Source organism: Ixodes scapularis, unplaced genomic scaffold (assembly GCF_016920785.2).
Source record: "Ixodes scapularis isolate PalLabHiFi unplaced genomic scaffold, ASM1692078v2 PGA_scaffold10__122_contigs__length_95168666, whole genome shotgun sequence".
Classification (NCBI taxonomy): Eukaryota; Metazoa; Arthropoda; class Arachnida; order Ixodida; family Ixodidae; genus Ixodes; species Ixodes scapularis.
The window spans coordinates 62,031,710-62,103,798 of record NW_024609836.1 but is presented as its reverse complement, the minus strand read 5'-3'; the positions used below and the strand labels follow the sequence as shown (position 1 = coordinate 62,103,798).

Sequence of the window (72,089 nt, the reverse complement as noted above, 5' to 3'; positions counted from 1 at the left end):
GAATGGTAATTACTAAAGAGGAAGATGAAACAAATCGAATAAATCAGCCTACTGTTGTGGCTGGGCCCCGAGAACAAGCAGTTATTGCAGCTTGATAAGTTTGTTGAGCTGGAGCAGCTCAAGCTCGAACCAGCTCAAGCTCGAACCAGCTCGTTACGCTGCTGCTGATGGAAAACTGGGGCCTGCGTCTGCTAATAGGCAACCTGACACTGACGTAGCTCCAGCTGCAGCAGGTGCAGCTCCTCCAGTCGGTTCACTCGGACAACCACACGTGGCGGCTGAGGAGGTAGAGGAGTCGGGGACTTGGTTGGTGACGCAGTAACCGCAAGCTCCATGATGTCACCCCAGTCCAGTAGCAGTGAGGCAGGCGAATCTAGGCAAGCAGAACACATATACGTTGAGTGTTACAGGCACGGTGAAGACACCGGAGAACTGGTAGAAACTGTTACAACAAACCGATTACAGAAATGTTTAATGTCAACTGTTGGTAAACATGAAAGTCTTCTTTCCTTGTTCTGACCGTTCCTTTCTGTGATACTGTCAGTAGCGACAGCGCAGGCTCCAAATGGTGATACCGTCAAAAGAGACAGCGCTGTTATCTCGGACCTTCTTGGCCCACGGGCAAATGTGTGGCGTATTCGTCAATAAACATGTCATTATCCAGACCCAAGGAATTTACTGTGTTCCTTAATGGCACCCCTAACAAGTCACATTCATGAAAATGCGGCTCATTGTCACAGTTTTTTGCGTTCCTACGAGACAGTATGCAAAAATCGAAATAATAAACGGAAGAGCAGAGGCAGATTTTTTTCTATAAATAAACATCGGAAGCTGTGTGATCAAGTAGCAACTAACCTTCATGTGTACGTAGCAAATGCAATCGAAAGCTTTTACCAGGCATCATGTCAGTCGTCACGCTCGTTCACTGTGGCTTCGGGAATGGCGGCTGGCAGCATTGAGAGCACCGGCTAACCAGCGCGGGTGCTGCCACTGTTTTACAGGCTTGGCAGCCGCATTGCCATGTGGGACATCAGTGCCCCCACAAGCTGGAGGGACGGGCTCATTGTTCAGCAGGTGCGACACAAGTGCCCCCTCCTGCAACGAAAGGCCAAAGAATATCCTGTGACAGCACCCATGAGTTGAGATTTACAGAGCACAACGTAGAAAGAAAAACAAATCATACTACAACTTATGCGGTACAATTTGTTGTTCGACAACTGCAAGAATGAAATGCGAAACAAGTGATGCCATACCTGTGCTGGTTCTTGATGTGCATGGAAAATACTGGAGTAGCTTAGTGTGATCATCGACAACATTCATATTGCGGACACACAATTCTTCAAATCAATAATGTATACTTCTACCCATATTAAATTTGTGCCGGCTTAACCATGCCAGTACAATGCGCTGGTTAACCTCGCAAATAAATGACAATGGTTGCACACTAACATGGACACCTGAAAAAAGACAGCTGTCAACAGCTGGACTCCAACACGTCTCATGTTCACATAATGGCATTTCTTATGAGGGTAAAATTTAGAAATGAGAGCTGGTAGTCAATTAAACCAGCACAAGTTTTTTTCTTCAAAAGATTAGCACACAAGGAGATGAGGTGCTAGGTCTAATTAACATATTCTAAACTCCTACTTAGCGTAACTTTTACGTGCACTAGTGTCCGTTTCGTCCGTCGCGTTTTGTTGATACGTCCAGGTTGCCTCTCTAATCTCAAGAAAGGTGCCGGAGCTCAAGCTAAGGTAGTGACGGAACCAGAATGTTCGCTGCGTAATTTTCGCTTGGATATAGCACAACACGCAAACGTAAGTTGTCGATGTTGGCACAAGAATCACCAAAGATAGCGACAATTCGCCGTCACTGCCCGCCTACGGCCTCGACAGTAACATGCTTGACTAGCTCTTGCGGACGCTGCAGGCATAGGTCGGCATTTTAAGCTGTCCTCACTCAAACTCACGATCACTATATTTTTCTTAATCAGGACTCACGCCCACTCACGATCACGATTTATTCAAAATAGGGTCATCACCCGGACTCACCCTCACGGTTCAACACAAAACCAAAACTCACTCGCCGTCATCATCACGGCCGTCAGCTCACATATCATCACGGTCATCACGCTCACAGGTCATCACGAATCATCAGACTCACAGGTCATCAGACTCACCGGTCATCACACTCTCAGGTCCTCACGGTCCTCACACTCACAGGTCATCACGGTCCCCGCACTCACAAGTCCTCACACTCACAGCGCCTCACGGTCCTCACACTCACACAGGTCCTCACGGTCCTCACACTCACAGGTCATCACGGTCCTCGTACTCACAGGTCCTCACACTCACAGCTCCTCACGGTCCTCACGCTCACAGGTCCTCACGGTCCTCACACTCACACAGGTCTTCACGCTCATCTTACCCACGGGTTTTCACACTCACAGGTCATCACGTTTACAGGTTGCTTGATTTGTTTTTCTTTTGTTCCTCGCAAGCGAGAGTCGTGCGACGGGAAAACTACCCCAAAAGAGTGAACTTCTGACCCACTTATCCAATTTGAAAGAAATGTACTCTGTTTATGTTTATGCTCCGCACATTTCTACCAAATTTCGTTCACTCGGATTAATTACGAAAGTAACTAAATGCAAGCTGACGACATTGGGTGGGTTGAACTTTCGCCTGCTGACAAGGGCAGTGGAAAAACACAAACGCGCCTTTCGACAGGTTACGCAGACAAGGTCGCAGTGATTAGAGCATCGCCTCGCTGTGCATACCTCTCTCATTTGTTCACAAATAAATGATTAATACAAATATCGACCCCGTTTCTTTTTTTGTGCTACCCACACGTACTTCTAAGGAAGTTTATGCAGCATATCTATAATAAACACATGCATTGACCAAGATTTTTTTCTCTTTTTATTACTAGTTTTTTTTTTTTTTTTTTGGGGGGGGGGGGCGGTAATGTTAGGTAGGGTGACGTACCTCTGGTTTGAGATCTCAACATAATCCCTGTTGGGTGTATTGGGTGAGGGGTTCCGCAGTTCTGTGGTGTCCGTCAGTCGTATGCTATTCTATGAGCAGAGACTGTTAGAAGCCGAGTTTTCCTTCTCACTCGAGTTGTTTCTGCTTTTGTTGATCGACCGTGCTTGCCGCACTAGGCTGCGATTTAAGGAATCATCAGCCGGCATTGTTTTTCAATCATCTGGGCCTTTATAAAATACTGTCAGCATTGATTATCTTGATGCGTGCAGCCGTCCTTGGATTGGTTTCATTTGCCATGGGGTTGCTTAATTTGGTTTGGAGTGAATTGGGGTTTTGGGGTCGTCTCCGTGTGTCTCTTTGTCGCGCTCTCGATCATGTAGGGTGCATCACTTTTCATGTGGCAAGCCGCGTCATTCTTGGCGCGCAGTTCATCGAACAAAGTTTCATAGACAGACCGTTTCATTGACACTGCGATGTTTCATCGGCTGATCGTTTCTTCGACATTCGATGCTCGACAGAGTTTGCTACATTTCGTCGACACGTCTTTTTTTTTTTTTTCTCGGACGTCTAGACGACATTTCTCTTTCTCTCTCTTTCATCGACGCGGCGTTGGCTTCGTCTCGCGTTCTTCGCATGTTCGCAGCGCACTACGGTGCTGTCCGCTACGGACCGGGCGCAGGTGGCGCAAGCGCAAATGCTCCTCACTCTTTGTACGCAGTGCGCTGTGCGCTTACGTTGCTGGAGTGGTGCGTGCGGCGTGGCAGCCTTTTGGAAACGTTTGGCCGTACGGGCGCGTGCTCGGCCTCTCTAGGGGCTATTTGTTTACGTAAGGAGCGTGCCCTATGAAGGCTGAGGCTTGGCGCTCGGCAGCCAGACGGCCGGACGTAATTGTTGCTTTCTGTCGTACTTTTGGTTGCGTGCACACTCGAAGCTCGGGAGATGCATAATCGTTCTAAACTTTTTCTAAAGGGGCGTGTCTTGACGCGGTGGTGGCCTCGTATAGCGCTCTTTTTTTTTTTTTTTTTTTTTGTAGATTCATGAGAGGCATATTTTGTGCCCAGTAATGCACGCGAAATACCAAAATTGATGTTCTGCATTCTCGTCTTGCAAGTGTTCCGAAAAAGGTAGTGACGTAGAGGTTAACCTGTCGGTTTCAGTAGTCTTTAAGAGACGATGAACGAGGTATTTACTGTGTTGTAGCTTGTAGAGTCGGAGCTGGCGGAGATCTATCCTCTACGTCGTCTTCTTCGCCATTGGGCAGCTGCCGATTCTACGTGCTCGAGCTCTCGCTGGAAGCGTAATCCTATTTATATGGTACTCAACAGTGCTCATCCGTCTGTACTGTAGTGAACATTGCAGGCAGACATATCAATAGTTCCTTGTTATCAACCAGGAAAACGCAGTATCTGTAAACGCCTCCCGACAAAAAATGAAAACCAGAGCTCGCCGTTCGCTTTGACCAATGGACCTATCTCATAGACTCTCATGGCTACCTCAAAGACAATAGTGGTAGCCGTGAAACGCGAACTTAATCGCGCCGCCGCTTCGCGGCGACGCGACAGACCTGTGTGAGTCATATGAATCTGAAAGAGACACAACTGCCAGCTAGATTGCGCGCGTAGCTGTTTCCCATGATCTATGATCTGCCAACGCCCTACATTTCCAGTAAAGTGGAGATATGGGCCAGTTGGTTTATTGCAAACAAAAAAGCGCCGAGAAATACAGGGACACAGACGAAGTAAAACAGGACAAGGCGTCCTGCTTCCCTTCCGCTTTGGGGTCCTGTTTCCCTTCGTCTGTGTCCCTGTATTTTTTCGGCGCTTTTTTGCCTACATTTCCTCTCCAACTTTTCCCTCGCATACGTTGATTGATTGGCACCCTTCCGAATATTTGCGGCCAACTATTTTTAACAAACCCCTCTCAGACTTTTCTTTCCCCTTTCCCCGTTGCCTATGCGAGTCTTTCCCCTTCCTGGAGGATAACAAGAAAAAGATCTATTGGGACGCTGTCCACTTTGGAGTGCTATCAACACCCGGCCGATTTAGTCAAGGCAGTCCGCTTTCCAAAGACGTTGCCATGCCGACAATTATCGCGTTCATTTAGGCTTAGGAATGGCCAGAATCGAAAGACTATCTAAAAAATGCGGCGAGGTCATTGCTCATTCTTTGCAATTTAAGTGAGGTAAGGCAAAGCGAAAGCCTCCTGCACCATTCATTGCTGACTAACGCGCCCAATATTGCAGCTACAACGACATATTAGTTCCAAAGCCTACCGAGCCCCCCCCCCCCCCCCCCCCCCCCCCCAGTCATGTGATTTCAAAATCCCTCTCCTAGGTGCTGCGGTTAACTTTAGCCGCGGTTATCGCTTCAAGCAAACGGGCCCAGACAACGAGTTTCTACGACCACCTACGCGATCTTCTATGCTGTGAAGAGCGACAGTAACTAAACATATGCATAAATAATTTCAGATTAAAATTAGATCGACCACACCGTATTGTTTTCTTTAACAGTCCGAACGCCCCCGCCCCCCCTTTCCCGCCTTTTTTTTTTTTTTTCTTTTTTGCCCCCAGTTTTTTTCTTCTGACGCCACCGGTATGGTAGAACGCTCCTCGACCTCGAGTTGTTTCAGCTTCTGTGCTTTTTGCTTGGCGTTTCTTATGTCCCGGAAAATAAACTTCTAGAGCAATTACAAACTAAAAAATTGTCAAGGTGCAGGCGAGCTGGTGTATGTTGATCGTGATGCAAAATCCTGAGACTGGGAATGAAATTTGAAAGAAAAAGTGTACGAAGACAGAAAAAAGGGGACAGGACAACGTCTCAAACTCGACGTTGTCCTCAGCTGAGTTTGAGACGTTCTCCTGTCCCCCTTTTTCTGTCTTCGTACACTTTTTCTTTCAAATTTCATTCCCAGTCTCAGGATTTTGCATCATGTGCAGACTAAAATTATTATATGCCAGTGTCGCTCGAGCGGCGTTCGATCGGATTACTACCAGCGTGCAAGGGGGTAGGGAGACAGTTGGCCAGATCGCTTCAAGGTTTTTCTGAGCCTCAATCACTTGCCTTCCCCTGGCCGTTTCATACTGGGTAAGTATCGACTGTATCGTTAAGCATTGCGTTCATGTGATCACTACTGCGTGATGCACGTTAACGACCCCCCCCCCCCCCCTCCCCCCGGGTTGGCGGTCACAATCACTGTTCTATGGACACACGTCACTCTGCACTGGCAAATATTCCAGTACATCCGGGACACTCGTCGTCTCATTTAATTGCCTGACCAACTTCGCGCAGTCTAAATATCACACCCGTGCTTTTCTAAGCCTGATTTCGTGAAAACCACTGAGGCGTGGAAACGTTATTTGAAACTGAAACTGTGGAGGAACATGAAAACCCGACTTCGAACTTTGCGCACTTGCACTTTAAAGAAGTTCGAAACCTTCTAAGTTTTTTCGAGTTTAGCCCTAAAAGAAAAATATGAAACGTTCGAATATTTCGAAATTCAGATTAAAGAAATTCGACATATTCGCAATTTTCGAACTTCAGATTCAAAGAAGTTCGAAATGTTCGAAGTTTTCTAACTTCAGATCCTAAGAAATTTTAAATTTTCGAATCTCTTGAATTTCAAGTTAGGAAAGTTGGAAATCTTCGAACTTCTCGAAGCTCAAGTAAAAAAAAATATTCTAAATAATCGATTCTGAATTTTTAGAAACCGTGAAAGCTTCGAACTTTTTGCTTTCGAAACTCCACGGTGTTTGAAAGTTGCGAACTTTTCGAATTCGAACCTAGGGTGGTTCGCGGCATCCCTAGTTATGACTTTGTCAACATTGCCTGAAGCCTATTTCAATTGTAAAATAAAATATCGAAGGTGCTAGTGTCTTCATGGTCCTTTTAAGTGTGCGAGCTTGCACGACATGAAGTGTCACAGCTTTGCGACCACAACACCTTACGCGGGCACAATGTAGGCCCATATCAAAATTGAACTGGGCGCTGTTTTTAAACATAATATTTAGCATTATTTCGCGCATTTAGTTCCCGGAAATTAGCAGCACATTCGGAAAGTTGAAGTTGAATGGCATTTTTTTTCATAACTGGCAGAAATACCCGCGTTGCCCGCGTCGTTTCTGTAACCATCGGTTCGAGACAGGATTTCTGTCGCTCGGTTAACAAGCATTCAATCAACGCAGTAGCGTACTTCAAGTCTTCAACGACCGGCTGATCAATCTTGCCCAGTGCTACACCATTGTAAAATTTCATTGCGGGCTTGAATCATCACGATATGTGTCATAGGCCTTCAAGCGATAAGAAGTGTTTTAGAATTTAATTGTAAAATGTTGATTCTCAAACCTATTCTTTTTGTTTTAGAAGAAATTCTTACCACCCTGTGGGTACCCATGCATTCAACCATAATAAGGTAAAAACGCAGTATGAGTAAACAACGGGCCAGGGGAGCACAGCGTCATGCACGAAGCCCGAGAAGCCCGGGCAATTGGCGCCTCGCAGTCGCGCCCAGCCGGAGCGCCGGCAACCCGGCCGTGGCCGTGGGGCAGGCGCCGCGACGTTGCGGCGCCGCGCGCCACCGTCCTCTACTTCTCAGTGTAAGCAGGCACACGGCACACGGGGAATTCTACGCATCCCGTGGAGCCAGTAAATTCATTGGAGTGAGACACGTGGGTAGGCCAGGGCGACCCGGGTCACGCGAGGACTGCGGGCGGGCCCATTTAGAAACCGCGTGTGAACGTGGCATTTCGGATCGGCGTGAGCCATTTAGGAACCGTTTTTCGTAAAAGCAAGTCTCAACTTCACGTCTCTATGGCCTCACCGGGTTTCTGTGATATTTCGGGAGGCACTCACTTGATCGAATGACGTTTTAGCGAACGCCCACGTTTCATCGAACGACACTTTAGCCAATAGTCGGACGCCGCGAAGCGGCGTTTTCAGGTGGGCCAAATGAGTTCATATTTTTGTAATGAGTTGCCGCAGACTGTTGCCGCGAAGCGGCGTAAAGCGCAGCGCGAGGGATGGGTTAACGCGCGCCCCCGTTATGCGTTAACGCGCGCCCCCGCTAAAACGACCATTCGCTCAAATGTCGCCGTTCGCTAAAATGTCATTCGCTCTTGTGATATGGACCCCGAAGGTGACTCAAGCGTCCAACTTTACCGCTTCTCTTCAAGATTTTGAGAAGCGACATGGCGACAGAAGCGGTGGCAATCAGTTCGTCGAACGACGTTTCATGGACAAATCGTTCCGTCGACACTGCGATGTTTCATCGACAGATCGTTTCGTGGAAACGAGCATCCGCTCGTTTCATCGACAGATGTTGCGATGTTTCGTCGACAGCTCGCTCTGCCAGCTCCTGGCTCCGCCAGCTGCACCTCCTCGCGACCTCTGCGCCTGCGCGCCGCGCGGCCTTATGTTGGTTGGATGGATGGATGAAAGATGGCCGACTGAGCCAAGTATGGCGAACCAATGAGCAGCCATCTTGCCTTGAGGCAAGATGGCTGCGCACTAATTCGCCATACTTACACTATCAGAAAAAATGTTTCTCTGTCTACTCTTTTTTCTTTTTTTTTTTTTTTTTGGGGGGGGGGGGGGGGGGTGTGCACCGATCGCATTGATTTCGGAACTTACGGTTTGTATGGTTTCGCTCGTGTCTTTGCCCGAACCTTTGGGGAGGCGTTGTCAAAGCCGGGAAGTTTTGTTCTCGACCACTGTCCTTTTTCAAATTCGATTCTTAAAACATTCAACAATATGCGCTGCTCTTGAGGGCTACGCTTTCGGCAGCATACGTGATCGAGGTGTCTGTACGTCATATGCAACCATCCGCGGGCTGGTCGCCGGCTCTCCAACTGTTTTGAAAAAGTGGCAGGATCGTTTCCAGAGCAAGTGTATCTTTCCGCCCGTCGCGTCTTTTGGTAGAATCCTCAAAAGCCACCTGAACATAGCATAGATAGACCACACGTCAAAACAATAAAGCTCTTAAAAAAATTTCGAAAAAAAAACGAGGCCTGTTCGCGGTGCAGACAGACTTTCTACCGTTGAAAATGGCATAAAATCGGTTTTTAAGCTAATTGGCATCTGGTCTTAGCCGCAAGCAATAAAGTTTGAAGGAGTCTGAGCATTCGGCTACGCGTAGTTTACTTTTACGGTGATAAAACACGGTCATTCAACGTACTGTATACTTACCAGACCGCATACGATTTTTAGACTTCAGCATATTTAGCTTCTGGATATTAAATAACACTATAGTTCTGCATATGTTATGTCTGAACTGAAATGTTTCATGGACATAAACCAATATATGACCAAAGAACATTAGATATGGAAGCCGCTCCTTTATGCAAAGAGCTGGGTCACGAACTTGCCCCAGGTATCTGTCTGCTGGCATCGATAAAAGAACAATTGAATGTCGCGTGTGAGGACCAGTCGGCTGCTGCCGACAGATCTCGTCTAGTGGATAGTACCGCCTCCAAGGCCTTGCATGTGGCGGCTGCTCGACAGAAGCTATATAATGCATTAAGTTGCACATTTGATATCAACTATGGCTTACTTAGTGTAATAAGGCTAAACTTGGTGTAACGTTTTATTTATATGTTTGCAATTCTCGTTTTTTTTTTTTTTTTTGCATTACAATGTAACTTTTTTTAGGTTTACTCGCGGGCAGCGTGCTCCCGGTAGTGCGAGTGTTAGTTGTTTTCGTGCTTTTGTTATTTATTTTTATTTGACATTGTTTACAGCCCCCTTATTATGTAATGCCCTTTTTAAACGGCCCTTAAGGTTAAATGACGATGAAACGAGTGCGACTAAACAGTTTTTTCGTGTATAAGTCACAGTAGCCAGTAAAACACTGCATCACTTTTCCTTTTCAATAATTGAGGGTTATGCACATGCTAAATTTCAATAGAAATATTAGGGTTGTAATGTTGCAATAATAGGTTGCAAGCTGTATTTTTGTTTAAAAATAACCAATGTGAAGAAAAAAAATCAGTGTTTACGCCCTTTTCCGCAACCCACCATTGGAACGAAGTTTTGTTTGGCGCCTTAGCATATTTTTCTCCACCACTTTTCTTCTACCAGTAACTTTCGGTTCCATAAACACGTACCGGAGCTTGCAAATATCCGATTAGGCCGCGCGCGAAGTGTCCTGCACGCTCTTGCTCATTCCATGTAACACGGATGAGAGCGAGAGGATGGCGCAGTTGCTCAACTTGGAGAGCAACTCCGCTAGGCATCGTCTTTGTCATCTGTTACAAGCGCTTGTACCTTAAGTTTCCGGCATTCCTTTCGGAACAAAAAAAGAAGAAAAAAGTTTGTCGACGAAACGTTTTACGGTGGTGCTGTCGACGAAACGATTGTCGACGAAACGTCGCAGTGTCGACGAAACGTGTGTCCATGAAACCTGTGTCCACGAAAAGTTGTCCACGAAACGCAATTCCACGAAACGAGTTTCGACGAAATGATAGGGACCCGTTTTACGAGTCTCTGAGACAGCCACATAGAGAAATACGGTGGGAAAAATCGGGCCGATTGTTGCTTCGCTGTGACATCGAGGATCAGGCGACCAGGTCCTCAAGCGAGATGCCCGTCGCCCCGTTCCGGTACTCGTAGTTGTAGGCGTGCATTTGGTTGCGACCGCGCGAGCCGTTCGGCACGTGCGGTCGCAACCAAAACCTTCCACACCTGCGAGTTTTGAAATAGTGGATTTTCGTGGAAAGAATGTTTCGTTTGTTTGGGCTACCAAATTTAATCCTGAGTCTAGTAACAAATGTGACGGCGTGCAAAAAATAGGATGCAAAAGGTTTTCCCTTTAGAAAAAGCTCATGCGAAGCCTAAATATTCTTCTCACACGTGCACTTCGTTGCCTGTCGCCTTTTTACACCAGGCTTGTGTACTGTTCTCTAGCATGCAGAGTTCGGTTCTAATTACCCACATTTTATTCTAGTGCCGTGGGGGCGTCGGGGCAAGAAGAGGACGGTCGAGCGAGGCGCGAGCGGGGGCCTGCCGGCGAGAAAAGAGGAAGAGCGTGCTGCACGAGGCTGGGGCTGGGCAGGAGCGATAGAGCTGTTCTGGCTGGTCCGGCCCATTGCGATCCCCGGAACGTTCTACCAGGAGGTTCGGATCAGGACTGGCGGAAATGGCGAGCCCTGGCCATACCGTTCTAGGCCATGACGATCCAGGAGTGGTTCCGCAGCGAGACTCTGACTGTGATAGCCCGGAACAGCAAGCCTACGCAGCGATGGCGTGGGAAGGACGATCCGCAGGCCTGGACATGGACTCTGACTGCGAGCTATGAACGACGGGAAACTAGGGTGGGCGGGTCCGGACTGCCTGCTCTCGAAGACGTGCAACCGGAAAGTGCAGTAAACCCATTCGCTGCTTCTCGTTGTGTTGTGTCACTTCCTGGGAGGCGAGCGAAGACAGACCGATCGGGCGGCGATTATTATAGAGCGACCCCACAAGTGGTGAAGACAACTCAAACTGGTGTTCAAATAACAACTCTAGAATTTGATCTAAACACTTCGACCTATCAAGGCTCCGATGGCCTTCAAAACCCGCATAAGATAAACAGGGACATGGCGCGCACGTGCACACGGGAACTGCTGAAATTGGGGTCGCCGCCGCTCGCCACGGCCTGACGGCAGACTGGCCGCCCCATTAACAGAGACACCTCCGCTTGTGGAGCTGAATGCAGCGCTCTCGTGGCTCCGCCTGGCCATTGCCGGCTGGCTATCATGCACTTGCGCTATCTTGCCCGAACGACACATAAAAACATAATATCGCACAATGTAAAAGATCTCACTCGAAGCTTCGATCGATCATGACACCGTCTTTGTTGCACATTTTGAGTGATGACTCATTTGCGAAAGGTACGGTAAGGTGCGCGGAAAGATAAAATTGTTTGTTCGACTGGGTGCTGATGGGGATCATGCGAATCATTTAATTTTGTCGCAGCCGTGCGAACGTTATAGTTGACGCAATCATAAAATTCTATGCCCACCGGCACCAACTTGGCAATGGGAGCCAAAATCCACATGAGCCTTTCTACGCCACGGAGAGAGGAGCGCTAACCGTTTGGAGCGCTTCCCCAACTCCGACGTTACCGCGCCGCCTCGAGGCGCCATCAGTCCGTTGGCGTCTCGCCGTCTGCCGGTAAGCGAAGAGCGAGCGCCGAGGAGAAACGAAAGCGACCCCCCTCCCCCTTTCCCATACTCCCTCTGCCCTTCAAAGCTGGTTGAGACATTGCAGAGGGCGCTGGCAAAGAGGAGCCTGCAAGGACAAGCACCCCCCCCCCCCCCCCTTCCTCCTCCACCCTCCACAAGACCCAGCGCGCTTACATGGCGGAGGAGCGGGCGAGCGACACCCAAACCAACCTTGAGCCCCACACAGAAGTTGCGAAGCGGCAGTCTCCTCGCCCACTAAGCTGGCCTGGGAGCTTACTCGTCATCAGGTAGACTAATGCAATCACCGGACTCATATCTACCCTAACCGCTCATTCACACTGGAAACGGATACGCGTTCGCAAAGTGGTTGGGAACGCGGTTGTATAAAGATCCAGTACAATTGCACGTGCACTCGATGGCATCAAGTGTGCGTGCAATTGTACTGGATCTTTATACAACCGCGTTCGCAACCGGTTTGCGAACGCGGATCCGCTTTCAGTGTGAATGAACGGTAAGACTCACGACCTGATCTAGGCTCATGCTCATGAGCCTTAAAACTCACAATCACACTCATGAGTCCTCAGAACTCACGCTGACACTCACGCCTCATCGGTTTTCAGAACTCAAACTCAAACTCATGAGTTCTCAGGACTCAAACTCACATTCAGTGGTTTTCAGAACTCGCGATCACACTCACTATCAAACTCACGCTCACGTGTTCGCAGGACTCGCACTCATACTTACACTCCTGAGTTCTCAGTACTCACGATCACTCTCGCGATCAGACTCACGGTTGTGAGTTCTCGGGACTCACACTCACACTCATGAGTTCACATAACTCGTGGTCACACTCGCATTCACACTCATGAATTCACGTAACTCACGATCACACTCACACTCACACTCACACTCACAATTTTTCGAGACTCGCGGCCTCACTCACGATCACCTCAAATCTGACGGTGAGCGTGAGTGATCGTGAGTGATCGCACTCATGAGTGAGAATGCCGAGGTATGGCTGCAGGTAGCCACAGGAAAGTCCCTTGCAGAGTTATTTAGTATGCACGTCCTGTCATGTGATTTTGCGAACGCGTTGCGTTATTCTGCCCGAATATAGAAATTGCTTACACACCTGTTGCGTGGATGCCCTGCTTCTTCTCGGAGTCTGTTTTCTTCCACTTGGATTTCCCGTTGCCCCAACACTCATGGGCGGACATGCGGCTGGCAGTTATACTTGGTTCAGACTCTTTTACGCGTCAATTTCAGCTTCTTTCGGGTAGTTGTTGGTAGAACGACGAAGAAACTCCCCTCCTTCGTGGAACCACTCGCCCCTTTTCGTCACCTTCGTGGAACGACATCGTTGTAGGGCAAGGCACTCTAGTAGGACTCTGAAGAAAGAGGAAGGGTGAAAATGGTCGTTCTAGGCGGTGACAGCGATGCAGGTAAGCGGTGAGGCAAGGTGAGACGGCGAAGGACGGGCGAGACGACCCCAGCGAGCTACAGCTGCCTCTACGACGCAGAAGCGGGAGGGCCATTAGTAATCTACACAAGGTAAAGAGCAGACACTACCGTAGGCCCCAGCGTCATAGAGTAATATACACAAGGTAAAGAGCGGACACTGCCATAGGCTCCAGCGGCCCAGATAGACCAGTGACAGGTAGCGCTCCTAGCGGGCGGTATTAAGTATAATCTGATTCCGTTTCCGGTCAAGTTAGTTTCGGTTTCGGTTTGGGCGTTTTTGCTCCGGTTCTCCAATACCCTTCTCTCTCTCTTTCCTCCCCGCCTCGCTCATCTCTCGGGAGCACCTTGACTCCCGAAGCCGCTGTTCTTTTTTATTTTTTTTAATACTGACACACTTTTGCTTTATTTTTTACGATAGAGTTCGTGCAAAATGTGTCAAACAATATTTCAACTTACTTCACAAAGCAGGAGTATATATATTTCTTGTTCTTTTTATATTGTAAAGCGTGCATTGAAGTTACACAATCACCGCATTGACTCCTGGCTGGTGGAGCATTTCGGGGTCAACAACAGTAAGTGGCTCGAACATATTTTATTGGACCACATTCATGTACACATGATTTACTTCAGAAGCTCTGTATGTTTTATACGAAAGAGATCGATACTCACAAAAATAAATGAATATGAAGGACTTCGGCATTCGTACACTTCGTAATCGATTCTTAGCGGAACCAAGTTAACAAAACCCTTCCACGGAGAACATGCTGTATGATACATTCACTTTCACGCCGACTCGGGTACGGGAAGTAAGTGCAAAAATAAATAAGACATCGCTATCATTACCAGTCATAAGAGTATAATAACAGTGCGAAGCACACGCCGGATAGTACAAATTCCCGATTTCCAGCAAATATTAAAAAAAAAAACACACCAATTTGCATAGCCTCAAACTCACTGTGGGCGAGCCATTACCAAACAATGAGAACTCTATTCGAAATCTGACAAGATTCAACGTCCCTAAATATTCCCCGAAATTGTTCAGAAAAGAAATATGGCTTCAGAAAAAAGCGGCTAAAAAACTATAGACAGTGGATACAAAAGTTGATACATTTTCTTTCAGATATTGTTAGCCTCTATACACTATTTTCTGTCGAATTTTTTTTGAAAGTGGACAAATATTTTTGTTAGGGAGCCGTGATACACATTCGCTGGAAAAAGGGGAAACAAATATTTGGAGAGCAAGCTGCACCGCCCACTTAATCACTTTTTGTTTTTGGTTTGGCAACCGCCTCTGTTAATACGCTATTAACAGTTAAACCTGTCTCGTTCTTACTAGCCACTGAAGAGTGCAACCGAACTTTGTCCGAATTCCGGTTAAGAAATCAAACATGTCAACACAAGCGTGTTCTGCAAAACAATTTTAAAAACCTTTTGTGGTACTCCTCTGGGCAAAGGCGAAAACCACCCAGACCTCAAAGTGTGCTATACAAGGCGGCACACACTCCTAGAACATGTGTCACACTCTCTATTATGGGAAGAAAGTGATTTTCTAGTTGCTGAATGAAATGAAAGGCAGCCTGTGATGGTACTACTAAGTTCCCGAAGAATTTTCCAGGCACGTGGTATGCTTTAGGAACAAGACAGTACTGGTGAGGCCTGGTCCAGTTATTAGACTCATCCGATAGCAGCTGAGAACAGCCACAGCTGTAAGTTGTCTGTTCAAGCAAAAGCTTGATCAAATAGCCCCAAACGTAATAAAAACGTGGACGAGTCATCAATTATGTTAGACCTGATGTCTGATGCCAGCTCAGAAATATCCTCTAGTGGCGGGAAGTTATCAATTGGAAGACATTCCACAATGTCTGAAATTAAACTTTCATGGTGCGAAGATATTTGCAACTCCTTTAGGAGGTCAGCCTTGTCATCTTCTACGTTTTCATTGTCCGACAGTTTGAACAGTTTCTTTATCCAGAGGTGTTTTAGTCCTGAGGTGACTGATGCACATTTGGGTTTGTGTCGCAGCCCAGCATTTGTCGTATATAGCTCCAAAAACGTTCTCAAGTGTGTCTTGCTGCAGGCGTCGTGTAAGTAAGAACTTAAAGTCATGGCTGCTTGAAAGCTCATCCCAGAGCATGAGGACACTTTTTATAGTAACTTGCCACCGAATGATGGCTTATGGCTGCCTACTACTTTGGAACTGCCATGCTGAAATCCATCCGAGTTACTGGTGGAGAAAATCAAGTATTTGAGATTCTCCCTTCAGAATGGCATGACGCAACTTCTGCCCTGTCTTCTTGACTTTTTTAGCTATTTAGCCAATCAAAAAGTATGCACATCCTATCACAGAAATAGGCTGTAGCCATGGCTGCCTCAGGAAGTTCCTTTGCATAAACAAGAGATTTGATTACAAGAAAGATTGAGGCACTCAGTACCTGTGGGGCACAATTTTCTCCCATGTTACAGAAAGGTTTTTGAATAAATGTGTCTCTCAGTAAGTTTCGGAGTCAATTGCAAGCTAATCTCATGGATAGAACAATGAAGTCCAACAATAGAAGACCGCTCAATGACCTCATTTCCAATGCAAAGTTTGTGGGCTTGGAGATTGCTCTTGGTTGTTTTGGGAAGGTGCGGAACATCAAAGACAAAGTAAACGTGTTCGTTGTCAACTTCAAAAAATGGCTTATCACCACACACACCAAGCTTACGTTTGAAGCCCCCTAACCACAGACCACAGCCTTTACTGTGAAGCCAACAGTCTTAAAGGGGCGATGCAGTGATATTTGTATTTTGCGCAAATATCGCTTAGAACGAATCTCTGACGTTAATGATCCGTAAAATATACCCGTTCGTTTTCACCACACGCAATCGAAGTCGCAGAAAAAAATAAAGGAAAACGAGCAGAGTTCACCCCCTCAAGTCGCAGCCAGAACAAGCGGCCCCGTGATCTGGAGCCGATTATATGCCGCCAATGTTGATCATAGTCATGCGCTGGGGTTGGCAAGGCACAGGACACGCGCTGAGTTCCAGACATTGTTATGGTTCGGCTGTTGTCGTCATTGCAACGATTTGACACAGGACACTACCCGAATGTTTCTCGAGCTATCGATTATCACGAGCCCAAATCGAGTGTCCACGCCATGCTCGGGTCCAATCTATGAGCCGTATTCAAATATCGTCACTGGGCGGTACTGCTACCGTCCAGCTATGTCATCAGGTTTTTCGAAGGAGAGATCGAATAAAAACACTGGGTTTTGTCCTCAAAATTACAGCGCAACAGAGGAGTTTCTTGGTCAGTGGCGTTGCGTGCGAGTATCCTTGAGTCCCACTAGTGCCAGCAAGCTCGTCCAAAGTGAAAAACATTGCAATTGAATATCATTGCACCGCCCCTTTAAGCTCCCGAATGAGAGAAATGAGGAGACTGCGTTAAACAGAAGACGTTGTTGGAGTGCGCACAACAGTGTGTGCAAACGCACCTCCTGGAAATTTCAGACAGCATAACAACCAAGGCTCTATCTGCAATGTTAGAGGTTCGTTCAACACCGTCATCTGTAAACCCATGGACAATGTCGTGTGCAAGGTCGTAAGTTAAATTCTTTTTTTAAGACAATCTCATCGAAAATCAACATGCACACACGTTCAAGTGCAGCCAGACAGCCCGGCAGAAACAACAGCGCGAGAAGCTGGAACCGATCGGCTCCACGAATTCACGCCGAGCATGCGAGCACGCGGGCGGTCATGCGTCACCTTGATTGATGCAAAGTCGACCGAACATGATGCAGCAGAAAGCACAGATGGACGGCACGCACGGCACAGAGGAACGACGCAGGGACGAGCAGAGGCCATGCAGAATGATGCAAAGGCGACGGCGTGCAGGCAGGCAGGCCATGGCAGGCGCCATTCATCACGTGGTTTTTGTGACGTATTTGATTTAATCTATTTAGTCGTTTTAAGTACTTTAAACAATCTTAAAGCATTGCCATTTAAAAAATAAATAATTTTCACAGAAAGAGTTTTAATTAATTTTAACCAAATTGTAGAAAAGCGCCACGTAGTGGAGGGTATGAAACGCACTATCTGGGCCGCGAATCGGCTCCTGTGTCCTCTCTTTACGTTTATTATATTACTCTATGCCAGCGTCCCGTATAACAACTAGAGCGCCAAGCGGTCGATGAGAAAAGCTTACTCTTGATTCCGGTTCCGGCGGTTTCAGTTTCGGTTTCGTTTCCGGAGCTTTTTTTGCCGAGGTTGCTGTCGCGCGGCTTCTCTTACTTGATGGCACACATTAGAGGCTTCACATACGAAAGAGCAAAAATTATTGTCTTTACTGCTGTGAAATATTAAGATATCTATTCTTGTCATACTGGTTCCGTTTGTTTACGTGTTTACGAAGTATTTTCAGGCAACAACAAAAAGTGCTTCAGAATCATTTATTTTGAGGTCAGTCATAAACAGAGTTGAACAATTCAGAATCGCGAAGTATTCTTCATGAGGGCACACACATTCATATCAAGAAGAAACATTACAAGAGTCCCACATATACCAACACTCCAAACCATAACTTTCCAGTGATGCTAAACGGTTTGATTGAATTAATCATTGGTTGTCACAATGCTGAGCAGTTTCAGTAATGTGGGCATGTGGCCATAGCTATCATTAACAAGTACTGTAAGCGACTTTATTGTTGCGAGCTCGACATTTAGCGATGTGCCAGTTTCGGGAATATTTCGCGGGCACAAACTTTCACCACCGTGAGTGACATTGCATGTATTCATGTCCATAGGGCAACTTATTCACGTTACCAATTTCTTGTGAACTTGATCAAATCGCGATATTTGCGAAAATTAGGTCCACGCGAAGATTAGGTCGTTTACGCTATTAGAGCACAGCCTAGACTGCATAAGAATTCAAAGAAGCAGATTCAATGTCAATATACAGTATACTATTTGGAGTAGCCTAACACTTCTCGTAGGCTAACAAAAAGGACCTCATACAGACCCAGGGAATATTCAACATTCCCATCCATATTCAACACAATGAGTGTACAGCAGAAAATATATCAATGCTAGTACAGGGCCTGTGGGAAATTACAGCAAGAACAGGCAGCTAAGGTCAAACCACCTAACAGTGTTAGGTAATAAAAATATACAAAAAATCGGTTACCAAAGTAATCACACAACATTTGGTCGATATACAAGGCACATTGATTAAAACATTAACATATCGGACATGTTCGGCATATACTCCACGCACGCACCCATCAAAGGTCACTTTGCTACAAAACGTCCTCATCCCGTATATAAAAAAACGATGTCCTGCATTATAAAGTTCCAAAAAAGCCAGAAATATAATCGGCATGCAAACTGCAAAACCCAATTAAATATCGTTCTTACATAGGCACCTGAAACACCATACCATACTAAGCTTTGAACTTGTCGAGTTGAGCGCCAGCAAAAGAAGAATGAAACCGAACTTTTTCCAAGTTTCGATTAATAAAGCGCACATGCCAGCACAACCGCACCCTGCAAAACATGTTCAAAAACCTCCGCTGACACTCCTCGGAGCATGAATGCAAAAAACCAATACGCGACAGATGGTGATACAAAACATCACAGACATTGCGCAGGTGTGCTACGCTTTCTATAACACACATAAAGTGAGATTCCAGGCTCTGAATGTAAGTGAAAGTAGCCTCCGAAGGCACAGTTAAGTTGCCAAACATCTTTTCTGGAATATGAAAGGCTTTAAGCATTGTAAAATACTGGTGGGGCCAGCTCAAGTTGTCAGACCCTTCCCTCAGTGACCCAGAACAGAGACAACCCTGTGAACGTTTTTCCAGGAACAGCTTGATTAGAAATCCTGCAACATAATAGGTGGCAGAGTCGTCTATTATGTTAGAGTCTTTACTTGATGCAAGTTCCGAAATATCGTCCAATGGAGGGAAGTCGTCCACGGGGACACATTCCACGGCATCACCGATTGAGGTTGTTTCTAGTGAAAACGGGGACATCTCCTGAAGGAGGTTAGTGTTGTCATCTTCAACATTTTCCTTTTCCGAGAGTTTTAGGAGCTTCCTAATCCCAATGTGCTTCAGTCCACAAGTAAACAGATACACATTAGGATTGGTGTTGCAGCCGTGTTGCTGCCTCATCTGCCCGAAAATATTTTCGAGGGCATCTTGCTGCAGTTGCCGTGTCAAAGGAAGCTGAAGTTATATTTCTCAGAAATATCCTCCCAGAGCGTGAGGACGGCCCTGATAGTAACCTGCCACCCAGTGACTGTTTGTGGCTGCCGTCTACCCTCAAACTTCCAGGCTGCCACCCATGGAAGTTGGTTGCAAAGGAAATCAACGATTTCAGTGTCGCCCTTTCTAATCGCATAGCGTAACTTTTGTTCAAATTTTTTTGGTCTTGAGCTGTTAAGACAGTCAAAAAGTTTGTCCATGCGGTCACAAAAGTATGCCGTGGACATGGCCGCCTCAGGGAGCTGTCTGGCATACACAAGAGCTAAAAGTGCAACGCATACTGATGAACTGAGGACCTGAGTCGCACGTTTCACCTTCATGTTACTGAAAGGTTTCTGGTAAATATGCCGGTCTGTCAGTTTCGGGGGTACTGGTAGTCGCATCTCGTGCTTGGAGTGGTAAAGTTGCACAATGTAGTTCCAGTCTACAGTTTCACTCCCGATGTGAAGCTTGTGGGCTTGCAGGTTGTTACGGGTGGTCTTTATCAGGTGCGGGACATCAAAAATAAACTAGACACTTTCATTTCTTACTTTGAAGAATGGTTGCTCAACAGACACTCCAAGTTGATGCGCTAAACTTACGTTGGAGGCACCCTGGTCACAGACCACTGCTTTGATAGTAATGCCAATGTCCTTCAGCTGCTCAATCAATGACATAAGCAGGTTACGAGTTACAGAAGATGGTGTTGACGTATGCCCAATAGTATATGCTACAGGTTGCACTCACCTCCTAGAAACTCCAGAGAGGAGGAAAACCTGGAATCTGTCTTCAATACTGGAAGTTCGCTCAACACCATCATCTGCAAATCCGAGGACAACATCCTGCGCCACATCATATGACAAGTTCTTTTTCAATATCATCTCGTCAAACACTAAGGTACAAATGCGGTCGCGTTCATTCCATGACTTTGTTTTTGACGCAATTGATGACATGATGCCTGGAATAATACCTGGCGTCATTTTGACATTGGCGAGCCAACTTCGTAGTGAACGCCGAGATGGTAACGTGAACACTGAAGACATAAATTGGTATGCCCGCGGTCCATGAAAATTCAGATGGAGCGCAAATTTCTTCAGCCACAGTGGAAATCGCTTCCCCTTGCCCTTCGACCTATTCTTTACGTGCGATGATATGATGTGAAATACCTCTTCAGAAACATGAGGCCGAATTATTTCCAGAGCTTGAGAAGCTGTCTGAGGAGTCTTCAGCTGCTGTTTCCGCAGTCTGGCTATCGTCTTTCTGTGGCTGGAAATTCTTGCCTGGAGTCGCTTGATAACGCCCTCGGGCCTTTTCGTGAGCTTGCGGCAAACAGGTGCAGGATGGTTTGGAGCAGCTATAAATATGGCAACAAGTCAGTGAGATTGAAAACAGTTGCAATAAGTGCGATACGATTTAACCAGTACAAGCACCACTAACCAGTAGCATACCAGGTAAGGTGTGGAGTGAAGCCTGAATTTTCTTCTTGTGCTTTACCATTTAAGCACTCTCAAAGCCAGTGAAACGTCTGACCACCAATTACGTTATTCTTTTACTAGTCATGTAAAATGTTCTGTACTAAATGTCTTCACGTAAAATCCTTGATAACCTTGCAAGTTCAAAAGGCTGAAATAGCATGAAAAACGAAAAGCAGCCATGAAGAATTCTCTTGAAACCTCCGCTTGATATGTGTGTTCCAGTTTCCCACACCTCCCCAGTCATTCGTAATACAAATGGTTAGATCGGTATGCCACACACACGAAGCAAAGACTATAGCTTATAAAGAGACCCCGAATTCTTTAAACTGATCCTTCTGGGACAGATTGTATTATCTACTGGCTATAGAGGTTCACACAAATATGTTTCAAAAAGTGGCGAAAGCAAAATGGGACACTTACAGTGTTGACCTGGACCCCAGTGGCCAGCGAAAAGACCAGAAGAGCTGTTTGCCTGACTTGGGTCTGGAAGAGTGCGCATACCAGGCACAGGCTGGTGCTTTAAAATAACTCTATATTACCGAGTGCTGCAGAGTGCATTACATCGGAGCTGCATGGGAGTGGTGAATTCTGCAGTCTGTCGGGCTCTGCCTGGTCTGGAAAGGTTTCATTATTAGACACAGCAGTGCACCATGACGAGATAACCTCTTACCAAGCACAGCACGGCTCGCTGCGACGGAGCTTCACTGGAGTGCAGGGCCAGACGAGCTGGTTGCCTGAGTGGGACTTGGAAGAGTGCGCATATTAGGCACAGGCTGGTGCTTTAAAATAACTCTAAATTACCGAGTGCTGCAGAGTAAATTACTGCGGAGCTGCATGGGAGTGGTGAATTCTGCAGTCTGTCGGGATCTGCCTGGTCTGGAAAGGTTTCATTATTAGACACAGAAGTGCACCATGACGAGATAACCTCTTACTAAGCACAGCACGGATCGCTGCGACGGAGCTGCACGGGAGTGAAGGGCCAGACGAGCTGGTTGCCTGAGTGGAACCTGGAAGAATGGGCTTATTAGCCTACATAGAGAAGTTACTTATACCTTTGTGTATATAAGGGAAACACATTATTACAATCACCTATTGCAGATTCCCAGTTTATGGGAGGACGAACAGTAGGCACAGCTGATCGCGCTAAGGTTGTTTGCCCTGGGTCCATAAAATCTCTTGCAGTGAAGTGATCACTGCAGACGGCGATAGGTGGCATAGAGTTGCGAAGCAGACTTTCCAAGAAGATCGTACCTTTTGGCATAGTCGAGCCAAGCTTTTGACCTGGAATATATATTGTTTTTCGATGTGTTAAATATACATTTTGGAACAAAATGTCAGGTGCCAATCTGCAACCCTCTCTTCGACATTTTGGCTCCGCTTGCAAGCGATGGGGACATATTTTTATTTGGCAGGTTTGCTTTGGATGTCTCAACGCACACAGACAAATTTGGGTCCCTGCTCCAGAGTAGTGCAAAAGTAGCTCAACTAAAAAATCATGGTTTTTGCGCTAGAGGACGAACACAAGGGAGAACAACAAGCACAAGCGCGCTTGTGCTTGTTGTTCTCCCTTGTGTTTGTCCTTTCGCACAAAAAACATGATTTCTAACGTTCACCAACTCGCCCAACAACAGGTCATTTTATAGCTAATTAACAGCAGGTGCACATTCACATTTCTTTAGGAAAAGACGGTATCAGTAGAGAGCAATATTCACCCCACCATGAAGCAGCGCTTTTATAACTCAAATTTAGAGCCACATTAAAAACGATACATTCAAGCTATGTATGAGACGAATCAAGGGCTGCTTCTTTTCCTTAACAATTTTGTCTTATGAGATTAATTTGTCAGTTTTTATCTTCAAAGACAAAGTGGTAATCCAGTACTAAAATTAGTATAAATGACCTGAGATCGCTTAGCCCAAATCCCCACGTTACAGTTTAGGCATCCAGTCAACTTTAGCGCTTGATTTAAAAGCGAATTCTAGTAATTAATTATATTGGGAAGAAAAATAAATTATTGGGATTTTTTTGTATGCTCAAGTATGCAAATGGTTCCAAGGAACTATTGACAAGAAGGAGCTCACGCCAACCTACCTTGGGTCACGTGGGATTCGGAAAACCTTTAACCGGATTTCTTGTGCGTTTTACCGTTGCTTTTGCACCATGCGACAGAGCAGTAGCTACCGTAGTAGCAACCGGAGGGCATCTGAGAAGGAAAAAAATAAGTAAGATATAAACACAAATATTCGTAGCTCTTAGTGCGATAGCGCAGTCCATGTAACAATAATAACACACACGCGAAAGCCGCCTGCTGTCTGAGGTTTATTTGGCGGCGTCTGTTGGAGCTCTGAGCATGCAAATAACGGGTAAGAAAAACGGACACGATACAGTTCGCTCTTTTCTCTTGCCCTTGTCTGCGCACGCTGTGTTTTGCTCGCGACTAAGCAATAACAAAGAAATGAGAAAACGTCTTACCTTCTGAAGAAACCAGTTAGGCGCAGACAATATCCACGTTGTGCTCACATTCTGCTCGCTGTGCTCACATGTGCTCAACACAAAACGCGTTGACAGGTGTCAGGCACCTTGCGGTCACGCCGTCTACGCACGCGTCCGTCCGTCCGTCCGTCCGTCCCGCTCCAGTCACTCCAGCCGCTTTCTCAGAGCAACTGCAGGAACCGGAACTGGCCCGTACATCACGTGATCTTCCTAATGTAGTAAACAAAACCTATTTCACCCTTTATGATACTTGCACCAATTTTAAATATAATAAAAATAAAACTTGAGTATTTATTTATAACAAACCTCACGAAATATTTTCATTCTTTGGCACACTGGCACCCCTTAGCGGTCGGTGAGAAAACTAAACGCTCGGCCGCGAAACGGCTTGAGTGGCCAATCTTTCCCTTGTGTAGATTACTCTATGGGAAAGCGGCCACCGCTGCTGCCAGACTGGGGAACGCTTGTGGCTGTTTGTCCGAAAACCGGCTCAAACGCATAAAACATGCACGCTGCGAAGCAGAATTCTTGTAGACTTCCAATTCAATGTTAGTAAAATGTGTCCCCTCAAATAAAATGAACTAATATGTTCATAACTCACACCACAATATTGTTTTCAACTTCGTTTTTTGCTACAACCTCGTAACCAGACGCCTTTCACGTCTCCTCGAGTTTCCTCGAGTGGAGGAAGTGTTCTCGAGGAGCTCCTCAGCCGAGGAAACGCCGAGGCGTGTCTGTGAAATCCGATGGCTCCTCGAGTGGAGGCGAGCTGCTTTCCTCCACTCCCGTGAGTCGAGATGGAGTGTCGAGTCGAGGCCCGTTTATGAATACGGCCGTAAGTCTGCTTTACCGATGGTACCGCGAACAATATAACAAAGGGAGTTTTCGTATACCGCGTTTTCCCCACCGCTAAGCCCTCTGCAACGAAGACGCCGCTACTGCGCCTGCGCGCCGATGGCCTTGGCTGTAGAAACCCGGATCTCGTAGCGGGTTGCGGAGGAGCGTTGCGGGATGGCGGAAACGATCTACGAGAACTCCCTAAAGAATGCCCATTCTGCGGCACGTACGCCAACCTATACCACACAGTATGTGAATGCCAACAAAACCCCACGATCCCCTTTATCCCACACCCTACCCCTTCGCAATGGGAGGCCGTGCTGCTTAGCTCCAGCCTGGATGACCTGCGTCAGCTGGTGGACCGGGCCCGCTCGGCGGCGAAGGCCAGAGGAGCCCTGGACTGAGGGCCCCCCCCCCCCCCCCCCCCTTTCAGAAAACTGATTAAATAAAGTTTATTCTCTCTCTCTCCAGCCCGAACACTGACGCACAGCACTCGTGGCCGTGTCCCGCGCCAGCCTCCGGCAAGTGACGTAGAAAATCTTGCACTGCGGCGTTGTTACGCAGGCTGTGGTTCCTACTCGGTTCGGTTATGTGCGTGTGCGACGATGTAGCCCGATCTACCGAGTGATGGAACACGTGAGAATGAATCTCACAGGATTCGCTCTCTGCACAGCATCAAACGGGGGGTCACGTTACACTCCAGTCATGCCACCGCTCCACGTCACGCATTTCTGCCGGTGAGGACCACGTGACGTTCCGTTTCTCCTTGTTTTGTCGGTTGGCGTTATATGGGTTCGTCGATTGTCAAGTTGATCGCTACGCGAGCGAATAGGTTCGGCCGCCGTGATGCCCGTGTCCCACTAGAGCGACAGACAGAAACAAACGACAGCGACAAGCCTCGAACCAGAGTCTTTCGCGATTTGAGAGGCTTTGTAGAATAAAGGAGGATATGCTCAAACACGAGCATCATGCACGCGAGGGTATCTTTGGCAGGCAGGCAATCGCTCACGGTTACTTCACGAGCACCGAACGACAAAACGTTTGCCAAAGGTACCATCGCGGGCATGCTGCATGGGCTTGAGGCTTGTTGCTGTCTTTTGTTCCTGTCTGTCGCTCTAGTGGGACATGGGCATGAAGCGGCGTTTACGGGTGGGCCAAGTGGTTTCACATTTTTTTTAATGAGCCGCCGCAGACTGCCGTCGCGAAGCGGCGTTTAGGCAGCGGGGCATTGGGTTAACACGCGCTCCCGTTATTGAAGACGTGAGCGATCGAAAGCGTCGCTGTGGTCGGCCCACCACAATTGGCCCAATGCTGACTATGATGTCAGCAAAGGATGTCTCGTCGGGAGAAAAAGAGGAATGTAAGAACTTCAATTTTGTTGGTGTTGGCTGTGTTGCTTTGAGAGCGCTATGATTTCAGGCTTCCACCATGCCCATTACAAACACCATCGAACTTGTTGTTCACAAGGTAATATCGTCACGAAAGGTAACCGAACGAGGGCGCCACCGAAACATCTCGGCGCTAATAGGGGAGCATTCACTGGCCTGCAGCCATTAGCGGCGAGATTTTTTAGTGGCGTCCCCCTACGGTTTCCCTTTGTGACGTCATTACCTTGCAAACAACGAGTTCAATGGTGTTTGTAAATAGCATGGTGGAAGCTTGAAATCGTTGCGCTCTCAAAGGAACACTGCCAACACCGTCAAAGGTAAAGTTCTTTCATTCCTCTTATTTCCGTCAATGATAAATCCTTTTCGGACGTCATAGTCAGCGTTTGGCCAATCGTCGAAGGCCGACCACAGCGACGCTTTCGGTCGCGCACGTCACCAGTAGTTGAGTGCGCGATTGCCGAGTGCGTGCCGACGGCGAGCTTCCTCAGTTATTTCGCAACGTGCATTCCACACCATCAAGATTGTCGGTCCTGACAGCATATTACTGTGAGCTTGTTCTGAGCACGCGCTCTAAACAGCGCCCTCAAATATGGCGTCCAGTGAATACCCGACTCTTTTCTGGATCGCGTTTGCCCAGCTCCGCGTATATGCACAGGAATGTGGCCACGGTCGGCCATCTTTTGGGTAGAGTTATACTATCTCTAGCCATCATCAGCGCTGTGCCGGCAGGCTGTCATAAAAATAATAGCGCAGTGTCCAGCGTTACGTCCGACGGAACCCGAAATAAAAATTAAAGTTACGTCCGACGTAACTTTACCCCAAGGTTACGAGTTACATCCGACGTAACCCAAATGAAAATTTAAGTTACGTCTAACGGAACCCGAAATAAAACTTAAAGTTACGTCCTGTGCAACCTACGCGTATGTTTCGCTTTACGGCCGATACATGACGTGAATACAACAATATCGCGAATTATTACTGCGTTACGTCCGATGCAGCATTCGTGAATCGGTTAAAATCTCAACTCTATCCGTACCTTCAGCTTTGTTGAGAAAGCTGGAGTGTGTTCCTAGCACACCGAGGCTGCTGGGGCTTTGTCAATTCGATGCCCCCCGTCACGTATACATTCTTTTTTTCTTCTCTTTTTTACCCTCCTTTATAACAATTTATTAGATTTTTTTTCGATACAAAGGCACTTCTTGCTATCTCTGCCGCGTTTGTTACACCTGCTTGCAGCCCTTGCTGGCTCGGCTGAGAACAAAGTTGATACGGCTAAAGTTCAATGGTCTATTGTCAATCTCACATCCGGGCGGCCCCCTCAAGACAGCTCTTTAAGACACCCTCGAAGAAAACACTGCCAAAGCTAGTGCGCGTGGCGACTTGAGTGGTAAGTGAACACTGGGCCAGTTTTTCACAAGTCTCCCGGAAACTCTGCCGCTGTAAATAGCACACTCGTATCACATTATCATTCTAGCTCTGTTAATAATTGACTCGAACGTCCGCTATTCTCAGAAAGCTTCGCAAGAAATCGTCTTAAAGAAGAAAAGAGCATAGGGCAAACACGAGAAAGGAAAAAAAGAAATAATGTGACGGGCATCTGTACCTGGAGGTAGAGGCGGAGTTGCGATTTTAACCAATTAACGAATGCTGCATCGGACGTAACGTAGGAATAATTCACGATATGTTTGTGTTTACGTCATGTATGGGCCGTAAAGCGTAACATTCCTAAAGGTTGCGTAGGTTACACAGAACGTAACTTCAACTTTTATTTCCGTCAGACGTTACTTTCATTTTCATCTCGGGTTTCGTTGGACGTAACTCGAAACCTTGGGGTAAAGTTGCGTCGGACGTAACTTTAGTTTTTATTTCGAGTTCCGTCGGACGTAACTTTAAAGGCTGGTTCAGACATGCAAAACGAGCGCGATGCGTCCGTTGCAACAGGAGCGACCGGAACGACCGCTCTGCGCCGCGCGTACACACACCTGCAACCACTGCAACAAGCGCAGCGGGTCGGCAGCACGGCGACCGCTTCTACGCCACCGTCAGCAGTTTCAGCGGCGCCCCTAAAAAAGGGACGCACTGCCACTCGATACCGTAACAGAGTATAGACAGACAGATTTCTGTAACCTAAAGCTTTATTAATATTTTTTTTCATGATAGGCTTGCAGGGTACAATGGACGAAAAAAAAAAAGAAAAGAAAACGATGCAGTACGCCGTCTTGGACGATCACGACTCTCATACACGACTTTGCCAATAGTAAAAATCTCGCCACACGCCTTTTTGTACGATTATAAAAGACGATGTAATCTCATCAGTGTGTTAGCAACGTAGAAATATGATTTCGTGATCAGATAGACGTTGCGAGAGTTCAGGATAGCTAACACTAAAAACATTTCTCCGGTGATGAAAGCGCGTGAAATTCGCATCCTTTGCACGGTACGCGCCAGTAATACCTTGAACTTGAGCACACGCATAAAATGCGCCAAATAAGAAATCCGGGCGATGTTCGAGGACACAAATGCTTAGAAAGCACCACTGTAGTCGAAGTAAACAAACACGACGGCACGGGCGTTTCTGCTGTCTTGAGAGTGCCGCCACGATATCGCTGCACGATCTTCCCTTCTAATGCGTGCTAGGTTATCATAGGGACACACGACGAAAATTCACAGTCAAGGATAGCGCTTTTACGCGGAACGATGAGCTTTCACCACGCCGTCCACGTCGACGATCACCACCGACGCCATGTTTCCAAACAGAAGGAGCCGGCCCTCGACCAGCATGCAACGCGCGCGACCCATTCTCCTCGACTTGTGATTGGTCTGTCGTTGGGGTTGTTTCGGTTGTTTCCAAAGCAGCGGGGAAAGTTGAGCTCGCTCCAACTCCTTGCGTAGGGAACGACACGTGCGTGCGTCCCTCCGTTGCTATGGCAACTGACGGTTGCAGACTCTTGCAACGGTCATTTCGGTTGTTCCGGTTGTTCCGGTCGCTACGGACGCATGTGTGTGAACGGGCCTTAATTTTCACATTGGGTTACGTCGGACGTAACTTGAAACCTTGGGGTAAAGTTACATCGGACTTAGAGCGCGAAACACATATGTACGACGAAACCGTCCGATCCGACGTCCGATCAGGCAATACGACGGTCGGATGCTGCTTGTTTGGTCGTGTCGCTATACGGCGGAACGGCGTTGCGGCATGCGATGGACTGTCCAGAGGTGGTTGTGGTGGTCGGATGGCCGCAGCCAATCGCAGGTAGCGGGGACGTCGTGAGGGCGTCACGTTTTGGGGAGCGGGCTGGCTCCGCCCAAGAGATCCAAGCGCGCCAGCGGAGGTCCGCGTTCACAGATCTCTGGTCCTAGATTGACGGTTTAACTCACACGAGCGAAGTTAGGAGCTTGTTCTCGCTCGCGCGTGCATTCTTTGCCCGGGCCATCTTTCTCGAATGGGTCAGCGGGATCCACGCGTCCGGCTTCCCGTCGCCCGTCCCGCTTTCTTATTCGTCCCCTTCGACCCAGTATGTCATCATGACGTTCGCGCTAGCTGTGCTGTCATTGGCTGGACGCATCCGACGATCCGTCCGCCGTGCGAAACTATCTGGCGCGTTGGACGCACGTCGGATCGCCGATCCGACGTCTGATGCGACCAAATTTTTCGGATCAGGCTGTCGTATTGTCAGATCGGACGTCGGATCGGATGGTTTTTTCGCGCATGTGTCTCGCGCTTAACTCTAATTCTTATTTTAGGTTCCATCGGACGTAACACTAGACACTGCGTTGTTCTATTACGACGGCCGCCATGTGGAATTAAGACGTATATATTTGGGTTGGGGCAAAATAGCAGATCACTTCATTTGCCAATCGTAAGACGCTAGGGTTCAAGGGAATCGTGCCACTATAGTCGGCGACAGGTTAAGAACCCAGGGTGAAGAAAAGGAGAGGAGAAAGCAGATGGCATGCTGGAGAAGAGAGAAAAATAAAATCTAAAAGCTAAAAAAAAAGAGATGTATCTACATTGAGTTTTTTCTTCACTCTGAGTGGGGACCAGCGACTACGAGCCCTCTGCTCCATTCTCGTGACTCAACTTTCAAGCGTACAAACCATGTCTAGGGGGTATTGCTCAAACGCATCGTGTGACTCTCCAGGTGGACATTCGTGTTCAAATAAACCATATCACCAGGTGGCGCTTTAGAGTCCCAGGCAAAGGTAAAGTATGTTCTTGTGCTCTGAGCATAACTAATTGGACACAATGCCCTAGCAAATCATAACCAGCTATACTCGGGGTCAGATAAAAAAAAAATGAAATTTCGCGCTTGTTCATACGCTGCGAAAAGTAGTTCTACGGAGATTCAGTTGCCGGAAAAAGGATATATGCTTTCCGAGTTCAAAAAGTGGGTGTTTTTCTTTTTATATAAAATAAATTACTTCTCTTTAATAGAATCTTAAATCTACACACAAATGAGGCGATTAGCAACGCTGGCAAGGAACGGAACCTTTTTTATCATGATTCCCGAGGTGAAAACATACTGGAGCTAATGTAACTTACTGCAACATTCATACAGTTGTACACAACTTACAAGCCACTTTGATCCACATTTTTTTTTTTGCTTTTGTTTAAATTTTGCGGTTAACGTTGTTCGCTTTTGTGTTCCGAATGAGATTTGATATTACAGCGTTGTTTATATCAAAAGAAAGAGCGAAAATACGTAAAGTGCGAAGCAAGCAACTATAGCGTGTCATTCATTCATCCATAAATACTTTCGCAGTGTACAAATCGACTGTCGCGAAAGCTAAAAAAAACAATTTTATCAGAACGACCTTGCCGCTCTTCTCAAAAGCACCCATCAGAAATTTTGGCAAATAATAAATCCCCACTATCGTAAACCGGTTTCTTTGGTAAATGACGACGGAATTAAACTCGCTGATGATGATGCCGTTGAAAAGCTTTATAGTGAATTCTCCGCTGTATTTAACAGTAGCGTCATCGCGTCATTACCAGATACTGTCAACCACATCATTTACACAAATCATCCAATTACTTTCGCTAAAGACGGCATTAGCAAGTTGATAGGTACCATTTAAGATCTTATCATCACGAGGGGCTGACGACTTAAGCAGTAAAATGCCAAAGATTATTAAACCTCTGTCAACTGTTTTTCAAACTTTTTTTGTTCCAACAGTCCTTAGATAATGGCGCTATTCCTGACGACTGGAGGGATGCGCGCTCCCCTCAAAAGTGCCAATTCATATCATTAACTGCTGTTTATTGTAAACTCATTCAACATGTCATTCATTACCAAGTTATTGAGTTTTTAGAACAAAATCATATAGTTTTTTCTAACCACCATGGCTTCAGAAAACATCGTTCCTGCGAAACGCAGCTTGCCGCTTTTAGCCATGACATTCCTATTTCCCTACCGCTCCTCGAGTTGAATCCATCTTTCTCGATTTTTCCAAAGCTTTCGATCGTTTTTCTCGTAAACTTCTACTAACAAAACTGTCCACACTTTCCCTTGATTCTTCCGTTCTAGCATGGATTGAAAATGTTCTCTCCTATCGAACCCAGCACGTGCACGTCAACAACTTCCGTTCCCGAAGCGCTCCTGTAACCTCTGGCATACCGCAAGGATCTGTTCTTGGACCCTTGCTTTTTCTTCTGTACGTTAAGGATTTTCCCCTTTCGCTATCCTCTACGGTCCGCCTGTTTGCCGATGACTGCGGGATCTACAGACCCATCGCTAGCACAAATGATCAGTAATCTGCAGACTTGTCTTGACCGAAGTAACGCATGGTGTTCAAAGTGGAAAATGCTTTTAAACGTTTCTTAATCTAAATGCTTTTTTTTTTTTTAACTCGCCAACATATTTATGCTTCCTGCTTTATTGGCAACCTTAATTTAGATTCCGCCTCAGCTCACAAATATCTTGGCGTTCACTTACCTCACGACCTTTACTGGAAAACTTATGAACAGCATCATTCCCTATTCTAACCGCACTCTTGGTTTTCTATACCGCAGTCTTCGTCCGGAGTCCTCATTTGTTAAACGCCTCGCGTACGTCACGTTAGTACGCCCAAAATTAGAATTTGCATCACCAGTCTGGGACTCTCATCTTAAATACCTTGCATCTGACATGGAGCCACTTCAGAACCATGCACAGCTCGCTTTATAACGTCTGAGTACTCTAGGTTCTCTCCCGTCACTGAACTTTAAAAAAACAAAAAAAAAATCTTGTCTTGGACTTGTATATGTTCACGCGGGCGTAGTGCTCAATTGTGTCTATTTCCCAGGTTTTATTACGATGACCACCTTCCTACATAGCTCATTCATCTTGCCACCTCATCGCATTCTCGCTCGTGCTGATCACCCTGCAAAAGTTGGCCTTCTTTTTAACCGATAAATAGCATTCTTTAAATTATTTAATTAATTTTTCCCAGCAACAGCTGTGGACTTGAATGGCCGGCCTGAATTCATCGTTTCACTCAAGACATCCACTCCTTCCGAAAATTGTTAACACCACATTTTCTGTAAACCAACTTGTGTAATACCCTGACTCTAGGGTTCTTAATGTATTTAAATAAATAAATATATCCATACTCCATGCCGTACACAAAAAGCCCTGCTTTTTAAATAGGTGAGGAATGCCTGAATTTTGAATAAGATCTAAGCGTCACCTGCTCAACTGGCTAAGATTGTCAACAAACCAGGATGACTATCTTCGACTGGACAGGATGAAAGATTTGCGTCCTGCATTTTCAGCTCCGCTACCCTCCAGCGATGCTGATCATGCTGGTCATTGTGGCACCTGCGGCTCTGCTGCTCATGGCCTCTTCAGCAGCGGCAACGCCTATCATGAGCTACGCACTTGCTCCACGATGTGCAGGTAGGTACACAGTGGTTCCATAATGCATTACATATGTATGTACATATTCGCAGAATAAAGGAAATGGTAGTGACAGATCTGATATCGTATACATGCGCCTTTGTGTTTGTCACTGATGCTGAAGTTTCAAATGTTGAGTCTTCTGTTGTATCAACTCGAGCGCTTTGTATGCTCCACTCCTTTTGCCAACCTCTTCTTGTGTGGGGCTTTCGTCTCTTTTCTCGGTAGTAGTAGTAGTAGTAAACAATATTTATTTGCCCAAGCATGGGTTAATGACTGAACGGGAGACCCCTAGGGTCGCCCCGCTAGCCACCCCTCAGACGGCGGCCTGAACCCTCTGGGTTTTGGCCTCTGGGCTCTCCAAAAGTGCTGTTCTATTTGGCACTGTTTCGTGTTAAAATAACCATGTCCCGTAATTATGTTTGAGGTACAATAACCTGAGTGGGACTATAATTTAAATTTCCCTTGAAAGTAATTTGACTATAACTGACGTGACTGTACCAGTGCTTTCCCCGAGTGTTTTGAGGCCGCCTGCTCTGTCGCAACGACTATAGTACTAACCAGTTTGTCGCATCAAGACTGATATAGCGAACATTTTGATATAGAGAAGATACTGATATAGCGAAGATACTTATATAGCGAAGAAACTTATATGGCGAAGATACTGATATAGTAAAAAACTGATACAAAAAGAATTAAGCGAAGATACTGATATATGAAGACACTAATATACAAAAAAAATATTTCTAAAAAGAAAAAAAAAAAACGGCTTTTACTTTTTGAGAAGTTGTAGCGTGCGTCATTTAGAGGGTGAGCAAGTTAACGATGAACATCTCTACTCTATCGCAGACTCTCACAACTACAAGGTCGTGTGCTACTACGGCTCGTGGGCGGTTTACCGGCCGGGAGACGGCAAGTACCCCGTGGAGAACATCGACCCGCACCTCTGCACCCATCTGGTGTACGCGTTCGCGGGCCTGAGCAGCGACCACAAAATTCGCAGCCTGGACTCCTGGAACGACCTCGAGGAGAACAACGGCAAAGGTAAGATTCGCTATAGGCTTATAGCGTGTCTATAAGACACGCTATAAGCGTGTCACAAAATGAAAGCTTCACATAGCAACGGGGTTAGAAAGCATTTTATTACACTGGCAAAATATTATGCCGCTAAATCATCGGTATGAAATAGCACGAGGTATGCGTAGAAAACGTCTACAGGCTCCTTGCACTGACGTCACATCGCATACTTTTGACAACCATGTAAAAGGAGGAGAGGGAAGCTGGTTTTGTAATAATTTTGAGTGACAGGTTAATCTTCTATAATCTTCTGGGAGGAGAATAGCGACGTCTGTGCATATCCGGGAGGCACGAAGTAGGATTCTGATTAGAGGGGAGCTCCTTCTTGCCCTCGTCTCTGGTGGTCATAGGAGCGTCCTTTGAAGGCCTTCATGTGCAAGCCACGTATCGAAAAAAGATCGTTTCAAGTCGAAAACATTGAGCCACGCAGTTATTGCTGTAGAAATGCCTATTTTATGCAGAATTACTTCCACAAAATGGATAAACACGCAGTGCGATTAGACACAGCAAAACGAATCACAGTAAAATCAGGTAGACGTAGTCAAGGCGGACACAGCTAGACAAGTGTTGCTTACAACCATATAAGCGGTGTTAACGCATGCAGTCACTGAATTCTTGCGTTATACCCCGGCCACATAGCAAAATAAATGTAATTTCGATCGTATGACATTATGGGGTCGGCAAATCAGCTCGCGACGCTCGTATAGTTACCCAGGATCGCGAGCTAATCCAGTCCTATATCATTTGAAGAAAATATAATAACTTTTCCGTGTGGCAGTGGTACTAAACTTACTATTTACAGTCAACTAATTTGCTTCTCCCGAAGAGCTCGAGCTGCCTTAGAACAAAATGAAGCTTACTTTCTAGGCAATATTACTATTAACTTAATACAGTCAGGATTCTAGTCTAAACGCGGTGAAGACAATAAAAAAATTAGTGTAAACACGTAGGCACAAACAGCGCACATAAACTTGTTATTCGCCTTCCAGTGAAAACTTGAATGTTACCAAGAATATTTACAAATTTCGACGCAATTGCAAACGGATACCGACGAAGAACGAGATTCCATTCTATTACAGGTAAAAGTAGCCGAATGTAAGCATTTTACTCGTGTCCTACACGACAAAACCCGTAAATAAGTTGCTGCTCACCTCTCCATCCCCTACGTTCCGCAATATCCTTCACGACAAAAACTTTGAACACGAACTCGAAGAAGTTGAAGAGAAAGACAGACGGTTCGGGTCACCAATGTGGAGAAAGACAGACGAAAAGCGACTCCGTCTGACGCATCCCAAAATCGAACTGGTCTGGCTCTTTAATTGCACGCGATCTTCTATTTCCAGTGGCTATCGCCACAAAGTCTATCCTTTCGACGAGGGAGAGGTCTATCGATAACCGGCCAGTGTAAAGCCCGGTTCACACAGTTGCGTTTGACTGCGTTTGACTGCGTTGCGGCAGCGAGACACCAGGACATTCCTGTTGGTTATATCGCGTGCCAAGATGATTCTTTGAATTGGATTCCACGCTTTATACGAAGCACAGATGTGCCGGTGACTCGCTTTTGCTTCTCGCCGCAACGCAGTCAAACGCACTCAAACGCAAGTGTCTGAACCGGCCTTCATCGTTGACTAGTTACCGGACATGTCACTCACACCGTAGCAAGACGTGTTCCGCGAATCCACGTAAATGGCGTATGTATCAAGAAGAGTAGTAAGTTGGGCGAGTTGGTAAACGTTGAACATGGTCGAAATCGCACACAAAGAGACGAGGACAAACGAAGAAGGAACACAGAAAACCGACAGGCGCGCACTCACAACTCTAGTATATTAAGTGAAGAAGAGAAAGATGAAGCACTATTTTTTGCAGGGGACAACGTCACCAGGAGGAAACAGATCATCCGCAGTCAAGTGATCGCAAGAAGGCAACTTCTTTTTCGCTCAAAGCTACCGACGGCTGACTAACGCAGCGATCGGTCAGGCTCAAGATGGTGAACGCCTCGAGCACCTCGCGCGTTTGTTTTTCTTTAAAGCGGCCAATGATTGATGTTTTTTTCTAAAGCTGGTGTGCACATACAGGTTTTACAGTGCACTGAAAGGTGACCTCCTACATTGGATGTTAAAGAAAGTTTATGCTCTCGTAGCCGGTCATTCGGACACCGTCCCGTCTGTCCAACATAGCATCTTCCACATGAAAGAGGAATGCTATATACAACGCCCGATGAACAGGGAAGAAATGGCCGCACATGTTTTTTTGTGGCACGTGTTTTTTTGATAATTTTGCCGCCTTTTCACGAACCTTAGAACAAATTTGTCGCATTTTCTTAGGGGCTGACATATTAGAAAAAAAACGGGTGGTGGTTATGCCATACCTACACAAAATATCGCATAACCTAAAACAAGTGTCCAGCAGGTATGGTGTGCCCGTAGTACTATCAGCCCCTAAGAAAATGCGACAAATTTTGTCTAAGGGTCGTGAAGAGGAGGAAAAATTATCAAAAAACACGTGCCACAAAAAACATGTGCGGCCATTTGTTCCCTGTTCATCGGGGTTTGTATATAGCATTCCTCTTTCATGTGGAAGATGCTATGTTGGACAGACGGGACGGTGTCTGAATGACCGGCTACGAGAGCATAAACTTTCTTTAACATCCAATGTAGGAGGTCACCTTTCGGTGCACTGTAAAACCTGTATGTGCACACCATCTTTAGAAAAAAAAAACATCAACCATTGGCCGCTTTAAAGAAAAACAAACGTGCGAGGTGCTCGAGGCGTTCACCATCTTGAGCCTGACCGATCGCTGCGTTAGTCAGCCGTCGGTAGCTTTGAGCGAAAAAGAAGTTGCCTTCTTGCGACCATTTGACTGCGGACGATCTGTTTTCCCTGGTGACGTTGTCCCCTGTAAAAAATAGTGCTTCATCATTCTCTTCTTCACTTAATATACTAGAGTTGTGAGTGCGCGCCTGTCTGTGTTCTGTGTTGGGGGATCGGTGGCCGAGTGGGCTAAAGCGCACACCCAGCTCGACGCCCGTGGAGCGAAAGCTCGCGCTGCAGAACCCAGGGATCCTGGGTTCGAGCCCCACCCCTACCCGTTTCGATCTGGATGAGCATCGTACCGGCGTGCGGTCGTGTATCACTACTGCGTGGTGCACGTTAAAGACCCCAGGCTAGCGGTTGTACCGCACTGGCTAAATTGCTCATCTACAGTGGGTAACAATGTCGCCATGTCCTGGCAGACTAAACTCCTGCTGTATAAACATCTAACGACTAATTTTTTTTTGTTGTATTCTGTGTTTCTTCCTCGTTTGTCCTCATCTCTCTTTGTGCGCGATTTTAACCATGTTCAATAGTATCAAGAAAACACAAAACAAACCACACACGAGGGCAGCGGCAGCAGTATGGGTTGAAAGCCTTAATGTTGTCGACCCATCTCCTGCTCGTGTGCGCTCCCTGCGGTGATGACTGAATTGTTTTTGGTTCCCTTCTCTTCTGAAATGTCTCAGCGTTTGTTTTCAAACAGTCTGCAGCTCACACACAGCGTAAATTTGCCAGAAATGCGAGCCCATATGGAGGAAGAAAATGTTCCACCGGAGCCGGTTCCTTCGAAAACTGTGGGGAGCTGCGGGACTGCACGCAGTCCCGCGGTTACGGGGATAATCATAAATATAAATTTGGTACTTTCAACCTTGGTAACGCGTTGTATATTACGTTGGTATTATATATATATATTACATTATACAAGACTACGCATTTAAAAGGTATATTAATGTCGGATTAATGCGCGCGAACAAACCATGTGACCTGTCTAAGCAGACGACGCGACCGGGGTTAAGAGAACCAGAGAAGACGCCTTTTCTCGACGTGGCCTCCCTTCTCTGGCCATTATGACGTCATAACTCGGAGCGCTACTTCCTTAGCTTCTAGGAGGTCTTGGCTCGATACCCCTCCTCTAGATCACGGCCACCCAAGCCAGGATCAGGGACGTCATGAAGGAGGATATTTCTTGCTTGTTTTTTGTCGATTTAATTTGCCTATAACTTTTGAAATAAAGCGAAATTCGAGAAAAGAAAAGTTTAACTGAGTTACCTTGATCAGTGCACTCAGGTTCGGTGCAAATTCAGTCAGTAATAAAGTCGCTGCAGGGCCCCTTTAAGAGTTTCTTTAGAGCACAGTGCAAGATGGTTGCCGCTACCCTCTGAGGCTTCCAGATAGCCATTCCCCTCGCGGGAACATGTCCAATTCAGCGTCTATCCACTTATATATGATGTCGGATGGTAAGCGTGAACGAGTAACACTCAATCGAGGAACCATCTCCAGGAGCTTTCAAGAGGTTCACTGCACTGAAGAAGCAGAACCCCAAGTTAAAGACCTTGATCGCCATCGGCGGCTGGAACGAAGGATCGGTCAAGTACTCGGCCATGGCCATGTGCCGGTCAACCCGCAAGACATTCATAGACAGCGTGGTAGACTTCTGCAAGAAGTACGACTTCGACGGCCTTGACATGGACTGGGAGTACCCGGGCTCCAGGGGAGGTGTCGATGCCGACAAGGCCAACTTCGTCGAGCTGCTAAAGGTAGTGTTCCTTAAGATAACACTCCTTAGTGTTGGCGCTCCGTGAAGCATAGACACAAAACGTTTACACAAGCTTGATTATGCTGACTATACTGACGATGACCAAGGAGCACAGAATGTGTCTCGTACAAACCACAAACACTTTCTTTTAAATATATTTGCTTTGTCCTTTGTTATTCTCACTCTCTCCCTCTTTATACATATAATTGTTTATTTTATGTAGTTATTTTTATTACCATCTCCCCATCCTTCTTTCCTCCTTTCATTCTCCCAATCCATCCCCTCACCTCCTTACGATGCCCCTCCCCCTCACTCCCTTTCCCTGCTCCCCCCTTCCCCCACTCAAAGAGTGCTGCTATCCGGCTTTCCCCACAAAATTTAGGGGGAAGGAGGGACTGGTGCAAAGGTTATGAGACCTCATAAACACGTGACGTCAATTTCCCAGCTAAATTTAGCGGGGAGATTGAGCTGGTGTATAGGTCACGTGGAGCCAATTTGTCGGCCAAAATTAGCTGAGAAACTGAAGGTCACGTGACGTAAATCTTCCTGCTATAGTTTGCGGGAGACTGGCGGTATATACACGTTTGCAAGTACGGCCTGAGGGCCCCACCATCTTGCTCATTGGGGAGCTTTTGGGCGCGTTTCAATCCGCGCCCAAGCGCACACCAGCTGAGTAAGATGGCGGCGTCCTGAGGCCGTCTTTGCAAATATGTATAGACATTTGCAAGTCCGGTCTCAGGGCGCCGCCATCTTGCTTGTTAAGGTGCGCCTGGGCGCGGCCATAATCCATTTACGACACCTTAGCAAGGCTTCGTAATCGGATTATGACGCGTCCAAGCACACCCCAGCCGCGCAAGATGGCGGCGCCCTGAAGCTGCACTTGGCAAGTCCGGCTTCCTTGAATTTCGCATGTGTAAAATTTTAAGGTAGGAAAAAGGGAAGGAAGGGGTGTTTTTATCAAACTTTCGATGCCAAATTTCATGGGAAAACTGAAAATGCGTATGCGGAGAGAAATTCGTCTGCTTGTTGCGCAGGAATTGCGGTGACGCCAGAACGACGCCGAGCTCTCATTGGCTGTGATCGAAGGATAGTGGGTAGACCTCAAAGCGAGCTGCCTTGAGGTCTATCCACTATCCTTTAACCAAGGCGAATCAGAGCTTGGCGTCTTTCTTACGTCATCATTACTCCTGCGAAAGAAGCAGACGACCTTGCCCACCGTATAGGTTTTGTGACGTCACTTGTAACACTTCTTGAGGACGTTCGCTTATGGAAGACTACCCATAAAGTACACTTTGTGAAAAAACTACCAAAAGTAAAAGTACGAACGTGTTTCTTTTACTTCAAGTACTCCAGGCAGCTATACCAGACATGTAATGTCGAAGTAAACGGTATACTACACATTCGATGTAACTGCTGTTGCTTATGGACACAGAAATAAAACGATGATGATGATAATGGGGATAAGAAAAAATGCTACTTGGCAGGAGCTGAGTGAAGAGTTCAAGCCGTACGGGCTCCTCCTCACGGCGGCGGTGGCGGCAGGAAAACACTTCATGGACAAGGCGTACGACGTGCCTCAGGTATCAAGGTGAGCACGGACCTTAGCGCTGTCGTACAGAGTGTGCTGGTATCAACACGGATACGTTTAGGTCATATATATATATATCTGTTTTTAGATACTAATAAACCACACACACACATACACACACACACACACACACACGAAAAGTGCGATGCTTTACAATATATTTTGGTAGGGACGAAATGATGCAATAATGACATCAAGTTTGCAACGGCCACCACAGAAATCACAATTCCCCCGCAATCACGGATGAGGAAATAATGTTAAGCTTGGCGAATAAAAATAAATACATTGACATGAAAAAAACTAAAATGAGTGCTCTCGACGAAGCTATTGGAGCCTAGGCCACCAAGCAGGTCGATTCCTTGTAGAAGCGAACAACTGAAGCGGTTCTGTAATAGAGGAAAAACACTTTAATCGTCTTCATTTGGCCTCCAAGATCACGAATATTATTTTTTATTTAATTTGGACGGTGTCCGACTAAAGCAAACGGTGCCGAAACTTACCCGAGACCATGTGCCTTGAACAAACTATAGGTACTTGTCGATGTTTTTGTAGAGTTCTTTTGGGTCGATGTGCTCAAGCCGTTCGCGTGACCTCTCACGGAGACCGACTGCGTGTTTTTTTACCACTCGTGTGTTCAAAGCAGGGGTTTCCAAAGGAATAGAAATTAGCCCCCCCCCCCCCCTTAATTTCTATTCCTGGGGATAGAAATTAGGGGGGAAGGCCTAATTTCTATATCCAGGAATAGAACTCATTTCTAACTAAATTTTCAGAGGGAGGTTTGGGGGGGGGGGGGGGCATTGAAAATAGAGGAGTCGTTGCGAATTTAGGAGTTGGCTGCAGAAAAACATGGGGGGGGGGGGGGGAGAAGAACAAACAACCGTTCAGAAACGTCACTTTTTTTTTCAAGTAAATAAATAGATGGTGCGCTAATGCAATTGTCATCTGTGTTTTTAACAAAAAAAAAAAAAAAAAAAACACCGCGATAATTTTTTTCGGTTTTATATTTTGCTTTTTGTTTCGAACTTTGTTGATTCCAAGCTAGGCTTATAGCCACGTCGCCTACAGTAGTCAGCAAAATGCCCCCCCCCCCCCCCCCCCCACACACACACACACCTGCCCTGCTGCTCACACACTTTTCTTGAGGAGGCATCCTGTTTTTTTTTTTTCCTTCACACGCAGGTACCTGGATCTCCTCCACGTGATGACGTACGACTTCCACGGAACTTGGGAGAAGAAGACGGGCCACCACACACCCCTGTACTCTCGACCCGAAGAGCCGGCGGCCGAATACATCCTCAACCTGGTAAGTCGGCTCTCCCGTCGCCTCTGCAAGGCGCGCAACGATCGCATTAGTGCTAACCACAGAGGAAATGTCTGACCTTTTCCGCACATATATCTTGACTCGTCAACGTTTATTGGGGGTCACGGGGTCAAATGATTCTTTCGCCAGTCGAAAAATGTTCGTGCACTACACTTTAGGTGCGTGATCTGATTTCATGTCAATTTATGAAATATCGCGTAATATATATACAGTATGTATACAACGTGCATAGAGTCCGACCTTCGTCAGGAAGAATATATATATACAGGGTGTCACAAAAGAAAATTTACACGGTATTTTTTACCGCAAAAATAAACTAGGCATCGCCGAACGCTCATTCTCCGCCCAAAGGGTCACAACCAGATGCCAAAGTTTCAGCCCGATCCGATAACTCAATAACGAGTTATAAGTGATTTCCTGAAAATTTCAATTGAAAAATGGAGCCCATTTTCGCCCGTTTTCGGTTTCTGGTGCCATAGAGCCCCATGTGTTTGAAAACTCCGTCGGCCACCATTTTCCCATTGAAATTTTCAGAAAATCACTTATAACTTTTGATTAAGTTATCGGATCGGGCTGAAACTTTGGCATCTGGTTGTGACCTCTGGCGCTACCTTTGGGCAGAGAATGAGCGTTCGGCGATGAGTAGTTTATTTTTGCGGTAAAAAAGACCGTGTAAATTTTCTTTTGTGACACCCTGTACACATGTTAGCACTGCTGATAGGAATATTCACTTATGTATCAGTCCGGTAGTTAGTTTCTAGATAATTCTAAAAATAGTAGGCTGATAATCTCTAATATTTTAGATGACAATCGGAGCACCGGAAATATTGTCAGTCAAGCTAAGGTAAACGCGCACATTCACAAGAAAAAATTAAAGAAAAAATTAATTGACGTTGAGTAACGCGCAATTAAGTTGTCACGGGAGAGTGATCTTGTCCAAAAGCTGCTCACCACGTCGCTTGTCTAGATTTTTTAGAATGAGCCACGTGTCTAATATATGTTTCCTTCTTAGTTTCCTCGCATGTATAAATGTACCTGGGCAAACAGCATCGTCCTAAAAGGAAAATAAAAGAAATAAGAAAAACTGGAGCGAGATGGCTAAAATAGGATGACGATGGACTTATGGAGCTTCGAAGTCACGCATTCTGGTTGTTTCCTCGCAGAACTTCTCGGTGCACTACTGGATCTCCCAAGGAGCTGCTCGGGAGAAGATGGTGCTGGGCATGGGCCTGTACGGGAGAGCCTTCACGCTGCAGAGAGCGGAGGACCACTACCCGGGAGCCCCGGCCCCGGAGCCGGGCACGGCTGGACCCTTCACCCGAGAACCGGGGTCTCTCGGATACAACGAGGTAACAAGTCTTCACCGGGCGTACGCACCGCATTGCAGTGATAAATATATAAAATGGGTAACAATGGCATAGGTAAGGGAGTAAAATATAATTTCATTTAATTAACAGGTACACGTCTTGTACTCTGTCCCTTGCTGTTGAGAGATGGAACAATAAGCAATGGACACGCATACGCGCGAGCGCAATCGGAAGCCTTTTTGGTGTAGCCTAGTTGTCACCACATGTAACCAAATTATGTTTATAGTAAACAAAACATGGGGAGGGGAGGGGAGGTGACAGAAGTGGGTTCGAACCATTCTGATATCAATAGGGGTTTGAACTCCGAAGCCCTCACAGCCCTCCCGTGGAACATCAGAGTGCATCTGAACACAAACGGATAAAAGATTTCATTTGAAGAATCGTAATAAAGATAGAAAAAAAAGGGGGGGGGGGGTTTGGAGTCGTTATATACAACTCCAAAAAGATACACAAACTAATTTTGGTGCTATCACCGACGTAATGTCGTCCACCTTTTTCTTGTCACGAGCTGTCTGGAGCCTGCTGAAGGCGAGTATTCTGAAGATTCACGCGACGCCCTCAACTTGGCAGTGCACAAAAGCTAACAAGTCTCATCGCGCCTCTTTTTCTTTTCTTCGTCTTCCGTCCAATGAAAATTTTCTCACTCACCCACTTTAACAACAAAATGGCGAATGGACCGTTCGCACTAAGCGTTCTGCGCATGCGTGACGCCGCCATAACTTTAGTTCGCAGGAGGCAGACGGCCGTGCGTGCGAGGGCTCGGGCTGTCTCGTGCTCCACGCGCGCAGAGCTTCAGCATGGTTGTCGCACGTGCGGAACGACCAAAGTATACCTCGATGAATTGCGGCAGCGGTGGCGTAGTCAAACTGGCTGGTGAGATCGGTCTGTTGACATCATGAGGGCGATGTAGCGCATGCTGGGAGCGAGGTCAGATTGATAGGCTGCTAAGATCAGCAATCTTGATGACATGCGGAATGCGCGTTGCAGAGGAGCTGTGGTATACCTCGCCGCCAGCACGCGCTCAGTGAATACCAGACTAGAGATTCTGCAAGGCAGACGATCCTCCTCACCATAAGGGAGGAGAAAAGAGGTAAGGGTGCACAGGTAAGAAGGGGGGAGAAGAGGAAGTGAGGGAAAAGTGGAAAGCGCGAACTGGTCGTCGGTCTTCAAGAAGCGCGTGCTAGCCCGTGCTCCTGGCTTTGAGACGTGCATTTCTAGCGTGAGTGCTCGTTCTGCGGAAGATACGCTTCAAAGCAGCGAGATCGAGCGCTCGTGCTTGTTGCATTGGTTTCAGTCTCGGCTTAAATTAAGGATTAACGGAAGCAGGGCATCTAGCCACCGCCATGTCCCTTCAAGTGCGGGCAGGCCCATGCAACTGCAAGCTTTCCAGGGCCACGTTCACGCGTGCACGAGGCACCAGTCGGGGCGCCAAGCTTGGAACCAAGAAGCTCTTTGGAGTGGCAGTAATTCTTGTAACTGAACCGCACCAAGCGATTTTACCCACAGCAACTGGACCTACCCAAAGGGAAGGTGTCGCCGGCCACCCGGCGACTAGCCAAGAATTAAACGCAATCTTGCCTTCTCACCGTCATGAATCGTGGTTTAATCAATTATGCGTCACATGCACATTCTTACATAGTTCGTGAGGACGTGATGGCAGTGTCGCATAACCTCAACAGAAAGAAACAAAGTGTGAAAGACAACGTAGATTGGAAGGGGCGGCAGAGTCACCCTGCGGAAATCAAGAAAGAAAACTATGAATTGCAGCCATTTTGCTTTCCATTGCTCTGCATGGTCCATATAGCTGTACGTGTACAAAACTGTACACTTCCTGTTATCATCACTTTGTACTTTCCTTGTCAGACATATCTTGCTCAGTCTTGTTTTATCATTTTGAATTTGCTAAAGTGTGATATTCATGTTGCGCCCAACATTTGCGCGTCTTGCAAACAGATCTGCGAGGCCTTCAAACGGCAAAGCTGGACCGTCGTGAGGGATCCCTTCTACATGGCACCCTACGCCTACCACGATCGACAGTGGGTGGGCTACGATGACATAGAAAGCATCGCTACCAAGGTAACTATCACCTAAATAAAGAACATATATCATCATCGTGCTAACAGGCCAATTTCCTCTTTCCTTACGGAGCATACTAATAAAACAGACCGCTTGGGTCACCTACGGCCGAATTCTTGTACACAGGGTGCATTATAATTTATAACTCATAAGAAAACTTGCAACTGACTTCAGTGCGACCGTGTCCATACCGAAACTAGCAAACTGCATGCTTCATTACCTGACCCTGACGCACTTCCCTGTCTTTTGTGTCGCTTTTTGTGCCAGTCTTTTCCCTTCCTTCCACACATCATTGTCGACTTTGAAAACGGCTCTTTTGTTCCTAATTAACTTAGTGACCAAACGGCTCGTGAACAAAATAATGCGAATACTACGGGTAAAAGCGTGGCGAACGAGATAAAGGTATCGACATCTATGCATCTTCCTGTCCCCGTTTGGTGCGGATGTACAATACCAGAACCCGACCAGAGTTTTCCCTATATTGGTGTTACATCCGACAATCCGGAACGAGTGGACATTCTAACCCTGCTTTAACTCCCACAGGTGGACTTTGCCAAGGCCCTGGGGCTTGCCGGCGGCATGGTCTGGTCCATAGAAACTGACGACTTCCAGGGCACATGTCACGGCATTAAGTACCCCATGCTAAGCGCCATCAATCAGGCGTTCGCCCTGGGAGGATCGGGAGTCATCGCCACTCCGCCGCCTATGCCACCGACAGTTCCCACCACCGCGACGCCAGTGACCGAGAAGACCTGTTTGTCTATGCTAGATCGCAAACTCAACAATAAAGTTAACTCAATCGGTCGCTGATTGGCTGCCCTTTTGGTCACGTGATGTGACGTTGCGATTGAGTTTTTCCCTACGGATTCCGATGGAGTTCGAGCTATGCTGGTTTTCTTGAAAAAAAAATGAAAAAAAGAAATAAGTACTCGAGAAATGTTTCGATGGTTTATCCTAGGCCAAGTATGAATTTGTTTTTTTCTGTTGCCCTTGCTAACGTATTTATTAACAGCATTTTAAGTGTGGGCCTTAGGAAATAAACTAAGTGTTATGCGAACCTTTCTTTAGGACATATTCAGAATAGGAGATAAGTGACAAAGTGTGTTTCGGTGTCTCTCCGCAGCGGGGAGCCAGTCACGTCGCTTTCCTCTCATGGTTGTCTGCCGCTCCACCTTTTCCATTTCGGCGGCCGCTTCTCCTGGCCATCTGCCAAGCTTTGTAAGTGTATAGGAGGGGGCGTATATGGCTCCTAGCTTCTTTTGCGACCAGACGGAAGGTGAAACGGAAGATGGCGTCACATTCTCAGTGGTATTCAGCTTTCTACGATCGGTAGTTTATTTACGTGGGACAAAAACACGGTTTTCTCTTCTTTAAACACCCTCAGTTCCGAACATACACTCTCTGCAGTAGGGGGTGTACAGGGGCACACCCCTTGTCCCATATGTTACGTAACACCCCAAACGTACATTTCGACGTTCCGTCCGCTGACGTCGAGCGGACGATGCCAACGTTTACGAGCAGCTTGATAGTCGAGCGATACGATTTATTAAAATAGCTAATGTACTCATTAAAGGCTACTGTAACACTATGAAGGTTTTTTCGGCCCTACTGCAAAGCATCACGATTTTTTTTTTGTAGTCTTTGATAGGCATATTAGCTATTTAGTATGTTATATCCAACATCTATCAAGCTGCTCGTAAAAGTTGGTATCGCCAGCTCGACGTCAGTGGACAGAACGACGAAATATAGTTTTGGTGTGCTTCATAGGGGACAAGGGGTGTATCCCTGTACACTCCGTATTTGTGAGAGTGTACGGACGAAGGAGTTCACGAGAAAAGAGAACTTTGTTCTTGTTTTGGCGGGGGTAAATAAACTATGCATCGCAGAAAGTTTGAACTCTGTGAGGATGTGACTCTAGCGGTTACGATAGAGTGCGAAAGTTCGAGAGCATGACGTTACCTGAACCAGAAGATAATTGAGAAACAAAAATTTCTTTGTGAGCCGTCTTACAACTAAGCCTAGTATCTCCGAAACAATAAATGGCATTATGGAAGCTTGTGGGATTTATATCAATCAAGGACACTTGTCTTCGAGAAATAGAATATTGGTTTCTTTCCGTCTGCCAAGCTGTTTGTACTGAAATGGAGGCTAAAGGCGTGCACATTGTCATTTATTGCTTTGAAGATATTAGGCTTACGTGAACGTGGACTCATAAAGATTTTTTTTTTTTCAATTATATTTTGATTCGGGTTGCGTCGTGTTCCCAAACGTTCGCGTTTTGTCCTAACCGCTAGCTTCGCATTCTTATGGAATGCATGGTTTATGCGATGGATAGTTTATTTACCCGTTCCAAAAAACGCAATTCTCTTTTCCTGGGAATTCCCGGCGTATGTCACGCAGACTGCTGCACCATGCAAGGTTCATGAAACTCTCGAAAATAACCAAAAAACTTACCAGGATTCTCAGGCGATTTTTTGGAGGTTCCTCGGTCCCGCCGGCGATGGGAAGCAGAAGCGTCGGCAGAGTAGTGCATCGAAGGCGTCTGTGGTCGCCGCTGGCAAATGCGGACGCCTCGAAATGTTCGGCACCGAAACGGGGAGTCGAGTTCGGGCCCTCGGTGCCCTTATCTCGCCCGGCAACACGTAACCATTCGCGTCTTTGTGGATACCTCTCCGGCAGAGGGAAAAACCGTTGACTTTTTCGTAGATATTTTCTTTTCCGATTCGGGCACAACTTTACCACAAAAACGTTCGGCATCACACGGAAGAGAACACGTATAAACGTTTTAACACGTGGTGTCGATGGATCGGTAAACCTTGCTTTGAGAGCGAGATGAAGTGGGAGCCTGAGGAAGAACCTTGTTCCTTATCGTTCTCGCAGCGAGATAAGCCGCGAGTGAGGCGCTTCCCACGAAGAAACCGGGTGGGCACATCACTCCCTCGTAACAAAGCAAAGAGAAAACGTAGTTTGCTCGTTTTCAAACTATAATAGCTGTTTACGTCACCTACATTCTAAGATTTGACGTTGTTGTCAAATATAGTATAAATTTGTCTAAAAGAAGTGGTAATAGTAACTTTCGGAATCTCCTCGGAATTGACTATTTTATTGGTCAAATTTTGTGGAGGTGGTGGCGACAGGGGATGAACCACGCATAGAAAATAGTGTCTGTGTAATTATAGTGCTGTGAGTTTACCAGGGCGTCTTGCAATTTAGAACTGGTCATTTCTGTTATCTGAGGCCCAAAAAACAATATGCTTTTGAAAACAATAAACTTCTCCAAGAAGCTCTTGAGTGCCCTTTTAAGATCAAAGACGACAATGGCATGTTTCTGGTAAATGTAAAAAGAGCATACGATAAATGGACTACCCGCGTGCCTCGTGGCTGCAATGGCTCTGAACAGTCCTACCGTGCGAGGCCGCCGATCGAGTTGATCGCTCGGCTAAAAAAAGCGGAAACAGACGGTTATGACACGATCACATCGCCCCCCCCCCCCTTCCGAAGAAGTACCGCTTCTTCAGAAGGGGGGGAGGGGGGGGGGGTTCCATATCGGCCGCCCCCCCCCCCCCCCTTTATCAGTGCCATATCGGCGAAGTGTCGCCGGTCGCCGGTAAGCCACTGAGGGAAAGAAGTCGAACGAGTGTTTCTCCGAATTCGCCCAGAATTTAAAATCCAGCCTCGTAGAGTGGCTGAAAGGTGAGGAAGGTCTGGCAGACCAGGACAAGGTGGTTGAGTGTATCGATCTCGACAGTTTTATAAAGGCTTGAGGGAGGAAACAAGTTTGTGGGTACAAGAGAGACCGGGGGTCGAGACGATGGAGCGATCTTCCGATTTGGCAGAAGAATTTACCTTGAGGCGCCATGCAGAATAGAGCCGCGTTCGTCTTCAGGAAAAGTTGTTGGGCATGAAAAAAAAAAAATCCGGGTTGTAGGAGAAAAGGGTGGTGAAACAAATGTCTTCTGCTCCTCGCAGAAAAAATGAAATAAAAAAAAGAGGGCGCAGTTTGAAAAAAACAAAACAAAAAAAAAAAAACGTGTTAGCCTAGGAAGCTTTGTGTGTTTTTGAGATGTCAGGATCCGGGACAAATTAGCGCTGTCCCAGGACAGATTAGTGCTGTCCCGGGACAGATTAGTGCTGCCTTCGTTTGTCAGGGACGACTAGAAAATCACGCAGTGTCTCACTCGTTGTCTCCACGAATTGGTCGTGAATGGAAAGGCGTGCGGTGTTGTCAGGGACTCAGCAGATATCCTTCAGTCCGACTACGTTAGAGCACGTGACTACACGTGACTACGCATGTATCAGGCTGGTTGCGGAGGGAGGCAGCCTCTGCCTTCCGATGGCGCGTGTAAATGTGTAGGGGCTATCTGAGGTGGTGTTCATGATGGCACCGGTATCTCAAAACCTCCCGGTGCTCTATCCCTATTTGTTCTCAAATCGGTCGGATTCAATGCTGGGGGCAAAGGGTTCGAAATTTTCGGAGGTCACCGCTCACTTTTTGGCCACCACCTAGGTTCACGATCATCCAGAGTCGTCGGAGATGGCGGACAGAGGCAAGATGGTACATGCAAAAACATGCCGCAAAGTGAGGGAGGCATCCTGCTTGAACCAGGTGCGTACGGGGGTGCCATTCATTACGCCACGACATGAAGTCTCAAGTCGAGTAAAGGAACGCTGTGGATGGCGGAGCTATTCTCACACCGCGAAAGGGCCTTTCTGGCGCACCATAGACTGTTTAAGTAATCGTGGTTGGCCGAGGAGGAGGTTGGTTGATATTGATAGATTCAAAATGCAGAAAACGACAAGAAAATAATATGGGGTTGCAACATCGCCCGGAGGTTGTGCCTTCCCAGCATGATGACTCAAAAGGAGTAGGTATGATTCAGCAATTTCCTAACCAGGGGGGGGGGGGGTGCCGAGCCACGATATTCTCTGCACACCTATGTTCCCAGGGGCTGTATCAAAAGTGAGATCGAGCTCACCTTCCCGACAAAGACTATGAACTCTCGCGGGTATTGGGGTGCAACCTGAGTCAAGTATGCGGCATGAGAATAGTTCGGCTTCGTCGCAGGTTCTGCGGGGGGGGGGGGGGGGGGTGGGGGGGGGGGGAGGGGGGGGGGGGTCTCGTAACCGCCCATCTTTTATAAACGTTCGAAAGTTTTGGGCAGTGTTTTGCTGTTTTGATATCTCATCGTATTTTTTGTTCGACTGGGCACTGCAAGTGTCTGAGCGTGGCTGTGCACCTATATTTGCGGTTTCGTTGGTTATGGGAGCTTTCCTGTACCGATGTTCGAAGTCAGGCGCTTCATCAACAAAAGGTTAAGTTTACGTTTTGTGGTAAATTCGATTTGTGTGAAATATAACCCTATATTCAGCATGCTCTTGACTGTTGAGTGACAATGTTTTTATTTTTTTTTATTTTAGTGGCAATGTAAAAAGGACAACGTGTATGGTATCGTTATAACAAGCTGGCAAATCCCATAGTTGGCTGTGCACTTACGGATCTGTGACCTTGGGTGATGTCCGGCCAGACTGCTGTTTGTGTCATCTAGTGCACCGACGAACTCCTTTGAAAATGTGACTACTGCAGTTCATGAGAGAAACCCAGCGAGCGACCACGGGTTTTCAGGTTGCGTGGGCAGCAACCCTTTCGACTCCTCCGGCGGCGGAGGGGCTGATATGATCGGTCACCCAGCCTACGGGTTCGGATTTCTAGCAGTGCCAACGACCGCCCATCGAGTGACCAGAGTTTCGGGCTTGGCATCCTGGCACCGCCGAACATGCCGATACGACGCAACGGGTGTGGGTTGCGGCTGTCGAACAACACCGAGCGTTCCACCCGAAACAGCGGAAGCTGACCCCCCCCATGTCCAGTTGAGACCCGGGGTCCTGGCCCTCGGCCTTCGGGATGAGTGCTGACGGACGACGGATACAGGTGAAGGCGTTTAGGTCTCGGTGTGTGAGTAGGCTAGTGGCTCTGTTCAGACGTTCTTGGGGAAATGGGACCAGAGAGATTCCTGGATCGGGCTGTGACAACGTGGGAGGTCTGCGTTTGGCGAGACTGCAGAGCCATACAGCAACAGGAGTGCCCTTTGAACTCGCGGAATCTTCAAGAAGGACCTCCTTGCCGCTTCGATAGGGAACATTAACCGGTTATTGGACTCCTACAGTGAGTTCCCTTCTTAATGACCTTTGCCGAAACATCACGATGTGAGTATTCTTGCGTAGGAACGTCCTAGTGAACGCTCCTCAGCATCTTCCAAGTCTCCGCGCTCGGATCGGAGGGAATATTTAACCCGAAACCATATCAATTCAAGCAGACTTGTGCCCATTACTCGAAAAAAAAATTAATTACAACTACAATTACTCGCCTTAAAATTTAACTGATTACGATTACAAATTACTTACCATAAAAATAATTCCTTAATTACTTCGTTACTTTACTTTATTACTTTGGCGTTACTCAAAAGATACTCACAAAACACATTCAATGTTTACTTCGTGATTTCGGGGCATGATTTATCGCCTCATCTAAAATAGAACGCGGATGAGATTCCCTCAGTAGAATTTGTCACATATGCTTAGGTTAATTAATTTAAGAGGTCGAATCTATAAAGTATTAAATAATTTAAACCGTTTTTTACCGTTCCGTGTCTCCGGTTACTATGAAAGTTCTTCACCAGCTCGCCTGTGTTTTTATTCTTTCTTCGATTAAACTGGTGTTTGAGATAAATAGGTCCTGCGTAATCAACGGAGACAGAGTTGCATCACGGGAACCTTTCTTATCGTTCCGTGTTTCCGTTCACTATGGAAGTTCTTGACTAGCTCGCCTGTTTTTTTATCTCTTTCCTCCATTAAACTGGGGTTTGAGATAAATGGGTCCTGCATAATCGACGGAGACAGAGTTGCATCACATCAACATAAAACGAATGCATTTGGGTAATGCGATTACTAATGCTGGTGGAGGCCACACACACCACTCAAAACAATCCTAGTTCAATATTGGCGAACTCTAAAACACTCCTTCCACATGCTCGCACTGGCTGCTTCGTGTTACTAAAGGGCTGTTTTTCTAATTTATAGGGTTTTGTAGTGAGAATAAAATGTTCTACTTGCTTTTGGATACGTTTGAAAGAATGCTGCTTGATGAACGTTGCTATCCGACCGAATGGCTTCTTTTTTTCTTCTTCACCAAATTAAATTATCAGTGCACAAAGTCACAGCGCAATTGAGTAGGCCGTAAAGAAATTAGCAAAAAGTATCATCACCAGTAATCAGGCCGCGTCCACGTCTGTCACACGGGTGGTGCACGAAATAACCAAATCCTGAAATCCCCGAGTCAAAGCCCCAACTGCAAATTCCCCGCGTTATCTGACCCGTCCTCAAAGTCCCCGGCTTTCAGAAACCCTGTTCCCCCATCCCCTTATCAGTTCCCCCAGAGTCTCCCCCCAACTCTCGTTACGGGTTGAATGACAGACACATACCGATTGTCCACCATAACACAGAAACATGGGAAAGCAGGGCTTTCAAGGACAAAATGGAACATTAACGTATAGATGCCATCGTCATACCAGAAATTAAAATATAAGGTACTGTGTGCCGTCCACTAACAAACGCAAAGCTCTGTCAATTAAACAGATGGTTGCCTATACACGGAAACCGGTGCAGTAAGGGAAGTAGGGGATCCTTTGGTTTTTAAACAGCACCCCCTTTTCGATAAACGAGATTTCTCTAAACTGAGGCTCCGGCTTCTCTAAACCGAGCTTCTAAAGATGAGCCCGTCCTCTAATATCCCTGTTACACGGGCATCAATAACTACAGTTAAGCTAACTGCAGTTACTCTAAACTGGAGGTTTGCGCAGTTACACGGCTGACCAAACTGGGGTTAGCACGAAACCATGGCTAGCACAAACTGAGCACAGTGATCTCAGTTTGGGCTCGCTAACTAAGCTAAAGATTTCGAAAACTGCAGCCTTGCTGGCTATCGAAGCACTAAATATTTCGGAATGGCAGGGGACATATCTAGAAAAAATCATGGAGACAAATGTCACGGAAAGAAACATGGCTCGGAGACAGATATGCAGCAAAAGCAATTACGCCATGTCGCGCGACGCTGCGAAGCCCGCTCTCCCCGGGCGCTGCCATTGCTTCTGGTCGATGGCAATGCGGCTTCTCTCATGTCGCCCATGTTTCGATTTAGTTTAGGGGTCTTGATAATCGCTTGTTACGCTGCATAAATAAAAGTTTGGGTCCAATTACTCGTTCTTTGAACAGTTATAATGTATATATAAAAAGCGTCTCCTTGATCTGAACACGGGACAATGCAGTCGGTTTCGTTTTGGCTTGAACCCTTGAACTACAAGCAAAATGGCCTTGTGACACCATCTCAGTTAAGCTTGGTCAAACCAAGGTCAGCGGCCGTTAACTGCCGTTTGCCTAACCACAGTAAAAACCGCCCGTGTAACTAGTGTACAAAACGTGTTCCGATGAAATGGTTTTCGGTCAAACGTAGTAAACCCGAATTCGATGCTGCGTTGTTTTTTCTGCGGCGGCTCGCTGCGTCGACTCGTCGGCACGCGTCGACGGCGTTTTGCCGGGCGTGTGGGCGCGATGACATTGAGCAGCTCAGGCGGATTTTGTGATAGTCAACAACTGCGGTTATTTACCTTCGTCTTTGTCAAATATGCTTACAAAAATATTTGCATTAGTGGAAAAACCTTGCCCTGCAGCGCTATCTAAGCATCTCAAAAGTTCCGGCGCACAGCGCACGGAATAGCAATAGCGCGCCCGAACTGCTTGGAGAACCGGTTCGGAACGGGTCTTTTGTTTTGCTCCAGTTCAGACTCAGCTCCAAAATGGCGCCGAACATTTTGGTTCGGGTTCTGTTCCGGTTCTGGAAAAATAAGTGGTTCAGTCCCAGCAATGGTTCAAGTCCGGTTACGGTTCGACACCCTGCCTTTGAATAAAACAGAACATATGATTATTAAAATATTGTACTTGCGTTCAACATCACTTAAATTAATTTGCTAATTAAAGTCATTATATGACATGCAATCGGCGAATTCTTTCTTTAATGAGTATAGCTTAAATTGGGGGAGATACAGAACCAGAAATGCACTACGCAGTAACACAAAATAATTGGCTCACCATCACGAAAAAAAAAAAAAATTTGCCTTTTTTTTTTGCCTTTCAAAATCCAGATGGTCAAGCAAAAGAGCACATGTACCTCTTGCCCTGTAAACATTAAGAATGCTCCGGGATTTTTTTTTTTCGCTTACATCTGACCTTTGAGCAAACAATGATGTACAGCATTCTGCTCGTCTTCTAACACCCGCTTGCATATATCAACAGAACCTCGGCCTGTCAAGCCCCTCCAGGGAAGCTAGAAGTATTCTCCGTTAAACTTCTTAAAAGAATTGTATTGTGTTACACATGTTTCGCCATGTTTGATCATGTTTCACATTTCATGTGTTATTGTGCATCTTGCCTGTCAAAACGATGTGGATTGACGGAAAGGTTACTTCAGACACGTAGGAAATGTAAGGCTCGAGAACAGGTACTTCCAAATGTTAGCTTTAGTTGGTCTTTTGAACACAATCCACTCTTGATGTTTGGCAGACAGACGAACTTGCACGTGCACTCCCAAAAAGTGCAAATTCTGGGCGTGCTCACTGCGCCCGGTTAGGCGTATCTTCAAGATATGTACCACGACCGGCTGCAAATCCCGTAAAGCAAAAAAAAAAAAAAAAAAAAATTGGGGCTTGGTTTGAGCCTAGGCATAGAACGCTAGAACATTAAAATATTTTGATTCGAGGATATTAAAATGACCCGGCGCAAAATGTTCCTCCGTTTACTGCACAGTTTACATTTTATTCAAAGGTATTAAGTAACGAGTACCGTAACTTTCATAGATGATACCATAAAATACCAACGAAAATACTTTACTCGGTACTCATTTAGAAATCTAACGAGAACTTAGTGCCTTCAGCACTCATTGAAAGTGATGGAAACGTGAAGATCATTTTTGTTTTCTGTTACATTACTTTAAATAGGTCGTTAAAATTCCCAATTTTCGAGTGAATGCGGAATTGTGTGCTTTGTAGAAGCTTATGCAGTTGTAGAACTTTCGAGAGTCAACAAATACATATGTGTAAAATGTAAATTTATTACCGCAAAACGTATGTACTAACAAACTTGAGCGCTCGAATTTATCTTCTATTTGATATTGCTAAAGATTTTGTAATGAATGTTTGCCAGATTTTAATATATACTTTCGTTTGTGTCATACCCACACCTGCGTGAGCGCTCGCAAGGCCTGCGGTATTTATAAATACATAGAACCATTGTACATCTAGCCCTTCTAAAACTACGTGTCGTTTCTTATGCGAAAGGTGAAGGTTTATATTACTCTTTTATGTTATATTCGCGGTGTCAGACATAAAACCGAGCTTAGCTAACTGATGCGTCCATTGTAAACGGCCTACTGTAAATGCCGTTCGTTTATGCGTATAAAGCATATTGAAGTAAGAATTCTGCTGGCAAAGTCAACTACTGTGGAAGTGAGAAATTGCTGAATAACTGACATGGCTAGACGTATGCCCATGATGCTATGTGCCGTTATCGTCTTGCTTCTTGGGTGCGTATATGTCCATATGTCTTAGACGTTTGAGCCCATTTTGTTTAAATATTGAACCGCCTACTTGAAGTGTGTCTTATTTAAAAGATCACGCGATGTGGTATGTTTCAGTTTTAGAATAAATGGTAAGACTATTGAATGCAGTGTCTTCCAAGTAACTTTAATAATGCAAATATGATGCCGGTCGCATCACCAATCAAAAGGTGTTTATGACACGCAGTACTTCGGATAACGGCAATTGAGTTTTGTCAAAACTGCGTTAAATGCACACTTTAGCTAAAGATAAAACTCAATCGGCAGTACAAAATGTTACCTATGGACGATGCCTCATAAAAAAAGAGCTTAAAACTAGGTAATTTTTACCCTTCACGTAAGTACAGGCATATAACTGTAGAAACGTCGGCTCCGCGTTATAATATTTATTCAGTTACCTCTCCCCCTCCCCCTTTAAGATAAAAACGTAATTAATATTATTCTACATTAAGATTCTAGCTGTAAAACGCTTTGTACAACAACTTCGTACTATGCAGAACGTTTCTCTTTTATTTTTTACGTTCTTATTCAGGTTTTTAGCCGCGAAATATATTTTCCGGGTTAGAATTCGCAAGGGCCAATTTAGGCCGAAACAAGTTTTTGGCTAGATGGTTTGCACTCCAAGAAAAAAAATAGTCATATACGACTACCTTTGAGGTGGTAAAAAGTGCTCCCAAATATAACGACCTCCAGGGTAAAAATGACGAACCCACATGTAGTCAAAAAGCAGGTAGTCAAATCTGACCACCCCTAAAGCAACATGGCGGCCGGTTAGCGAGGCTCGAATTCCCCGGTAAAGCCTAGCGAAGAGCGCGGCTTTCTGGCCGAGTGAGAGAATAGAGCGCATAAGCCTATTCGACGTATTCCAAGCGCCATCAGATACTCGAAACATCCGAACCCAGACACCGGTACCGCCGGCGGAGTACGCTCAAAAAAGAAATCGTTCCGCGTAAAATGGGCATGCCGTCCTTGCGGCGATGATGACGCAAGCTAGGCGCCGTTGCATCGTTCCACCAGTTAGGATCTTTAGGAAGGAAAGTTCATGTCTTGTACGTAATATTGAGGCGCAGTTAGTAAAATCATTTAAGTGTCTGCTTTTGTCTTGTTATAATTCAGTAGCGGTCATTTAAACCACCAGTGCAGTGCGATAACTAGTGTCCATTCAGGTCTTTAATATTTTCCTACGAAAAAATTAACTCTCCCTTGGAGCGCAGCCGGTGTTAGTTAGCAGTGACCGTGAAAAACGGACATCGAAATAAAAAGAAGTTAAAATGGCTGCACCGCGTTCTCATTGACTGCGACGCGTCGTATCAGATACTTCGTCACAGAAGTCGGTGGGGCGCTCAAAATAAAACAAACGCGCTTCAGAAAAAAAAAAAAAACGCACAAAGAAAAGCACAGCAACGGAGATGCACCGTCAAGGAGCCGGCGGAGTTCGCCGCGCCTGCGCAAAGGGGGGGGGAGTGTGATGTCACCGCTGGAGCGCCGTTTGCGATAGGAGTACGTGGCGGGGTGCTTGTAAGAATCCGCTGTGTCTAGGAATGCTTTTGCATTCCTTCACGTAAGCAGTCTTAAGTGTCGTCCTGTAATTTTTTGTGTGTTCATCTATAGCATGCTCTAGCAAAATGTCCTCTATGTGCTATTTATGTAATGCAACCTTCAGAAACCCTATTGAAATTCGAAATGCAATGCATTGCGAATAATCCGTAAATCTTAAAAATATTAATTTTTTAAGCGTAATATGGGCACGTATTGATTAGCTACTTGGCATATTGATGTGTACTATACACGCTGTTTGTTAAGCTTTACAGATTTGTTTTAAAAAAAGCCGTGAAAGTTACTTATGCGGTTTCCGCAGGTGAGGTATACGGTTAGGGGGATATTATGTGGGTGGCTAATCTTTGAGGTAAGTCAGCTAATTAACGAAAATTTGTTAATTAACTTTTAATTAGTAAAATAGACATATGGTTTCAATTAGAAACTTACTGAGCGTCATCAAAAATCACTAAATCAACTCTTTTTAGAACGACTTGAAGTTGGTGGGAAGCTCAGGGGCGCACGAAAGTTACCACTCGTGAAGCAGGCGCAAAGCTAGCAGTGGAGGAACACAGGTGATTAGATCATTATCACGTTCCGGCACTGCTAGCTTTGAGCCTGCTTCACGAGTGTTAACTTTGGCGCGCCCCCGAGTTTCCCACGAGCTTCAAGTCGTTCTAAATAGAGTTGATTTAGTGGTTTTCGATGAACTTCAGTAAGTTTCTAATTGGAACCATATGTCTAGTTTCACTAATTAAAAAGTTGATTACCAAATTTTAATTATCAGCCGAATTATCGCAAATATTAGCCACCCACATAATGTCTCCCTGGCCGTATAACTCACCTGCACAAACCGCCGCATAAGTGTAACATTCACGGCTTTTTAAAAACAAATATGCAAAACTTAAAAAAAAAACGACATATTTATTATGTGAAACATGTCCCTTAGCTTGAGGACACAATGTAGGATAGTTAATATTATTCATTTTTCGTAATATCTCTTGCAACTAAGATATAAGACGTAAGCAGGATTTTGTGTTATCGTTGAATTCCAATAAACCCATGATATAAGCCCACAGAAAGGTTTGACCAAATTCGGGGAAAATAGTAAATCCCCGGAATAGGGCTGTACTTGAGGAAGAAAAAAAAAAGCAAAAAAACAGGCTTCACGGGATGAAAATCTTTGTTTCCAGGTAAAAGCGGCGACGCAACGATTTTTGTATTTTGCGCAAATACCGCTTAGAACGGATCCCTGACGTTAATGATCTGTGAAATACCCGTTCGTTTTTCACCACACGCAATCGAAGTCACTGAAAAAAAAAGAAAAAAAAAAGGAGCAGAGTTCATCCCCTCAACTCGCAGACAGAACAAGAGGCCACGTGATCTGGAGCCGATTATATGCCGCCGATGTTGATCATAGCCACGCGCTGGGGCTGGCAAGGCACAGGACACGCGCTGCGTTCCAGACATTCTTATGGTTCGGCTGTCTTCGTCATTGCAGCGATTGGACACAGGACACTACCCGAATGCTTCTCGAGCTATAGATTATCACGAGCCCAAATCGAGCGCCCACGCAATGCTCGGGTCCAGTCTATGAGCCGCATTCAAATATCGTCACTGGGCGGTACTGCTACCGCCCAGCTACGTCATCAGGTTTTGCGAAGGAGAGATTGAATGAAAACGCTCGGTTTTGTCCTCGAAATTACAGCGCAACAAAGGAGTCTCTTGGCCAGTGGCGTTGCGTGCGAGTATCCTTGAGTCCCACTAGTGCCGGTAAGCTCGTGTAAAGTGAAAAAACATTCCAATGGAATATCGTTGCACCGCCCCTTTAATTCTCCGTTGACCCGGAACACATCGCATAGTTAAAGGAGCTGTGCAACAATTTCTGTGTTTTGTCTAAATTAATTTGGGAGTTGGTGTCTCGACCTTTCTGAAGTAAAGAACAAAAAACCGCTTTTGCCTGCATGTCCTAGTTTTAGAGCGCAGCTCTTAGGAACCCGTTTCCGGCTTGAGCGGCGCCGGCGTCGCCGTCGCCGTCGGCGTAACCGCGCGGTTCATTATGGGTAAATTTCCCCGCTAAATCTAGCGCAAAAATTTCCCCGCTAGATTTAGCGGAAAAATTTCTCTGTTAAATCCAACGTAAAAATTTTCCCCGCTAGATTTAGCGGAAAACATTCCCCGCTAAATCTAGCGGAAAAATTTCCCCGCGAAATCTAGCGGAAAAATTTCCCCGCTAAATCTAGCGGAACATTTTCACCGCTAAATTTAGCGGAAAAATTTTTCTGGAGGGTCACGTGACCGCCCAAGGTCACATGACCCCCCCCCCCCCCCCCCCCGCGTCGAGATCAGGTAACCCTCAGTACCCTTCCCTCCTCCTCCTCAAGAGCTGCGCTCCAATTCGGTGTTACAGAGAGTTGTAAACGGCTTTCATTTTTATTTTAAAAATGGACAAAGATTGAGGTTTTCGGCACCTCTCAACTCCCTCACCAGCTTCCGAGTCACGTGCTCTGTGACGCGAATGGGAGACGCGCGGGGTTCCGGTGAAGCTCTCTCTCTAGAGCCATCAGTGAGCAGCGAGAACTCATCTGCTCGTGACCACGTGACCACGTGTTTGCGCAGCGCGGTCAACATGGTGACAGGAGGGAAGCCTCATCCGGGTCCGGCCATCGCCGTCCGGCTCAGCCCCCGTCCTTCTCCGGCTTCTGACGGCTGTTCGCGGTAGCAAAGAAAGCTGGCTATTTTTTTTCTTGTTTTTTCTTTTTTTTAACTCGGATAGATGGCGCAAAAAATACTCCGTATAATAAAAGTTTTGTTGACAATACCAGGTTTTTGACACATTTATATTTATGTTTGAATGACAAGGTTTATAGAAAAATTACCTTTTATCGAGCAGGTATTTGCACAACTTATCTTTTTACAAGTTCCCCATCGACGTCATGCCGCGTGGTTCTCCTGGCCGCCGCTCAGGGCTGCAGGTCGGGAAATATTCCAATTTTCGTCTCGCGATTTGGCGGCAGAATCGCAACAATTGCAAGGAAGGACGTGTTTTTTTTTTTTTGCCTTTTGTGACAAGATAAACAGTATCAAAAGTAGAAGACGCAAAGTCTTTCAACGTTCAAATCGTTGCACAGTTCCCTTAACTTTCCGCGAAGCTTATTCTCCCTTCGAAGTCGCACATGTTATCTCATTCCAATTTATTTTTGCTACAAGGACGTTTGTCAAGTATTTGGGTCATGCGTATGTTCCCTGGAATTCGGGGAATTTCAGGCCCGCGTCTTGGTTTTCTCCGATACTAAAAATTAATAACGAAAAACTCAAAATTTGAGGTAAAAAAAACACCGCAAAACATCCCCGATTTTGAAGAAAAATAAACCCGGAAAACAGGGAACCCTAGATATCAGTTAAACTGCTTTATGCATTTTATCGTCAATTAAAATAATTTATTTTTATGAATATTTGAATTATACGCCTTAAAGTATGTTAACCCTACCTTAATAATATATAAAAAGACGGTTTCCCTTTTATTATTGCGCCAATATCTCCGAAAATAATCAGTTTCCTTTATTTTCTTCCAGAATCATCCTGTTTCAAGAAGGAGAGGCTTATTTCTGTGGAACAAGGGTATCTAATCAAGAAATGTTCAGAATTTTGTCATCAATATTACTGACATCACGAACTACTTGATGTCTGTCGGTTTCGACCACGTCGTGTGTAGGCGACCCAAGACGCGCTATATACGACACACCAGCTTCTTTTCACTTTCCTGACGGCTACCGCGTTTGATGGACTCGCTGGTCCCATGATTTGGTCTAAATGCAGCCTTTTTATTGCTTCATAACCAAAGTGAACGAAAAACTTTGCACAACATGTAAAATGGAAGAAAGAGCAAAGTTTAGTGGCATAGAAGTCTAATATCAAATCGTTTGAAACATTAGAACGAAACTCCATATTTTTAATGCGTTATCATTATAACGCTCATTTTGACAAAAACCGTTTGTCAGCGCAGGAGCAGGAGGGGGAGAGGGAGAGGGTGACTTGTGCGACGCTCCCATTGGTCCGAAGTGCCAACGTCAGCACGCGTCAACTCCTCACTGTCTCCCCGGCACTGACAAACGGACAGACACCGCCGAGCTTTCGTCATAACGAGCCCTTTCGTTTTCGTCAAAATCACGTGCACAGCTGGCGCTTAATGAGAGAGGAGCAGGCCCCGCGCGCCGCGACGCGGTGGAACGCGGGTGTGCTCAGAGGCCGCTCTGCCGTCGCCGGTTGTTCTTCGCTTTGGGTTTTTGTAGCAGCAGTGCGAGGGCCGTGATTTGTGTGTGTAGTTAAAACGATGGATGCGGTTCCCTCCAAGAGTGACATAGATTCGGATCCTTCCACGAGTGGTATGGTTCTTGTTCTTTCCACAAGTTATATGTATGACCGTATCCAAGGGCATCGACACACTCTGGCATGCGTAGTACAGAAAGGGGATGAAACAAAATTACAGGAAGACCCATTGGTGATGTTTTAGAGAATCCGTTATCAAGAGCCTTGAGAAACGCCCCACGTCCCCCTTTGCGAAACGCTAACACTGACTCCGTAATTAGGCCAAAAAGAAGCAGCGAAAAAATAGAGGAAGCAAACAAGAAAGCCAAAGGAGGAAAGTGAAGGGGTCAGCATTACCCTTTCCCAAAGGGGGACGTGTGCCGCGTTTCCAAGGGTCATGATAACGCATCCTTTATGAATCCACCAATAGATCTTCATGTAATTGTTTTCTATTCTCGTTTTTTCTTTCTTTTTTGGTTTTTATTTAGAAGCCTGGCTATCTTTTGAGATCGCGTATTTTGATTATTTGATCCTCAGCTTCCTAAGCATGGGCAAGACCGCGATGAAGCCTGGCCGAAAAAATAAGAGGACGCATACCGAACCGCATTAAAGAATCTAAATACAGTGATGTATGTTAATATGGACACCTCCGTTCCCGCAATAAATCTTCCATAATGTGAGTTGTCTATAATAACGAGACAAAAATACATGTGTTTTTCTAGTTTGTCCATGAAAATGGTGTCCATATAGTGGGGCATTTATATTAAAGGTGTTTATATAAAGGAGACATGACTGTACGAGTTTATTTTCTACAAAGCATATGCTTCGTTTCAGCTTAAGTCCAGAGGCAGCTGACGCTACGAGGTAATGGGTCCGATGAAGCAGCTTCAAAAGTGCAAGTCACAAGGCCATTTATGGTTGCGACTGGTTCAGCGATAATCGAACACGTACAGAAACAAAACGAACGCCATCATGCTGCGCTTTTGGCATTTTCTGATTTGCCCCATCACCTCGTAGCCTTGGGTGCGTCTCAACTTAGGTGAAGCGAAGTGTACAAGCCATTTTGTTTTAAAATAAAGTACCGAATTAAATTAAAGCAATTTGGAATCTTCGTGCGTCCCCCCGTTGACTAACTGGTTCTCAGACATCAGATATTGTATGAGTAGTAGCACAAAGCAGTGTAGCGCATAGGACCACAATCCTTGTGATTACGAATTAGGCTACTCTTTAGGGGTACTTTCAAGTCGTTATTAAGTGTTGCTGGAGCATTTCCATTCAAACTTCTGATACCTTCAATGTTCGTTTGTAATCCTGCAACGTTTACAATAGAGAAAAGACCAATATATGGTTTTGATATGCCGTATATGTGTGCCCAAATCACACCGTGGCCTGAATACAACACCAGAAGGTGAATTGTTTAAAAAAATGTTTGCACGTTGTAAACGACATTCCTTTTCGCTGGTTCGATATTTCTTGAAAGAGTGCACTACAGTGTGAGGACGTCAAGAGCCCTCAGATTTGATTACGTATGCTATCTGCACACAATTTTGTCGTAAATTAGATGTAGTTTGATTAACATACGCCAACGATAGCAGAACTCTCAAGTCAATAAAACCCGCGTTGGTGCCCCGGAGAAGCGTAGTTCAAAAGGTGTGAAATGTGACTGCATTTACTTTTACTCCGGATTGCTTCATTCACTTTCATAGAGACACGATACGGCGACCGATGAACATGAAGCGCGTCGTCATCAGTAATAATTCGATGTTTGGCAACCGTCGTTTGGAACACCTGGGACGACATGGAGAAGCATTCACTGAACTCGGCGAGAAGACCACCTTGTTTTCGTCGTTGCGGGGCTGGAAGGGACTGGCCGATGTCGAGCTCTGACGGCATGGTTCTCTTGTGCTGCGACGGAGAGGCGTCTTTTGAGGTCCCGGCGATCGTGTCTGAGTCCGAAATTTCCTCGACGTAGCGCACAGCTGTATCCCTTGTAAGGTGCTGAGACTTTTGCCGGAAGTTGGTGACAAGGGCTAAGGTACGCCCGTCCTGCAGCTCGGTTACGCCTCTTGCAATGCCAATTACTCGTTCAAGGAGAAGTTGGACGCTTCTTTTCAACAGTGCTACACCGCAGGTGGCTTCTTTGGTCCCGACGGGCACAAAGACACTCGACAGCGGCGGCAGGTTTACATGGCTGGTAAGGACTTCCACTGCAACTAACGTCGCTTCGGGATTTTCCGCCGATGAGACAGGTTTCCGAAGCGTCAGTTTGTTCTCCGCAAGGTCGATGATGGCGCCGTATTCACACAAGAAGCCCATTCTAAAAATGACGTCCCTCGAATAGTCTTGCAGAATGACGAACATCATAGGGCAGGTTTCATCGTGGATCTCAACGCGAGCAGTGCACCTGCCGACAGGTGTGATGAGATGTCCGCCGGCGGTTCGTATCTGCGGTCCGTCCCACGACGACGTAACTTTCCGAAGTGCGGCGAGAGAGTTACCCACTCAAAACGGAGTAGTCCGCTCCGGTGTCGACGATTGCCATCGCGTCGTGGCCATCGATGATTACATTGATGTTATTCGACACTCTTGAAGAAACGTCGTTTTGAGGCGTTGCGGCGTTAGAGTGGGAGTGCTCCGACGATCTTGGAGGATCTTGGCATTGTTCGCCTTCGGCAACACCACCTCCAACGATTTCAGCGCCTAGTTTTCCCGACGGGAAGCGATGGGTGACATGCTGTCTCGGCGAGACCGGCGGAAGGGGCGATGGCGATCGTCGGGGAGACGATGGACGGAATCCTCGGAGGGGAGACGATTCAGGAGATGAGGAGCGGCGGAGGTAGTCCCCGATGTCCCGAGGTCGCTCTCCAAGACGTGGTCGAGGGTCGTTGGGAGCAAACCCTCGTAGGCCCAGCTGGCGGTAGGTAGAGCCATCGTCGGTAGATGTGGTCGGCTTCACCACAGTGGTAGCACAGCGGGCGTCGATCAGCCGTTCGCCACACGTCAGTCTTCCTTGGCGCCGGTTGTTCTCGCCGGACGTACTGAGGTCGATCGTCGAGACGTCGGGGGTACGGCTGTGCTGGTGCGTCCCGTCGTCCTGGCGTAGAAGGTTGATGGGCAGCAGGTGGCGGCGTAGCTCACCGTCCGTTGCTCCGATGGTGGCAGGTCGACGGGAGCCTCCGTCCGGAAGGCTCGCTGTGGACAGCACCTAAAAGGCCACTTTATTTTGTGAGGACTCTAGACTGTTGACTAAGTAGCGTTGATGAGGGTTCTATATGATACTTCCATTTTCTAAACGTCAGCGGACGAGTGGGGTATATCCTATGAGTTCAGTCTGGCACCTGGCTTGGTGCAAATTTTTTCTTAAAATCCTGAAGATAGCGAAAGTCTCAATCAAACAATCTGATTATCCCAAAGTCGTTCCAGTGTATTACATGAAACGATACAAGTAGGATCGCTTACAAAGAAAGGATCAAGAATAGTTTTGGCTCGTGTTGCTTGAGACACAATCCGAGAAAGACCTGGCTATTCTATTACACCTATAAATTTCATGCATTCACTGACATCGCTACAAGAAGTGTCGGTAGAGCAGTCGTTCCAATTGATAGCTGGGTAATTGATGTCGCCGCCAATTATGGTATGACTATTAGGATGACGACCCATAAAACGATCTACAGATCCTTCAAACGAATAAGCAAAACCACTTGTAACGCACGGTGGTCGACACCATACACCCACGGTCACCGAGGAATACTCCAGTTGTACTCTAACACAAAGAATCTCTAAGCTACTATAAACATCTGTGATTTCTGATTTCTGACTAAATTTTCTTTTTGACTGCTATCACAACACCACCACCTTTGCAACGGAATCTGTCTTTATGATGAATTTTATAGCTTGCAGACATATACAATTCATTATCAGCAATATCCGAAGATGCACACATTTCAGTACTGCCGTTTATTGTGTGCGTGCTTGCCACGTATAGCGAACACGACCTATAGCGGATGCAACGGCGGGCGGATGTAACGGCACCACGGAGAAGATCGTGGAGCCTGGAAAAGAACAGACTGGGCGCGGTCGGGAACCAAACAGAACGCTTCTCAACCGATTGTAATCTGACAGTTTAATAAATATATCCTGCATTATTTTAAATTAACCAGCACATCACAACTACCAAATGTAATATCTGGTTTCGCAGTGTCAAGAGCACCTGTAAGGTCATCTTGCTTCGGAACAATACTTCGAAAATTTATTATGAAGAACGAAAGGCTGTGATGGGAATGGCAATGAGCATTTCCGCGAGTTTTTGGGCGGCGAATGGTTCGAAAAAAAGACTAGCCAATAGACGTAACAAAAGGGCAAGAGCGATTTTGTAACCATGAGAGTTCCGTGACAGAATTCGTAGCGTCGTCGACAACATGGCAAGCACCATTCATCAGTAACTTATAATACCTAAGACTGGAACTTTTTGCTTTCGCAAGTGCAATAAGCTGCTTTCGAATGCTAACGAGACGTTGCGTGAAATCTTCGCTTATCTTGGGTGGTCACTATGTCAACTCCTTAGTGAAGGAGTTCCCTGAAAGGGATTTCTGGGAAAGTCTGCAGTCACGAGTAACATAACGCGCTGCGTATATACATAAGGAACCACAAAACTGATGTTTTTGCGGTATTTGCGATGCGTTCTCTCCCTCAGTCACTTGTGTTGTGATCTGCGTGTGGGAGATTAATTTCCTCTGACTTCTGTCGAATTTTCGCATTCTGAATGTACTAGTCGGAAGTTGACGACTACTCAGTTCTTAACTGTACGCACATTCATTCTTTGCCATAAGAAAAGACGAGTTGGCAACGCATGCGGCTGTAACACAGAGGAATTGTCCGAATCCCGGTTGTACCACATGCTTATTTATTTATTTTTGAATTTTGTACTTTTCGAAGAGATCTCAGCAATTCTCGGCTGTCATTGACTGTTCTTGTTGCTGCATGTATGAAAGTAGCGATAACGCGCCTCTTAGGGTCAATCATTAAAGAGCCCCTGAAAAATAAGGTTTATATTTTTAACAGTCTGCTTGGGACACGTGTGTAAAAAAAAAATAAAAAATTAATTCTGCGGAAAAAAAAAATTACAGCATTATTGACGGCGCAAGACGCTATTTAGTCGGCAGCCACCTCCTTTCCACTTGCTTTCTTTCTCGACATTTTGGACACCTAGAGGAGTGATGGATCGGCTTCGCCTTCGTGACCGAGATGGTCATTCCGGAATGACCCGTGACGTCATGGACTCGGCGCTGAATTTCAAATTAATTTCTCGCCGTCAATATTGATCTACAATTTTTTTTTCCCACAAAACAATTATTTTCTTGACACGCGTGTCCCCCCTAAAGTGTTCGAAAAACATATTTGTTTTTCTTTTGAGTGGTTTTTAAATGTTTATTTTTCGTTCTAATTCATCAGCTATTTGTATTGGTAACAACATTCCACAAGGCGGAAAGCAGGTATAAATCAATGCGTAAAACAATTTGTGCCAGAAATACAAAAGCTGACATTGCATTATAATTTATAAGATACGTCCTGTAAACAACGAACCACTAAAAATATCGTACATTTTATGTCCTGTACTCACTCACAGCACAGGTATCTCTGAAAGTGCCTTATTATATCCCACTACAAGTCATCTATGAGAACGATAAAAATGTGTGCGGTGACCTGCGAAATTGTTTAGAAGTTCCGATGTTCTTTCTTTGATCGGAGTATTTCCATGAAATAACAAGAAAGAATGATAAAGTTATTAGTATGTTGGAACCGCAAGCCACCCATTATCTCGTCCTTTTTTTATCTTTGAACTTACTGTAGTTGTTTTGTCTTGTTTCACTTGGCATACACTCCGCTTTGGCGAGCATTTCTACAGGCATAAAAGGTAAAGTTGAATACGCCACGTAGAAACAGATAAGTGAAGTAGAAGTGCCTTTCGCGAATTTAACCTCGTACAAAAGAAAACTGCCAGATTATCGATTTTTGTTTGCCTTCGTTTTAAGAAAGCAGAAGGACGTATTTCCTCCAAAAAAGAAAAACCTAGCACTCAGACAATGAGAGAGTTTTGATGAAAACAACTCACTGTATTAGCAGAGACTTCAGAAAATTGTTGTAAAATAAGAATAAAAAAATTAAATTATATAAAATAAATGTTTTCCCGATCATATCTGTTGCAAGTTTGTCTTGAGCGTTTCTTGGACTATACGTAATATTACATGTTTATCACATTCACAATTTGATTTATGCTTTTTCAGTGCTCCAGTGACAAGAAATGTGCTTCAGACAACGACGAGTGCAAAAGATGCGTTGAGAGCAAAAAGACAAAAACGAAAAGATGTCAAGTTTGACTCCAAATTCCCTACCACCTTCGAGTCAATAAAATTGAACGTAGTTTCGTTCTCTTCAAGGTGTACACTCCACCACTCTCCATGAATTAACGAAACTTCTTTTTTAGAGTTTACGAAAATAATTATGAAGGAATTCAGTTATGTTAGGTTGAGGTAGATGTTTAAAGCACTAAACATTTCCTGCACAAGAAGATTTTATGTTTACACCAAGAATATGATATCGTAACCTCAAATCGTAGCGAGCGTTTTTGTACTTTTTTTTAGAAAATAACGAAATAAAGCATAATTCGTTGAAGGAAAGGAGGTATAGGAGAAAAAAGTCTAAGAAATTCCTAAACTATGCTCACGTAGCCACACGAGCAATGCTTCCTTTGCGTCCTGACCTTGTTTCTTTGCTGGGCGCGTGGTCGTCGCTATCTCTTCGCTTGTAGTATAATCATGCTGATGTGTGGCCTGTGCTTCCAATTTGATCATAAAACTAAACAAACGCTTCATGAGCTTTGCATTACTCTTTACCCATTAAAAACGTAATAGACTGGGTGCACAAACCGATCTGCCCCGCACCTCGATTTTATAGTTCACGATCATGTAGGCGGCAAGACCGGCTCGAGAAACAAGGTCGCTTGGAGGATATACATGCAAACATGGGGGCTGCTTCGATTTCTATTTGCACTTTACCGCGAAAGTACGGTTATTTCCAACGCCGACTGTCGGCGTTGGAAATAACCGTAAACCTTGTAGGAGGAGATTTTCGGAATTAACACTTTAAGGGTCGCTGACATATTTACCACATGCCTTTCTTGGAACTTTCATCTCAAGGGTTTCTGATATGAATGCCACTTCTTTACAGGTTCAGCTTGCGGTTCATCTCTAGCGCCTGTATAAGTTTTCTCGCGGTCGCGTTAAATGTGTTCAGTTCCAATGTATGGACATTTGTCCTCTAGCCTCAGGTTTTTGCTCGTTTGAAATATATATATATATATATATTTTTTTTTTTGGCATTGCGTGTTGAGGGGGATGGTATGTAATAGTAAACGTGAAGCAGTGTCCTTCAGACAAATTCAAATTCATTGGGACCTTTCAGTTCTGTGATATTTTCTACAGCGCGCTGGACAATGCTCGCGTCATCTGTGCAGGATGATCCCCAGAGTCACTAAATATGATACACTTAGAGTATCGGCAATTCATTTTGTGAGTTTTTTCGGGTGAAGCCAATTTAGTGCTTAGTGGAGATAGGGCGCCAATGGCGATTGTTGCGATTTAAAAATGCGACTTACTCATTTTTAATTACGGTGCCAAAGAACGTCAGCCTGTAGTGCTTGCTATGTTTTGAACTGTTTTAATATTTATAAAGGATAGAATAGCGTTTCATGAGATTTCAGATAAAAGCTTCAGATAACTTGTAAAAACAATTTTAGGTACTAAGATGACTGACATGTCAAAGCTTTGAAGCGTAGCTCATTTAGTGTCTCTCCTTGAGATTTGAAGTAGGCTTCAACCAAGAGGAATGAAGCTCGCATTATCGACCAACATTTCTTTGAGTATCCAGAGTTATACGAAGCTATAACAAAGAAGACATGTACGTAACGAGTTACTTCAACCTAGTTACTTTTCTGTGACAAGTAACGCAATTAGTTACTTTTTTGGAGAACGAACCAGTAACATACGTAGTTACTTTGAATGCCAATAAACGAGTGATGGTATTTTGTTACTTTTGAGGAGAAACATATGTACAAGACCGTTTAAGCACCTTCGTTTTAACACCAACCCGAGTATGTGTCTAGTAGGGTACGTTGTTGAGCTAGTTGGTTCATCTTAGTAAAACATATAAAATAGCGCAACAGAAAGACAAATATATCGCCTGTCCTGTATACTTCTTGTCCTTGTCTTTCTGTTGCGCTATTTTATTTGTTTTACTGAGTATGTGTCTATTGCGACAAAGGAAGATGGGCAACCCGAAAAACAACTAGAAAAGCCTATGGCTGAACACGTCAGTTAAACTCTACAGCTGAGAATGTCCTTCACCTAAAGAATAAAAGGTACGCTAGTTCAACCTTGTAGAATCCTGTATAGACCGAATGTAACTCCGGAGGTTGCGAACGCGAGGGGGTACATAATCGATTGTCAAGTTCGAACTTGAACTTTACAAGCAGGGAGAACAGAAGAGAGAAGTGAAATCCAGATTCACCAGCTCTTCCTGAAGCACAACACTGCCGTTCCTTCAAGCGCGTCAGTAGAACAACTCTTCTGCGTGGCCGGTGATGTATTCTCCGTGAAGCGGCAAGGCATAACCGATGAAAACTTTCAGAAGCAGCTACTGCTTCATTGAAACGACTACTGAAAAGGAAGCAATAAACCACGAAACAAAAGAAGTTGTGTATTTGGTCGTCGAAGTAACGAGAAAGGTAATCCGTTACGTTTTAGGTCAAATACCCCGCACCCTTTGAGAATCGGCAACGAGTAACATATTTAGTTATTTTTTTTTGAGCGAGTAGCAAGTAACGGCACTTAGTTACTTATTTGTGTAACGTGTTAATGTCTGTAACAAGGATCATTCAAACGTAATAGCTTTTATGCGAATATATAGTAATTCTTTTTGTAAATTTCAAGAGCATTCACATGCTCCGACCACAATAATTGTACGACTTCTTGCTCCTCCTCAACGATGCAAACAGCTAAAAACTTGGTCAATTTTTATAGGCTTTTCTTCCCATTAAGCACTCCGGCCACCTTTTCGGCAATGGCCTAATCTTCTCGGCGAAGATATTTTCGCTGCACGGATTTTTGAAATACCTGTGGCGCTTATTCAATAAAATACTGTCATCTATATTACACTTTGAAATATCTTAGTGCTTTTGACTGTAATTACCTTACTTCCTAATTACTTGTTTGAGCCGTAACATACTATTATTAAATTTCTTTTTGAGCACAGCTCTTAGGCGCCCGTTCCGCGTTGAGCGGCGTCGACGTCGCCGTGGCGAAAGGCGTCGGCTTGAAGGGGAACTCCGCCGATTTTTTGGTAGATTTCGATTTGGCTGGAAATTTGCAGACCGCGTCAATACCCCTTTCTCAAATGATAACCAAAATATTTTAAGAAAATAAAAAGTTTTCGTGAAGTTATTGAATTTTCAAATGACGCCGGCCGCGAGGGTTCCAAGAGGCGACTCTCTACTGACAACAATGAAAAACCCCTACTTTTCACAACCCGCGTACGTCACGAATGTGCTGCTATTACAGAGGTTTTTCGACTTTTTTTCGAATAGCAATATGACTTTCGACATATTGCTATTCCTGTCTGCTATTACAGAGGTTTATGAAGCAGGTGTTGAGCTCCATTATAATACGATAGAGCCTTGCCTGGTTTGTTTAATGGTTGGCGGGCAATATTCTTTGCAGAAAAGGTGGTGGAAACATCTTTAATTTATTCTATTGCGGAGAAATTTTATATAGGGCTGAAAAGTTTTTTAACCATGAAAATATTAATGTTGTTGAGGGAGGGCATTTCAAATTTACAGCTGATGAAAACTGTGCTAAACCAACTTAATTAAAAAAACTCTTACATAGAATTACCCTTCTCCCAAGTGCTCTCGTGGATGGGTGCTTGAACGCGTTGCATTCTACTCAAAAAGTAAAGAGAAAAAAATACGGGTACACTATTTTAGCAACGTTTTTTAACTTATTTTTCATTAAAAAAATTATGATGTCTTTCTGTACCTCACCCACTATTGTATCTTCAAGCAAATATTCATTATCTTGAGATGAACAGTGTATTTGTGTATTTTATACGCATTCCAAACCAGTCCCATGAGCTGTATTCAACACTTCTACAATACCCTCGGGGAAGCAGATATTGATGTTTTTAAATTTTGTTGTTCGTCATTACCAAGGCGTCAAGCTGTTCATGAGCACAGAAAATAAACAAATGAATGAATGAATGAATTCCATTGCATTTTGATGTTTGGCTTGGTGGTTGCGAAGTTCTTTTAATCGTCATTTTAACACGATCTTCATGACCAGTAATCTGCCATCTGATCTGCACGAATGCAGTTCATTCTATTCTATACATTTCATTGTTTACGAGAACCTCAGTCTACATGTCTTAGGTGCCAGCCCAGTACGAACATGCTCATCGCTTTGGAAGGCGAGCAATGTACGCGCCACACGCACGAACGCTGAAAATGGCATCGACCAGAAGCGCTTTTCAGAAATGGTCTACAGATCTTTTGCTAAATTACTTAAGCACCAAGGAGCATATTCATGCCACATGAGTAGTTACATGTGCTGACGCCTGCAACAGTAACTTTTCAAAAGGA

General features: G+C 45.6%; 1 protein-coding gene across 1 annotated transcript; it reads left to right on the top strand.

Moving 5' to 3' along the window:
• The first annotated feature begins 31,854 nt into the window (after window positions 1-31,854).
• Window positions 31,855-42,870, top strand: LOC115331665 (probable chitinase 2). Its single transcript, XM_040499235.2, has 6 exons — window positions 31,855-32,893; window positions 33,743-33,937; window positions 38,285-38,541; window positions 40,025-40,128; window positions 41,308-41,431; window positions 42,613-42,870. Exons 1-6 carry the CDS (start codon window positions 32,788-32,790, stop codon window positions 42,868-42,870), a joined length of 1,044 nt encoding a protein of 347 aa, XP_040355169.2. The 5' UTR covers window positions 31,855-32,787.
• The last annotated feature ends 29,219 nt before the right edge of the window (window positions 42,871-72,089 follow it).

Coding starts and splice junctions, on each gene's coding strand:
- LOC115331665 (XM_040499235.2), top strand. CDS start 32,788: ATGCTGATCATGCTGGTCATTGTGGCACCTGCGGCTCTGCTGCTCATG. Junction 40,129..41,307: donor GACGTGCCTCAGGTATCAAG/GTGAGCACGGAC, acceptor CTTCACACGCAG/GTACCTGGATCTCCTCCACG. Junction 41,432..42,612: donor CCGAATACATCCTCAACCTG/GTAAGTCGGCTC, acceptor GTTTCCTCGCAG/AACTTCTCGGTGCACTACTG.